This window comes from Helianthus annuus, chromosome 14 (assembly GCF_002127325.2).
Source record: "Helianthus annuus cultivar XRQ/B chromosome 14, HanXRQr2.0-SUNRISE, whole genome shotgun sequence".
NCBI classification, from domain to species: domain Eukaryota; kingdom Viridiplantae; phylum Streptophyta; class Magnoliopsida; order Asterales; family Asteraceae; genus Helianthus; species Helianthus annuus.
In genome coordinates, this window is record NC_035446.2 from 164,781,014 (window position 1) to 164,840,887 (window position 59,874).

General features: G+C 35.7%; 2 protein-coding genes across 2 annotated transcripts; one reads left to right on the forward strand and one right to left on the reverse strand.

The window, feature by feature from the left end:
* Positions 1-16,360: 16,360 nt before the first annotated feature.
* Positions 16,361-16,955, forward strand: LOC110883275 (bifunctional aspartokinase/homoserine dehydrogenase, chloroplastic-like). The gene is made up of 4 exons (XM_035983156.1): positions 16,361-16,410; positions 16,492-16,706; positions 16,782-16,869; positions 16,938-16,955. Exons 1-4 carry the CDS (start codon positions 16,408-16,410, stop codon positions 16,953-16,955), a joined length of 324 nt encoding a protein of 107 aa, XP_035839049.1. The 5' UTR covers positions 16,361-16,407.
* A 7,915-nt stretch (positions 16,956-24,870) lies between these two features.
* On the reverse strand, positions 24,871-26,771 carry LOC110886513 (aspartic proteinase PCS1-like). Its single transcript, XM_022134324.2, has one exon. It carries the CDS (start codon positions 26,385-26,387, stop codon positions 25,074-25,076), a length of 1,314 nt encoding a protein of 437 aa, XP_021990016.1. The 5' UTR covers positions 26,388-26,771; the 3' UTR covers positions 24,871-25,073.
* Between the last annotated feature and the right edge of the window lie 33,103 nt (positions 26,772-59,874).

A 59,874-nucleotide genomic window follows, 5' to 3' on the forward strand; every position in this document is an offset into this window, starting at 1 on the left:
AAATTACAACATACATCTCCATTACATATCAACTTTCAATCTATTCTTTGGTTTCTTCAACCAGGTACTTTGCAAAATTTTTAAGTAATACACAATCTCTTTTTCATGTATAAATACAAACTAATATCATTTATGTTTTATTATACGTTTCCATTTTACTAGGTGTTTCGTATAATGGATCAAATTCCGTTTGATGTTGTGATCATGGAAATTTTTGTATCAATACAAACTAATATCATTTATGTTTTATTATACAAAAACAAGTCATTTGGATACAACGTTTTATTTGATCAATACATGAATATTTTTTTACACAAACAATTTGAATTTCCAAATTAATTTATTTTTAAAAACAAACAAATTGAATTTAAAACCATCAATAACGTAACCGTGAGTACTTTCTTATATTTTTAAAATCAAAGTAGGCAAAAATTTAAGGTTTCGAATTTGTTAATAAACTAAACATTAATAATTTATATTTTATCTTTATTTTTTCCCGTTTGTTAATATCAATTTATAAAATATTTTGCAAATCAAACAAACTATTAAAATTTGTCTCTGTAATTTTGAGAATGTCGTGTATGTTTACCAATGCATACTCCATAGATAGATTTATTTTATAATTTTGAGTTAATAATTTTGTTTACAAATTGACAATCTATTATTATGAAGTAAGATTTTACCTCATATGTTTAACTTTTAAAGTTTCAAAAACCACTTTTAGTATGTTTTGTAAATAATAATTAATAGGTCAAATATAGTTACGTAAATAATATTATAACAATAATAAATACATTTGAAAACTATGCATTTGAAATTTGGATTGCACTACAGTCAACTTTCAACCTGTTTGGCCTATATGTGTGGTACTCAACCAATATGATTGTGCATATCAAAAGATATTGTGTTTGTGTGTTTCAAAGGTTGGTGACAATTGTGGTGTTAAAGGCTTGGAGAATTCATTATAGTTTTTTCTTTTTATTTTTTTGTACATGTTAAGTGTTATAATAAAGAAAGGACAAAATATTAATAAACTTCTAATAATCTGTTATAATAAATAAAAGTTTTTTTTTTTGTCGTGGGTCATTCAGTGAGGCAAATTTCTGCCTCCGGTTCTTGCCCAAAGTTTCTAACGTTACTCGCAACCCTAACGACTACAACTTTCAATTCAAAACAATTAAAAAACAAGTTTGTTCGCAACCCTAATGACTACAACTTTCAATTCAAAACAATTATAAAACAACTTTCTGACATAGTTTGATTAATATAAAGTAAATTTTCCTACCCGCGAAGTTCGCGGGTGATAACCTAGTATATATATATATATGGAACCCATTAAGTGGAAGTTATCTTTAAAATCAATATTCACCATTGGATCTTGCTGAGATTAAATCTGAGTCCTTTAAACTCACAAAAATAACTTCTTTTAGGGCAGTTTGCGTCGGTTTCACTACAGTTAACAAAAGGGTCTCCACGTTCATGTACCTGTGCGGTTTTCAAGAACACGTTCTCATTGCACACAGTTATTACCACTCCATAAACTTCTCATTCACAATTCCTCATGCTCCTTCCAGAATACATCTCGATGGACCGTTAACAACAATCATCCCAACAACAATGGCGGCTTATAGATTGGATCGTTTAGCAATCTCGGAGATGATGTCGGCGATTCTGAGTTTCATTTTGTCTATAGATCTGCCCTAATTTCTTCATTATTCACAGGTAGCTCGAAGTTCTTCATTTAATTCATGATTTTGTGTTTGATTTTAGCTTATTTGTTAACAATTTGTGTCGATTGCAGATATGAAACGATTACGAGATGACATGTTCAGTAATCCACAAATAAAGCAACCTTTTACCCCTTCTTTTACTCATATTTTGATTAATATTTTACCCCTCTTCATTTTAATGCTTGTGCACCCTGATAAAAACATGGGAAGTCCACTTGCAAGTGAATCCTTTAAAAAGATTCAATGTGCATACGAGGTAAGTATCTAAATTTGTTATTTTATTATCATTATTTTTTTGGTAAATATTTTTCTACCTAGATGCAACTGATGTGGCATTACGGTTAGGTTCTGTCTGATTCCATAAAAAAAGAGATTATGATGACCAGCTGAGAAAGGTAGAATCTAAGAGTCTGTCTCATAAGTCTCCAAGTACTTCTCATCAGGTATATGTTAAACCCGTACATAATTGCATCTAGGTTTTGTCGGACAATTAGGTGGTTATATAGTTTACGTATTTAGGTAAGAAAATGTTTTAGTAGACCCTATTGGCTTTCACAGAATTAGCACATAGTTGATAAGAGTTAATTTTTGAATGAAAAAAAGAAGACTAATCACAAAAGTAATTTGGGCGTTTGGCTAATTTGTCCATGTCAGCAAAAAACTGTCCACTCGACATATGGAACTGGATTCAAGGGTAAATGGCCTTTTTGTTAAATTAGTTCCGCTTGTGAAGTAACACTACGTTTCTGGCTGTTCAATAAAAGGAATTGCTCAAAAACTATTTCTGCTCTCAATCTTACGGTAAACTGTATGTTTCTTTCGACATCTTACCTTACTTTGTTTCACCTTGTGAGTGTATTCACTAATTCTACTTACCTGTTGGTTTAACTTTTAATTCCACCCCTCCTAAAAATATAGGCTAAATTAGCGGCGGAAAAGAGTAAAAACATCGCATATGAAACTGACAGTGACAAGCTTTGGTAAGTTCATGTTTGTGGGTGGCCATAACTTTGCGGAACGAGTAACCACCTTAAATATCTCAAAATTGTTGCAATTAATTAAGTTCAACTTATGTATACTTTCTTGTCGTCTTGGTTTTAAAATGCGCGCATAACGCGTGCTGTGCACGATGCGCTGATGAGATTGCATCAGGTGGTGCGATGCGCTGCGATTACATGATGCGAGGATGATGCGCCCTAAATCGCATAATGCTCTCCTGATGCGCTCATTTTTCTGAAATCGACCATTATAGAGTAAAGTTGTACAATGAGCTTGTAGAATGTGCTTAACAAGCTTGTACAATGAGCGAATGAAGTTGTTAAATGAGTTCTACATTAATTACTTGTACCTTTTGCATAGACTACCTGTTCAAGGCTTATTTTGGTTATATTGAACTTCTTGAATGGTACTAGAGCTATTTTGTTGCATTTATTTAATTTAATCTCTAAATTTTTAGTGTTTAAAGTTAACAAGTTAAAAATATTATCTATAAATATTTTTTAAATAACAAACGCCTCGCATACGTGATGCTCGCGCATCATGCGGCTTTTGGGATCAAGACGCATCTAAGCGCATTGCACATTTTAAATTGTCGTTACCATACTATTGTATTTCTAATTGCACTTGACTTTCTAGGCACCATTTGAAGAGAAACATAGCCATTGTTTTTATTTTCAAAGGAAATGTGGTGATTTGCCTGTGTATAAGGAGGGTCCTTTGAGACAGTTGACATAAATGTTAATATTTTCTTGTCATACTTTTAGTTACTATTTATGTATCCATTATAACCTTTTGCATTCTTTTGTCCAAACACTTTTACTCTTTTATAGATCATTAGCTGCAAAACTTGTGCTTGGTATGCCATTTAAGGTCAGTTCATTCTTCATTACATGATCTATAAGAGATAATTAATGTTCCATAACATTTGTAATTGTTAACTCATAATATATAGTTTTTAATTTAGGATCTTGTAAATGTGGATTCTGTCTTATTGAGAGAGCTACCACCAAAAGACAATAAAGATGTATGAAACCTTTCCATCATTTTTTTTTAAATGTGGTATACTTTTCTGTAGGTTATAAAATGGGCTGGGTTGGACAAGTCAAAATAGGTTTGGGCCAAATTGGCGAATTTTTCATACATGTTTGGTTGTTTGACCCGTAACCCTATTTTGTGTATTCAAATCTTGTATATTTTATATAATAAGTGATTGATATGTCAAGTATGACTACAAATATTATATTTTTTCAATAATAATCTACAATTAACTTATGTTCAGTGGAAAGCTCTTAAAAGGTTGATTGATGTAAGTATGGGAGCTATAACTCCTTTGTCTAAACAATTGACAAAGCCTTTGCAAAACGCCATGGCTTTGGTAAATCTGAATGAGCCATCAACTGGAGCTCATAAGCTTTAATTAGAAGTTCTTACCAAGTTCTTTTTTCAAATACTTTCTTATTTTATATTCTTGTAGATGAAAAGGAAATCTTATGAAGTAGTGACTGAAAATGGTAAACATTTTTACAAAAAACCGGGGAGTTGATCGATGCAACGGGTCAAACAAAAGGTGCCAACTGGATCTTTGTTCTTAGTGCAAGACACTATATGTCGGGATCAAAAAAAAATTTTCCTTTCACCATTGTTTTTTTCTTTTTTGTCCTTTCACTGAAAAAAGTTTCCTTTCAACAATTTTCTTTATCGAACCGACTGCAAAGAATTATTGTTAAGAAATGTGCTCTTATTTCTCAAGGTATATTACACTAAATTTGCTCTTATAATATTACACTAAGAAACGTGTTCTAAATTGAACATCCTCACGGTGGCAGTCCAGGGGCGTAACTTTAGTCTGGGAGCAGATGGGGATGGAATTAGAGGGATCTAGTGAGTTTTCGGTTAAAAGCATTCAGGAAAAAGCTTAGTGCCTCCTTTTCATAGACTTTGCCTTCGAGTTAGAGTGCCATAACTGGGCATTGTGGTTGATTTTCTGATTTGGAGGATCGTTCAAGACAAACTCCCAACAACTACGGCTCTAGCAAGGAGGAACATCTTTATGCTTAATACTCGGTAAAAGATATGCGAAGATGAGGACGAATCGGCCTTGCACCTGTTTGTTTCATGTCGCATAGCGGTAGAGGTGTGGGAGTTTATCTCACAATGGTGCAAGCTAAGCCCAATATATGTTTTAGAACTAACGAATTCGGCCAATATTAACAAGCGAAATAGAGGTTCGAGGAAGTGGAGGAAGTCACTATCTATGGTGACCCTGAAAGTGATATTGGTTATATGAAGGAGTCGCAACGAGTCGGTATTCAATGACAAATAAATCATTGTAACAAGGATAAAGTAAGACAATAAAGCCTTTGGATATTTGTGGTTGAATAATTGGGCGAAAGCTGGTAACCAAACTTGGGAGAATTAGTGTAACTTTACTTTACCATGTTTGGGGATATGAGACTATGAGTATATGAATCTTTGGTGTATAGTTGGTGTAATATTATGCTTAATATTTGGTTAACCAAAACTTCGTTGGTCTTTCAAAAGAATATTACGTTAATTATCGGGTCAACGGACGGGTATAAAACTATGTTTTTTTAGTTCAACGAAATCACCACTATTTGGTCTTTCCCAAAATAGTGGGCTTATGGTTTTAATATTTATGAATAATATTTATGGTTTTAATGTGTTATAAATACTATGGTTATTTCATAAACTTGTGTATTTATTATGATATATTTTTTATTTTAATATATCATGAATATGTCTGTCCAACGGACGGGTATAAAACTAATTTCAGGCGAAAACTAGGTTCAAGCGTAGGTGTTGGAGCCCTAATTTCAAACGGAAAACGTCACTTGGGTTTTGGGTGATGAGCAGATAAAGCTACGCGCTTTCGAATGGGCGGTGGTTGTGTTGCCGACATCGATTTGGGGCAAAGCAGTGGTGGTCGATGTTGGTAGGTGACGCAGGTTTGGGGATTTGTGGTAGTAAGCGGTGTGGATGCCCTAAAAATGGATATTGGTGGAGTGGATGACACGTGTGGGGCATTATTACGCTGTTAGCGTAACCCGTCCACCGGACGGGTATTAAACTAGCTAGAATGGTTGATATGTAAAACGAAATGGTTTTACACACTAATGAAATCTTAAGAATAAAAGATTTCTGTATATGGTGTGTGGTGTGAAATGTCAGATCTTTCTAAATTCAAAAGTTTATAATTTAAATTGGTTAGTGAAGAGATATGGTCACAGACCCCGGGAAAAACCCAAATCCGACCCAACAAGCAACCGACTGGCCTTGATAAGTCATTTGCGGGAACTACTCGCCACGTGACGATATGCCAGCATGAAGGAGACAAGTACAACATGAAAGCGACGTGTAGCCTATGACAGTCCGTGGATCGATGTACCAGGTGATCTCCACTAAAGGTTATCGCAGAGGAGACATGAGGTACATGTAAAACTGACCCCTAGCCAATCATACATTGCGGATTCATATCCTACCGAACCTCCAATAACGGTTGACACGAGAGAGACAACAAGGACATCCTGAAAGCAACGTATGGCCAATCAAAGGCCGTGAACGCCCTCCCACCTCTGAAGATCACTAACTGTCAACGCATATGAGACAACATGGATATTCTGTTTAAGTTACTAAAGTGATTAATTAAACACAATTTAAACACATATTACGTACAAAATTTTATTTTACTTACAGAGCCGGCTCTGAAGATTGAAGGAGGGCGGGGAGGACAACCGAACAGGGCCCGTGATTTCGTAAGGCACGTAATTTTTAAAAATAATCCGATATTATATATGTAAAAAAAATTAATAGGGTATAACCAAAAAAATATTAACATAGGCCCACTTAAAAAAATCATATTGTTTAAACTATTTAGCCCATTAGGTTAGTGAGCCCAATACCCAAATAGCTTCTAAAAACTAATAAAAGAAAAAGAATTCTGGGCGGCAATGCAGGCCTTCGACTGGGTAATGAAACGTCGCACAGAATACAGGAACATAAACGTCGCACTGCAGGCCTTTGATTCGATCATCATTCATCATCATTCTGCAATTTTTAGGTGTTGTTCGATCAGAGACACAGCCAGCAAGCCCTCGATTTCACAGTCACAACACAGCCTTCGATCACTGAGTGTCTGAGTCGGATCAGTTCACAGGTAAACAACTAAAACTCAACTGTTGAATTCAGTTTACTTATGATTTGGATTGATTTGCGAATTCAATTTTTATGTCGAATTCAGTTAACTTATTTCGAAATCACTTATTAGCTTATTAGTTTTTACGGTATGTCATTCATTCGAATACTATATTTTGTATTTTGTTAATTGCATTGTTTATCAAATGCTATATTTTTGTCAACGGTTCAAAGTTGTATGAAAAACTAGTTTAATTTTTTTTTATTTAGTTAAGACGTAAAGGCACGTTTTTTCAAGTTCAAACATAGTACATGGATTCTCAGGGCCGGCCCTGTTTACTTCTTATCAACTAATCTTTCTATAAAAGTTCTTCGGTGTATAAAAGATTTCAAATCCACAAACCAGACGCCACCAAAGTATTGTAGTTTGTTCTCAAGTAACCATGAACTTATAATTACATTTCATATACTTGACATTTACGGTAAAAAAAGTATTCGAATTATTACACTTAAAAGATAGACGAAGTTTGCTACATCAACTGTATTAATTTAACTCTATACTTAGTTTTACGTATTATTATGAATCCGTCCGAGCAAGAACTTTTTTGAATAACTTCTTAGGTATATAACCCAATAATTTTTTTTTAACAATTATGTACTTTTTCTTTTTGACAATGAATATTATTGAAGCTTTTAGGGGGTGGGGGTGGTCATTAACCATTACTCACAACACCCAATCAAGTTTCCCATGTTATTAACCATTTTTTCATCACTCACAGTCTTTTTTTAGTGGCAATGGTCATCACTCACAACACCCAACAATAAACCCTCACACCCCCTCACATGCATCCAACTTTTCACGCGTGAAAAAAATCACGAAAACCCATCACGTACCGCCCATCACTCGTTAAACTTCATGGTGGCGGTGGGAATTTGTTGACTTCCGCGCGTGGTGGATTACCCATCACGTACCACCCCCAGTCCCCTTATAATCAAGGTACCCTTGATTCTTTGATGTTTCTATTGTTTATGGAATATTATGATTGTTTTTTGTATAACTTATTATTTTTTGTGTCACTTATTTGTTATTTTACGTAGTCCAAAGCTAAAAGTAGGGGTGTGCAACAACTGAATCGAACTGAAAACGACAAAACCGAATAGAAATTAACCGAAACCGAATTAACCGAAAGTCGGTTAACGGATTTTTTTTACCATCGGTTAACCGAAATTAACCGAATCATTTATTTTTTATATATTTATAGCTTTTATACCTCTATTTCATGTATTTCATGTTTTAACTCCCACTTCATGTAATAATACTTCTATTTCATTTATTTACGCCTTCATTTCATTTATTTATATCTTCATTACATTTATTTATACCACCATTTTATGTATTTAAACATCTATTCATGCATTTATACCTCCATTTCATTTATTTATACCTCCATTTCATTTATTTATACATCCATTTCATGTATTTATACATTTATTTCATGTATTTATACCTCCATTACATGTAGTTATAAGCAAAAAAATTAGCCCTTATTTGAATTGGTTATTAACCGAAAATTAACCGATCCGAACCGAAAACCGACAAATTAACCGAACCGATTAACCGATGACTTCGGTTACAGGATAGTGTAATTTCCAATATCCCCGGTGGAACATTGTCGTTTTCGTTTTCATGCCCCCCGCCTTCGAACCGGAACCCGAAACTTTTTCTTGCCATCACCCTTGTTTTGTGACTTTGTCTGTCCATAGAGTATGAGAAAATTGAGATTTAAGTTTAAGTAAGTGAATTGAGTGAAAATGAGATGGATAAATGGATTTTGTAATAGAAAAACAAATTATTTTTTTAAGGTGTAAAGGACTAAAGGCTATAAAGCCGTTTGACATAAACACAAACGGTCAAATTATCGAGTGGATGTGACGCCGTGATTCATCACCGAAATTTGGTTGCCACGTAGTATATAGAATGGTGGCGGCGGTGTTCCCAAGCGGTAAAGGGGTTTACCGCACCCTTTACCGCTTCTACCCCTTACACCCTAATTATACAAGTTCCATCTCTTAAGAATTCTCTAATCTTAAGTTTTAACTTTCATTGCTAATCTGATTTGTTCTTCATATTAATTATAACAATACAATATACAATATAATTCCGAATTATAAAAGAAGATTATGTATCGATTTTAAATTTCTAAAAAAGTAATTAGTTTAATTTGTATTTAACTTCTAAAAATTAAATTTTTTTACACGTATAGGAGAACTAATTAAACACAAGTAAACATCTAAACCATTCACTTTTATTTAGTGCATTCTACTTGTAATCATCATATAAAATAATAAATATCTTGTCACCTAAACATATGACAAAATAATTTATGCTGATATGTTTGTAGATATATACTCGTTTAGTGAAGATATTAACATAAACTGTACACTACTAGTGAAGATATTAACATAAACTGTACACTACTATCTTTTAGTCATGAATTGCGACGACCGACAAGTTTATCCCTAATTTTAAATATTAATTATTAATTAATAACTTTAAATAATAAAAATGAATAGGGAAGGTGATGTGTTTTTTTGGGACAAATCGAATGGTAATGTGGTTGAACGAAGAGGAAATGGACAAAGACCGTGAAGCATAAGTCAAAAGCAGGTGGGATTTGACTGCGACTTGCCACGCGGTTATCCATAGCTAGTGATCTTACCAAGCCAGCCTGTCTTCCCCCCTTTGACTTATTTAAGTCAAATCATGCATTCTCACTACATGATTGTTATTTTAACATTAATCTATAATCCATCAACCAAACCAATGTTACTAACCATTCTCATGATCTTGATATTGATGGATGAAATGGACATATATGATTAATTTTAGTCTCATACTTGTTTTGAAAATTTTATCTTATACCTGGTCTGCTACTTATTTGTCGTCTATTTATCCGTCGATATCGACATACACGCTGGTATCAGATGTACCAGTTTGTGTTTTAAAAATTACCCTTTGGATTTTTTTTGTACCTAAATATTTTACTTTACTTTATAATATTATTATGTTTTCTTAAATTTGCATAATATATTAAATTATGATAAATAATATGTGTGTTATCGTTACCTTTAAAATATTTATCTTGTAAATATATTATAATATACAAATAACATTTCATCATGCTCATACCTCAGCCCCCTTGTAATACTTAATGCAATTTGATCCAATTAAAAAAAATAGAAAATGGAAGGCTATTTATTTATTTATTTATTTATTTTGTCCCTAAGCCCTTGCTTCACTTAGTTACATTAATGGGTCGGGGCCTTTCCCGCAACATAGCACGGAGAATCAAACCAGTTATCACTATAAAGTCACCTTTTTATATGTGAAATTACAAAGAGGAAAATCAAAACTTGTCACTGTAAGAACTAAGAAATTATAATTGATTAACTTCTTGTTAACGAGTTTAGATATTTTAAAATTACTCGGTTTAAACATATAACATATAGCTCCTTCCAGAGTAATATATTGAATATGTATATTTAGTAGATTCATTTGTCACCATCTTTAGTTCACATTAGTTTCTTTCACAGAGCATTTGTTCCTCTGCTTTAATTGTATTTATCTAGTTTAATTATGTTCACATATTTTTTTAGTGATATGCATATGTGCATAAAACAAAAATCACATAAATAAAAAAACAACTTAGTGGAATGTAGAATATTATGAAATGAGAAGTTATGGGGTTGGGTAAATACCCATGATACTCGATTATTTATTGCTCTAAGTATCAAAAATTAGCTACATGTATGCATCTTCAAAAATAAAATATATTAGAAGCCAATGTATATTATATCTATGTATATACGTATAATTTACAAACGTGTTAATTAAAGACATAACAATGACACATTCATTCAAATATAATTTACAAACGTTTTTCCAATTTCACAGCTTTTCAACTATTGAACCGTTTAACCTTTTAAGCACTTATATGTTTGGTCACTTTATTTAGTCTTGGGCTACCCCCGTCATCAGTGCATAAAACAAAAATCACATAAATAAAAAAACAACTTAGACCATGTGTAGTGGGGCGTTTTTTTTTTTTAGTTCAAAAAAAAAACGCCCGAAAACGCCCATGCACCATTACATGGGGCATTTTATTAAGCAAAAAAGCCCCTTTGGCGTTTTATAAACCACGCCCAACACCCTTTGTCTTTGTCCAATCAGATTTCATCTCCCCTTGTTCTATCCAATAAGATTTTTTCTTTTTTTTTTATTTAATGCCCCAATAATGCCCAATAATGTCCCACCCCCACTACACTCATTTTAGAAAACACTCAATAATGCCCCTTTATTGACTGGACCGCCACATGGCGTAAAATGCCCGCACTTAGGGGCATTCACTACTAGAAAATACACTCCTCTTGACACGCGAACAATGACACGCGCATATTTTATGACATTCAAAAGCGTATGTCAAGAAAAAAATGTCATGGTTTACAAAATTTAATAAATCTATGACATTCTTTTTTGTGTGTCATGTTTTTAGTGTCATAAAATAAACATGATTTATCTTGACATGCAAACAATGACACACACTCATTTTATGACATTCGAAAGTGCCTGTCAAGAAAAAAATGTCATGGTTTTACAAAATTCAATATATTTATGACACATTTTTTTGTGTGTCATCATTTTAGCGTAATAAAAAACAAGATCTATCTTGACACACGAGAAATGACACACACTTATCCATTCTCAAAACTTACGTTAATGATGGATTCCAAATTTATTATGGGAGAGCTAAAAAATTAAGTTATTTTAGGAGGGAAGTAGAAATTTAAATTAAGAAAGAGGAGGGGGATACTAGGTTTAAAGAAAATTGTTTATTTCGGTATATAAAAACATATGTCTAAATAAACAAAATAGTTGCATAAACGACTAGGGTCTAAAGATCAATTAGGGTTAATGTTGGTCAATTATAGTCTAGGATGGTCAATTAGGATCAATGATTATTTAGATTTAATTTGGGTCAATGATAGTCTGATAGGTTCAACACGACTTTTTAAGAGCAATACGATGTAAGCCTTTAAATACATAATTCTAAGGCCACACGGTATGGGAACGGCGCCGATCATACACCATCCCCCCACGTCTTCGTCGTCTCCGTCCACATGGAGACGATGGGGACACTCCACTAAAGGACAAAAATTTTTGCCTTCCCCATCCCATTTGACCATTTAAAAAAATATATTAATTTCCAATTTTAAAAACTTATATTTGTAAAATACCCCAAAATCCAACCAAAATTTATATATATTCAACACTTTTACACCACTTCTCACCCATTACAACCCCATCTCTCTCTCTATTTTTTTTAAACCTTCTTCATAAAACATTCTTCTACCATGGATCCCTTCAACCTGAACAACCCGAACGTCCCCAACAACCCGAATGTATTTTCGGTGCAGGGGTACTATCCCACGATGGAACCGAACCCTTTCGGTCAATTTTCCGCAACCGCTTTTGCCGCTTTCCAAAACTCGCCGAATGTTTTTGCGAGTACACAACAAAGTCAAGCCTTACAACACTTGATGATGTGTAACCCTTTTAATACGCAACCCGTGCAACCCGTTCAACCCCAACAACCATCGCAACCTATTCGAACTGAACCCAACGAAGATGTTGTTGAAGTCGTTCCCGAGACCCAACCGCAAACAAACAAACGAAAAAAAGGCAAGCAAGTTGTGGGTGACCAAAGCCAACCTTCCAAACCGAATCCGAAACAATGGACGCAACTCAAGGAGGAAGCCTTAGCGAAGGCTTATATAGGCTCGGCCACACATCCCATTAAAGGTACGTAAAAATAACTTGTAATTTTTTTAAGTATATACTTTGTAGTATTAATTTTTTAATTTTTTGTGACATATATTTTTGTCGAATATAGGTAACAATCAAACGGGTGAGGGGTTTTGGAAATCGGTTTTGGCGAAGTTTCTTGAGTTAATGGAACAAGGACCGTATCGAGATGTCGACTCGGTATCTTCTAAGTGGTGGAAGATGAGTGGGTTCGTCAACAAGTTTTCGGAGGAATATAATAAAATATATACAAGTGGGCGTCGTAGTGGGATGAGCGACGAGGATGTCTTCAAAAAGGCATCGGACAGGACAAGACGAACCACAAAACCACGTTCACACACGTTCGGGCTTGGGAAGTTATGCGAACGGCCCCAAAGTAGGCGCCGGTTCCCAACGAGGTGGAGATGGCAAAACGTAAAAAAAACTCGGAGACCGGTAGTTATAGTGTCGCCGGCTCGGACGCGAGATGTGCTGAGGTGGAAGGAGACGCTAGGCCACACAAACCATCAACATTATTTATAAATAATAATACAAATATTTAGTTTTATTAAACGATAAAAAAGAAATATGTATTAAATCTTTTTGTATTCATAGCTAATATATAAATCTTAATTTTAAATCTCCACATTTATTTATACCCATCGTAATAGATAGAAAAAAATATAGAGATAGATGTGTTTTTGATTATTTTTATAATTCATTTATATGACTATATTTGCTTTAGTTTTTTTTCTTTCCAAAATTCAGTTTCCAACCCTCCTCTCTGCACTAAAAATTTGAAGTTTCCCTCCTCAAAAATTTGAGATTCCCCCCATACCTCGTCCCAAATCCAATCTGTATGCTCATTTCTCTCTCAATCTCGATCAAACTCCAACAGGTATTCAGCCGCCCCCATCCTTGTTTAGCATTCTCGTCATCATTGTTTGGCAGCCTTTATGATGTCAAGTTAAAGAGGACTTCTTGTTCTGAATTGCCCATCAAATTTGTAGACGGAAAAATAGTTTCGTGAATTTACTCGTTTGTTTATGGTTTTTGTTTGGTGCCCTAATCTTATAGTTTTCATTTCAGATTATGAATTACTGCTAATGGACACCATCTATTTGATTAAATGCCTTGTGAGTTCTTGCCTCCCATTTAGATTTACTTTACACTCGTTTTTCTTTTGCATCCGAGTTTGATTTCCAGAAATGTTTGTTTAGGAATCATGTTGGAAGGAATATTTGTAACTAGAGCATTCTTTATGATAATGACGATGACATTTGTTGCCTGCTTCAAAATCTAGCCGTTCATATTCACAGTCAGACCCTTCATCTTCCTGTTCTGTAAGTATTATTTTCAAAACTTTTGTTGTTATGTATTTGATTATACCTAATCTATGATATGTTTATTATCAGAATTCACAAGCATTTCATCAAACCCTAACCGAGGTGCCAGATGCGAGAATCATAAGAAGTTTGATGTTTGAAGTATTTATATCTCATTTTTTAGCATAGAAGTGGCCTGTAATCATAAAAAATCACCAGGTAGGTATACTAGTCAGTTTATCCTTTTTCCTTTCAATTACAAGTAAGAACACACTATGTTTCACAAGTGCAGTTTATTGTTGTTATATCTAGCCCATTTACAGACTTTGATGATCATCCTTGGTTTTAAAAAGCGAGAGGCGCACAAAAGCGACGAGGTCTAAAATTGAGGCGCGAAGCGCAAAGCGCAAAAGCGGTGGGCTTTTCGTACCCGAGGCGCAAGATGTTTATATAATTTTTTTATATATCCCATACATAGGTTTTTAGCTTCCTTTAACCAAAATATAGCTATAAGTATGGCTTTTATACCATTTTAATTACATGTACAAGTCATAAAACCCAAGGTACAACATTTTATGCAATAAAACGCCTAAGTTACATGAGGCGCGCGCCTCAGGCCAAAAAGCCCACAAAAAAATCAAAAAATGCGCTTTTTGGTCGCTTCCTGTAATTACACAAGGCGGGAAGCAAAAAAGCCCCAAGCCCTGCGCCTTGTTGCGCCTTGCACCTAGGAGCGCTTTTTAAAACCAAGTGATCATTTGGATTTTCTTGGTCTAATTGTGTAGCTGCCTTGAATTAATAAATGGTTTTGTGCTGGAACTTTCTTGATTAGCAACCATATGTGCAGGGGAATCCTTAAAGAAATGGAGTGTGCCTTTTTTCATTCAACTATATGTAGACCTATCAACACCCGTAACCAGCAATAGGTGCGCATTTTTTATTTGCTTACTAGCACTATGCTTATTTGTTATTAACACCTATGTTGTCAAAGACGCAAGGCCTCGCCCGGAGCCTAGGCGCAAGGCGCAAAAAAGGGTGGGCTTTTTTAAGAAAAGCGCACATAGAGAAAAAAATATAAAAAATATGTTATGCTTTGAAAATAAATAAGATTCCACATATATAATTAAAAAAACTATTATACATGCCATTTAAGATCATGGAGCTAATAGTTAGTAGCAAAAGTTTAGGACTTATATGTTGTAAGTTTTGGATATGTGAATAAAAGTCTCAAAAGGTGGTAAATACTTTGTCCCACATCGGTGTGGGGACAAAGTGAGGGGTTGTTTATAAGGTAAAGTCTTTACTAGTCTATTGTAGCTTTATGACATGTTTTACCACAAGTCCTACCCGCGCGCATGGGGTGGTGCAAAAATGAGTTTTTGAGCTGGAATTTGGTTGAACTCATGCGTGCCCGCACCTGCGGACACGAATGCAACTCCGAAAAGCCTGGTTTATTCGTACTCAGTTTCGTTTTTTTTATTTTTTCCTGCTGCGCTGCGCCTCAGGCCGTTTTTGTGCGCCTTTTTTGCGCCTCAGGCCGTTTTTTTCAAAAAAAACCCAGGCTGCCACCAGGCGCGCGCTTTTGACAACATAGATTAACACACAATGGAATCATGGAGATTTGAATAAAATCCAAGATAAATCTATTAGCACTTTGAATGGAATTATGGAAATTCGTTATATGTACTTCATGTATTTAGATTGTGTGTTATTAGTTTGTTTAGTTAAACACATAAGATTTGCAATGTTTTTTGAAAATGTTGGTTAGTAAGGATCTAGGCAATGTATGGAGGGTGGTGCATGGCGGTGCTAGATCGATGAGTAGAAGACCGTAAATAAGGCGTAGCAGGAATCGAAGTCCATTTATTTATTGCTTCTCTAAATAATTTGATTTGAGAAATAGTAAAACTAATTATAGTACTCATTTTCATTCACGTAAGTTGTTTTGTTTTCCATTGTGTGTGGACGCCCTTTAGATGTACGCTTTTCCATAGATAAGTACATGGTTGAAACAAATGGCAAAGTTGGGAAATTAAGTGGCATTGGCGAGTCAAATATGTGATACATGTCGGGTCAAACAAGCTGAAGTGCCAAAAAAGAGTATCATGATAAAAAGACGCAGAAACAAAATTAGAACCCAGCTTTCATGTGTCCACATTTTTAATGTTGGAAAACAACTTTAAAACCTGAATGGAACCAACTTTGTCCTCACGCAACGAACGGCACTTGCTACTACAAGATGAGAGCAAGAGGAGCAAAAGTCTACCAGGTTATTGCACTAGCTTTCTAAAGATTAAAATGTTTTGAAGTTAGTGAGGCGGTTGTACGGAACACCTTATCTTATCAAGAGGCATGGGAAATGGTAAACAAATTAATCTCTTTCGGCTTATACCGTGAAGCTTTCTCGGTGTTGTTTGTAACTAATCTAATGTGCTTAATGCAGTCATATTTTGGGGCAAATGTTTTATACCCTCGAACTATCATTCCAGTGATGCAATATGACATTCCGATCGTTATAAGAAACATCTTCAACCTCTCTGCACCTGGAACAAAAAATTGCAGGGCACCCATCATTGAAGCTGAAGTAAAACAGGACTCGGTAGCTTATGTAAAAGGCTTTGGAACCATAGACAACTTGGCCCTTGTAAATGTCGAGGGGTGGGTTTTTTGCATTGTCTTCCACCTATCTATTTGTTTATTTTTGTGATTTGCGTTTACGTAACGATTTTATAGAACTGGAATGGTTGGTGTTCCGGGTACAGCAAGTGCCATTTTTGCTGCTGTTAAGGATGTTGGAGGTAATGTCATCATGATTTCTCAGGTATGTTTCTCTAGTGTCTTATGAATTATGTAATAGTTGACTTATGTTAAGTTTGATGTAATTACAAGCTAGCAGTGAACATTTAGATGCAAGAAACCGGCAAGACAGAAGAGGAGATTGGTAGGGCAACGTTGTGGAAAAAAAGCAAGAGTATTGAAAACAGGAGGTTTCCAGAAAGATGTCCGAGTGATTGTTGATAGAATTGTAAGTTTTTTTCTCTTTATGTCTTACTTAACTTAAGACGAATTTGTTTACTGATTAAATAAAAAAAACGTTGTCACTCACAACATATTCTTGAATCTTGATTAAGCTTAACTAACAAAGTCTAAAGAGTGGCAACATTAATGGTGTTCCTGCATGAAAATGTTTACTTATTTTTTAGAGAAATATGTACTTATATATCCAAACAAATGCTTAAATTCATATATTAGGATTAAATTCTGATTTTTAAGATTTATTTTATTTAATTGTTGTCTCAGGTTGGGAAAGGAGTAGAAGAATACTTGGCTGCGGATATGGATGGCATTTGTGAAGATTGGTCGACTTATGCGGTTAACTCTATTTTTAAGTTGTAAATCGTATTTTAGGTGTTGATAATGTATTGACAAACAATTGTTTTTTTGTTAACGTTAAAATATTTGTAGTATACTTGACAACTGATTATGTAATGGATTGTTTTGGTGTTTATATATGTGTATTTGTTTTATGAAAAAGATTCATTGTTTTCTGTTATTATACATGTATCCAGGGCAAATTAGTAATTTTATAAAAAAATTATACAATTAAAAACATGACACGCGTAAATGAATGTCATACGTATGTGTCATAAATGCTTGTCATGAACGTGTGTCATTAAAAAGTGTCATAAAATGAGTGTCGTGATTGTGTGTCATTAAAATGAGTCATAAAATGAGTGTCATAAAATGAGTGTCATGAATGCGTGTCATTAAATGTGTGTCATTAAATGTGTGTCATAAAAACATGACACACAAATACATGTCATGTTAATTTTATGACTCCTCAATCAACGACTTGCATTTGCGTGTCATAAAGACCCTTTTATTACACGCAATGCATGTCAAGAAATGTGCTTTTTCTAGTAGTGATTATTTTCCCCTTCCACTACACATGTTATTAGACCATGCGTAACGGGGCGTGTTTTTTAAAAATTTTTGGTTTATAACGCCCTATAACGCCCCGCCTACCATTACGGTAGGCGTTATAGGGCGTGATTTTCGAAAAAAAATTGGCCCGACGTTTAAATTAAAACGCTCTTCAAACTTTGACCAACCAATCAAACGGCTAGTCCTCCAACGGCTAGTTGATTTAATTTTTTTTTAAATATTAAGTATATATATATATATATATAAACAATCAAAACTCATCCATTTTCAACAAAAACAATCTCAAAACCTCTCTAAAAAATCCCACATTTTTTAAAAAAACTTGATGGATTCTCCTAGTTCTTCATCCATGATAAATTTTTACTACAACGAGTTTTTTGCGGATGGCGATGGTTCGACCGATGAGGAGCTTGAGCAAGAGGCGGTTACGAGTGCATGTCAACTAGCGGTGCGATATGTCAACCATTCTCGTCGGCCCGAAGCCCCAAAAAATAAAAGAGGCTATGCTGAACGAGACCGACGCGCGGCACACGAGCGTTTGATGAAAGACTATTTTGACGAGGCGCCGACATTTTCAAACGAAGTTTTTAGGCGTCGTTTCCGGATGAGTAAACGGTTGTTTCTACGCATAGTCAACGACTTGGAAGGCAACTACGATTATTTTAAACAAAAACCGGATGCGAGAGGGGCACTTGGATTCACCGGTATCCAAAAGTGTACGTCGGCATTACGAATCCTTGCTTATGGTAACACTACCGACATCAACGACGAGTATCTAAAAATGGCGGAGAAAACAACACGAGATAGCTTGGAACATTTTTGTCGCGGTACAATTCTTATACTTTAGTTTTATTTTTTTTAAACGACGCGTATGCTTAGAATTTTTTTTTTTTTGAATCTTATGTTTGTCTATATTTTTTTTATAAAGGTATAATTGATGTGTACGGTGCGCGTTATCTTAGAACGTCTACATGGGAGGACCTTCAAAAGATCTACGAGGTACATAATGCCGAGCATGGTTTGCCTGGTATGATCGGGAGCATAGATTGCATGCATTGGCGTTGGGATAACTGCCCGACTGCATGGCGAGGCCAACACACACGTGGTGACCAAAAAGGACCCACTATTATTCTTCAGGCGGTTGCTTCACAGGACCTTTGGGTTTGGTCGGCTTACTTTGGCGTGGTCGGGTCATGCAATGATATCAATGTTTTTGAACAATCGCCGTTGTTAGAGGAGTGGATTTCTGGCAAAGCTCCAAAAGCGTCGTTTTACGCAAATGGAAACTACTACCCCCATGGATATTATTTGAGCGACGGAATTTATCCTAGGTATTCGATTTTTGTGAAGACGTTTAGTGATCCTATTGATGAGAAAAGAGCATACTTTAAAAAGGTTCAAGAGTCTTCACGAAAAGACATTGAGAGATGCTTTGGGGTTCTTAAACAACGCTGGCAATACTTGAGAAATCCTTGTCGTGCATGGAGCAAGCAAAAAATGAGAGATGCTATGTACGCTTGTATAATCATGCACAACATGATTTTGGAAGACGAAGGAAAGGCGATATGCCAGAATTATGTGCCAGAAGCCGTTCACCAGGAGCATCCGCAGGCGTCAATGGAAGAAAGAGTGAGTAACGCGCGAGAGTTGCGTTACGAACCGTACCATTCCCAGTTAATGGTTGATTTGGTACACCACGCATGGTCGGTTCGTTACGTACCACCTGAGGGAGAGGAAGAAACGGAGGACGAGGAAGACGAAGTTGGCGAGGGTGACGAAAGCGAAGACGAAAACTAGTTTTTTTTTTCTAGTATTGTATTTTTTTTTCAGTTTTTTTTTTATTTTCGGTTTTTTTTTTCAGTTTTTTTTTTTTATTTTTTTTTCATGTAATGTAATTTTATTTTTAAATTAATGAAGTTTTTTTATGTTTTAAATTTAAAAAAATAATTGGGAAATGATTGTAAAATGATTGAATGGGGCATTATGGGGCATTATACTACTACACCACTTTTTCTATAATGCCCCCATGCTGACTAGGACGCCACATGGCGCAAAACGCCCCATGGTGAGGGCATTATAGTGTATAACCACTACACATGATCTTAGTGGAATGTAAAATATTATGAAATGAGAAGTTATGGGGTTCGGTATACAGTGGGTTGGGTAAATACCCATGATACTCGATTATTTATTGCTCTAAGTATAAAAAATAGCTACATGTATGCATCTCCAAAAATAAAATATATTAGAAGCCCATGTATATTATATCTATGTATATACGTATAATTTACAAACGTGTTAATTAAAGACATAACAATGACCCATTCATTCAATATAACATAAATTTTGAACTTAAATATATACACCAATTTTTATTTTTTAACCAGATATATTAGTTTTAAAGTGAAAGAGGCTTTCTTTTTTATTTTAAGTTTTGGTTCAACTAACCATGTATTTGTTAATAAAAGGTTCAACTAACCATGTATTTGTTAACAAAAAAATAAATAAATTGAATTGTATGGAAGTTTAATAAAGTTGACTTTAGCTATTACTTATGTAGCGAACAAGTTTTATACTTTAGGATAAATAAGTTTTTGCATGGTCACATAAACAAATGAACAATTGGATTTGTATGACGTGAAAACATGAATACTTAAGTAAATCAAATTTGGTCAGAGAAAAATAAGATATAATTTTTGTTGGGTCCCCTTCTCACCAAGCAATTGGCTTAAACCCTCTGTTGACGCACCCACCTCAACCAACAACCTCCTTTCCATCTTCTAGTTCCGATAATACATGATTTCTTTAAAAAAAAAAAAAACTAGTGGGTTACACCTGTGCTTTGCGACGGGGCGATCCAATTTTTAATGAAAACGTAGACGCAATAGTAAAAAAATGTTAATGACAGTAATTCGTTTGATATTGGTTCGGTATAACAAAAAAAGTCATAATACGACAAAAAAAAAAATACCGAAATGTGTTTACATCGATCAAATCAATAAAAACAAATATCAATTTCGGTACTGACGTTGGTAGGTCAGTATTAGACCGTTCGTTTTGTTACATGTACAACACCAGGTTCAAATGAAACTAAAAAAAAAAAACCAAAAAATAGAAAAAAAAAAAGAGAAAGATGAAAAAATTCACTAAAAACAAAAATCAAGTTAATAAATTATATTTATAACAATATGTTCATACATTGGACACTTGTGACTTGTGAATATATATGATAATACATTAATTCATATCTAATTAACATGTTATTATGTTATTCATATAAACACACACATATACAAAACTAAACTATTGCGAGAAGTGAAAAAAAAAACAAATTAAAATTGTTTAATTTTTATTTTCTTAAATGTTCACTTTCAAAAATTTTTGTGCATTTTATATTCAAATGTGCAGGTTATGTACATAAAAAAAAAACTTTTATTCAAATGTGTAGGTTATGTACATAAAAAAAAACTTAGCTAATTTTTTTATACTTACATTTTAATTTCGAACTTGGCAACGGACTTCGTATTAAGAATTTGAGTGCAAACTAAATTTCACGTCAGAAAAATACCAAATCAAATGCATAATACAAGCCTATAAGTTACTCTCATATTACTTAAGAGACTCGAACTTGGGACCTCAACTTTCTAGAGGAGACCCTAATGGACTACTATAAATACATAGCAAACACTCACAATTCTACATTTCTATTGCTAAACAGATTTAAAATATGGATCCAGTTCTGAATTCACTTGATGCGAAAAAACAAGCATGCGATATTGAAAAATCTAAGGTCGGTTCTATGATAAGTTTTGTTATATCGCAATAATGAATAATTGTTTTCTTTTATTTACTTTTATGTGAATACTAACTTATTTGATCTTTCAGATTCAGCACACCAATTTAAACACCCCAGTTGTCGAACAAGCTTTTGTTAGTTTTTAAGTAATATTTTCGCTTATAATCTTTCATATTAACAAGTTCGTTATATTATTATTTGGTGTTTTATTGTAGGATGATGGTGATAATAGTGTTGAAATTATTTCTTATGGTACAATGTTCACTCCATGCAAGTCTAAGCTTCAACGTCAATTTAGTGAAGAGGTAATTTTAAAATTTATTTAATCTTTTTTAAAATTTTATATTCTATATTTGTTCTTTTTTTTAATTATTTAATCATTTTTTAACTTTTTTATTAAATTTTTGTTTTTCAAGTATCGGAAGTATGAGAATCAAAAGAAAAGATCTAAGAGATTCTCTGAATGGAAATGGGTCGAGGTTATAAATTTAGATGATTCCGAGGACGCTGAGAAAGAAGATAAATTAGATGAAATATATTAAGTGTTTTTATGTTTTTTTCATTTTCAGTTGTTTTTGTTTGATATAGACTATCCCATGAATAATAAAGGTTATTTTATATTTGAAGTTTATGTTTTGTGTTATTTTATTGCACTTATAATTTACATCTCGATTGAACTAATATACTTTAGTACTTAATCATGTTCGTATTATATAATTTACATGTTCGTACTTGATCATTTCCAAAGAGATAAATTCGATTACCAAGAATGGCCAAAACATGAAAACTAACTCTTGGTTTGGAGTAAATTCAAGATTGTATTTACAAAGCACACTAAACTTATTCAATTTAACAGTCATGTTTCACGAGGATTTCGTATATATCCATTAGTGCCTTCTATAAAAAAAAACTATTGGACGACACGAGATATGAAAAAATAATTATATAATATTATAGATTTTTCGAATAATTTGTATTTCTTAAATAAAAAGATAAAGTTAATAAAGAGATAAACTTTTACATCCTATTTTTTTTTATAAAAACTGTTTTATAAAAATATGATTTTTTAAATATTTATAAAAATGAAATTTAACATTAGTTATAGGTGTTTAAAACGTACCTACAAGTCACCTACTATTTTTTACATCTTACTTTTTCAAAAACGAAAATTTTAAAATTAAAGTTTATTGGATGAGTATGATGTGGATATTTAAAAAAGTTATGGACTTTAAACAATAAAATTATAAACTTTATCATTTCACCAACAAAATAAACTTACTTTATAACGATAACAACTTATTTTTTATTTTTTGTCATTTGTTTAGTATTTTTTATTAACAAACGAATCTTTACATGTTTAAAACAGTTTTTCTATACTTTATTTATTATTAATTTTTATAACAAAACAAAACTTTGATATTTAGTAGATAGAAGATAAACTATGTTCCAAAATTTTATGAATTATTTAATACTAATTTATGGATTAGTAGATAGATAGTAAACTATATCCCAAAATTTTAGGAATTATTTAATACTAATTTACGATATTTAGTAGATAAATAGTAAACTATGTTCCAAAATTTTAGGAATTATAAGTCAACTAATAAAAAAATAATTATTGCAGTTATTCTTGGATATTAATCTAATAATTTGTCTTTTTAATTAAAAAGTAATAAAGTAATAAACTTTAAAGCTAAACTAAAAAACTGAACTTACTATAATATAAAGTTAATAAAAAAATAATTATTTTATAAACATTTTTATAACAAGTAATATAAATAAAATACTCCAGAAATTTACAATCTTTACTAGATAAATTATAAACTGGGTTCCAAATTTTTAGGAATTATAAGTTCAACTATATTGTTATAGATAATATTAGTCAGTTCTAAAATAATTATTTACTAACTTGACTAGATACATAGTAGTAGACTGTGTTGCATATTTTTAGGGATTATTAGTTAAAAATAGACTCATATAGATAAGATTAGTTAGGAACTAAAAATTTGAACTTAGTATGATATAATGTTAATAAAGCTATAAACTCTTATCATCCTATTTTTTATAAAAACAGTTTATGAAATCTTATAAAAATATAAATTTTTTATATTTGTAAAAACCCGAAATTTAACAATTTAAGTTAAAGCTCTAAAACGTACTTACGAGTCAAATACTATTGTTTATTTTTATAAAAACGAAAATTTTAAACTTAAAGTTTATTGGATGAGTACTATGTGGATATTTATGAAAAGTTATGAACTTTAAAGAATAAAATTATACTTTATAATCTAACCAATAAAATAAACAAACTTTACAATTATAACAACTTATCTTTTATTTTTTGTCTTTTGATTATTAATTTTTATACAAAAAAAACAATATTTTTTGTCTTTTGGTTATTATTTTTTATAAAAGAACAAAACTTTTACATATGTGTAAACTTATGACATATATCCACCACAATAATGTTATCATAAATATTATACGAATAAGAAAACTACCACAAACGAGTTTTGCAATGCAAAGTGTCGCCCCCGCCGCATCGCGCGGGCACCCTACTAGTGTACATAAAAAAAAACTTAGCTAATTTTTTTATACGTACATTTTAATTTTGAACTTGGCTACGGACTTCGTATTGAGAATTTGAGTGCAAACTAAATTTCACGTCAGAAAAATACCAAATCAAATGCATAATACAAGCCTATAAGTTACTCTCATATTACTTAAGAGACTCGAACTTGGGACCTCAACTTTCTAGAGGAGACGCTTTACCAACAGATCACCACACGGATTTAAGTTACTCTCATGTTACCAATTGGTTCTACAACAAATCCCATTGTGAGTTTAGATGTTGGACAAATGAGCTAAGTATCAAAATTATTAGATGGTTCCTAGTATCACTAGAAAATAGAGATAATATTAGAATGGTCCAAGGACATATATGATATATCATTTATGGCAATCAAGTTAAATGAGATTGTAATAATCAACAAGATCCTTTTGGCAGGACATGCTGGTGTATTTGGTTATATCTCTCTAATTAAAACAAGATAAACATAAAATTGTGACAAAACTAAGAAAAAACAAAAAAATAATAGTTTTATTTCCATGATACCCATCACTAAATACAACATATACTTGTAATCTAAAGTTTATAGGTTGGGTCAAGTCACGTTTATGATGTTTATAGAAAAAAACTCTAATGAATTAAACTAATCAAACATCAAGCAATAAGTTGTTATGACATAAGAAATAAGCCCCTTGTGAATCTTGGTCGGGTCCTTTTACAAGTCAATTCCAAGCTTTTGACTAGCAGAATCACACCTAACCTCAGCAAACCCGACCCGATTATTCTTAAGATCAAACTCCATCCACATATCTTGTTGATGGTGATGCCCGATCACATACGCTTCAATCCCTAACAAATCTGAATTCCCAAACGTAAAGCAATATATGTCATCAATACCCTTCATTAAACCCGCCTTAATTAATAACTTCTGACCCGAAACAACCATTTCACCGCCCCGAAACATCAAACTCACACTAGGCAAAACAGGCAACCCGACTCGACTTTTCTCAACCCGGTAACAAAGATCCATCACACCTTGAAACACAAAGTTCGGATCCTCATACACCCGTAACACATTCCGGGTCTGTTTCAAAAACTCGTTTCTCAAAGCGGTGTAAACCGGCCCAAGAAGGAACGTAAACTGGGTACCCGTATCTATCATGGTTTGACCCGCTCCGGTATGGTCGGGTTCAAATATGGATTTGGGTAACGGTAAAACTGTACCCGAAACCTTTATTCCTTCAAGCTGAACCGTATATGCAACCCGGTCGAAATACGGTAACGGCTTTGAGATTTTAACCATGGGCGTGTAAGTTAACGGCGTGTAATTATATTCTCCTAAAATTAACACGCCCGTATTGTCCTGACCCGTAATGCAATACGAGAATTTCGGGTAACCCATTTGATTAATAAAAGATAAAGACCCCCGGTTCATACCAATTAACCCGGTTGATAACAAATCCTCCGGTTGGTTAGAATTTGAATACGTATCCATGCAACCGAATATAACTCCGGGTAGGTCCGAACTCGAATCTGAAACCGGGAACCGGAATGTGTCGGAGGCGAGATTGCCGTCGACGGAGGTGGCGTCGGCGTAGGAGAGGGTGGCGTGACAGAGTTTTTTGGGGTCGCAAGAAGCGGGTACGGTGAAGTCTCGGGTTCGGGTCATGCAAATTGGTGAGGAACATGGGACAGGGGTGTACGAGGTAGAATGTAATGGGTCGTACGATAAAGGGGTGGTTGGTGTTTTTTTACAGTGTAGCCATGAGAGCTCGCTACCGGTGTCCAAGACCATGGTGACCGGCTGAGCCGGTGACCCGACGGTGAGGGTGATTGTTAGAGAAACATTGTGGTGAAAAGATAGTTTCTTTGCTGGTTTTGTGAAGGGCCCAGATGGAATTGATTGAACCTTGAGGGGCAAGATTGTGTTTTTTGATGAAATTGAGGGTGTTGGTTGAGAAATTAAACAAAAAATGATGATGAATATGTTAGAAAGATGAAGATGGTGGAGATGATGAACAGTTGCCATGCTACAGATAATAAAGATTTGGTTGTGTAATAAGGGGGGTTTATGCAGAAATATGTAATAAAAGATTGGGATTTTGTTACTTTCTCTCTCACATAGAAGCACCTTTGAGTGTGTGTGAAATGTTGGTTATGTTTTGGGCCCATTCTATACACACCCCCCCTCCTTCCTGATTACACCCCCCCTTGTGAAAGGAAAACTGTCGGTCCCACGCAGGCCCCACCTGTAAGTATGTGAGAGAAGGGGGGTGAAAAAAGTAAATAGGGGGGGTGTAGAAAGTAGCACCCTATGTTTTGTGTTATACAGTGGAATGGTGAGAAAGGACACAATACTTTTGTACTAGGTGTGTGTGTCGATTTAAGGATTTTTGTGTGTTGTGGAGGCCCTACTAAAAAAGGCACATACTAGACGTCTTTCTTGTTTTTGGGGTTGTGAGTGTGGTCACTCTTTGTTTGAATTTGAAATTGCATACATGTGGTGTATCAAGTATGTATATATAGCATACACGGGGAGGATTGCTTGCCAAATTGTGTGATATAAACGTCGATAATTTCAGACACGAATATGTTAATATGACATGAAATGATACGTTTTTAACAGGTTTTGTGATTATACTAAACAAGTTTTGAGTCTTAAACAAGTCGATACGTTTGGGACATGATAAAATTTGTGTCTAAAGATGTTAAAGACCTACTACCATGTTTATATATGTAATAGATGTTATGATTTGATTTTTATAGAATTTTTATTTTAAATTTGCTTAGGCCATGTGTAGTCATAAAGCCCTTTTAGGGGCGTTATGCGACATGTGGCGCGCCACGTGTGCGGGTGGGCGTTATGAGGCGTTATGCATTTAAGCCCGTAGTCATAAAGCCCCTACCCATCAATACCTAATTATTAATTTTCGTTTTTATTAAATAATTATAAAAACATGTGCCTTTTTTTGATTGGTCCAAGCTAATAACCTTCCTCCCTCACTCCTCCCTCACGCCGCGAACATATTCGCGCCTCCCCCAAAATTCTGAAACATGGCGCCTAGGGGGGTGGTGTTCCGGCGTTTTGAGGGCGCCATAATAGGGGAAAGCGCCCCACTACGGAAGCTCTTAGGATTAATATGTTAAGGATTATGTATTATGTATTAGTTAAGATTTTTATGAACTTCTGGTGTTTTTGTTTCACTAAGCAGGTTCCTAAATATGTGATATTTATCGTATCTCAAAACAAGTTTGTTAACAAGTCATTTTGTGTTGATTTGTTTCTAAACAGGTCGTGTTTGTATTTGGAAAAAAAGACATGATAAGTTATGGTGTCGTGTCTGACCTGGTATGCTAGCCCCTAGCGATATAATCGATCATAACTTATTGAGTGTTTTTATGTAGACATACAATATAGTTAAAATGATTCGCGTAAGTGTTATATATAGTGTTGTATAAGAAAGTTTTAAAATATTGTCCTTTTGTTGTTACAACACCTGAGCAAATAAATGCAACTTATTGCTTGTTAGGAAAAAGGTATCTTAGACATTACGAAATATTGAAGTTGAAGTGAAGGCTCATGATACGGTGATATAGTTTTAGCTACTATGATAGAAACTTAATTTTGAAAATTATAATACAAAAAAAAAAAAAAAAAAAAAAAAAAAAAAACACTTAACTGTATGTGAACGATACTGAGAGGGACGGATGAAGTGAAATGTTTTCTAGAAGACCTTTTATTCTGGAAATCAAATATTTTAAAATTCTAAACTGAAAAAAAAAAAACAACAAAATGGACTATGATTATTTTACAGGTTGTCCATATTTTTATTTTATAATTGCCTTATTATTCTTACCAACTAAAGTCTAGAAAAGGAATTATGCAATAACAAAATTCTAGTTGCATTTGTTACAAACTAGGTTTAAATAACTTCGCCGCGTTGCGGCGAATTTTTTTGTTATTTAGTCTGTGTTTACATGTATTTTGAAATCACTACAAGCGTGTTGCGAACAGAACTGCTGACAAGAATAAAAAGAAAATGTAGAAAAAACACTAAAAGATAACCGAAAGAAAATCAACCAAAAAAGTTGTATGTTAACGATGTTGTTTGTATGAAACCCGTGCTCAGAGATGAGCAAATTGTTCTGGGTACCGGTACCAAATTTGCGTGCCAATTCGGTACCGACTTTTGGCGTTCCTAGTACCGGTTCACTACCGTTTTTTATCTTCATATACCGGTACCGTAACCGGTATTTTCGGTATCAGTACCGATTCTGTATCGGTTGGCACCGAGCTCATCTCTATCCCTGAAACTAAAAAAAATTTAAAAGTTGAAGAAAATCAACAAAAAGAAGTTGTACAGTACCGTTGTTTGTACGATAACGGTGATCAGGGGTGAGCAAATGGTACCGGGTAGCCGCACTGAATTTCCCGAACCAAAAGATTTCCAATATCAATTCGGCACCAACTTTTGGCGTTTTCTGTATTAGTGCCGGTTTTTATCTTCGTGTACTGCTACCGAACAGGACCGTACCAGTATTTTCGATACCAGTACTGGTTCGATGCCGGTTGACACCAAGCTTATCCCAACCTCTGATATTAAAAAAATGATTAAAGTTAAAAAATAAAGAAAATAACTATTATTATAATTATAATATTAAAATAATAAAAGTATTAAAAAATACTATATATATATATATATATATTATAATATTAAAATCACTATGTATATAGAGATTTATTGATTATTGATTGTTTTTGTGGGTCTTGTTTTAGCATAAATAAACCTTTTGAAATTAAATTTTATAAATCCAACTTACACATCACTAATTTTCGCAAGACCATTCAAACTAATATTTTAAAAATCCAACTTACATCACCAATTTTCGCAAGACCATTAAAACTAATATTTAGAAGAAAAAAAAGTTAGACTAGAAAGACCTAATTAAATAATTTACATAAAAAATGATAAAGTAATAGTAGTTAAGAGAATAAGTTTTTTATTGTTTGATATATATTTATTCAAACTTTATTTTCTAAAGAAATTAAATAAATGGGTGGAGTCGTCTTACAAATACGAGGGTTTTATATAAGAGGTGTGAGATGCATTTGGCCATTGGATGGATTATATTTGACGGTGACAAAATTGTAAATGGTATTATTTAAATTAGCTATTAGTTGAGGTGCGTAGGGGTAGAATGGTAATTGATCCTGTTTAAAGGGTGAAGTTATTGTAAAAAAGACCAAAAGTGTGAGAAAGGTAAGAAAGAATCTCAACCATTAGATTAAAATTAATTGAAAAGGGTAGGATTGTAAATGCATTAACAAATTCAAATATGGTAATCCTTGATTTAAGGATTTGAAGAGAGAAAAACCTGGATTTTAGGACTTATAACCGTCCATAAATATAACACCATTCAGAGCATGTTCATACATGGTGTTTTAAATATAACACAATTCAGAAAATTTCAGCACAAAAATAACACCATTCAACAGTAAATAAAAAAAACACCATTCAGTACAAGAATATAACACAATTCAGTACAAAAATAACACCATTCAGCACAAAAATAACACTATTCAGCACAAAAATAACACCATTCAACAGTAAATAAAAAAAAACACCATTCAGTATAAAAATAACACCATTCAGCACAAAAATAACACCATTCAGCACAAAAATAACACCATTCAGCAGTAGATAAAAAAAACCATTCAGTACAAAAACAACACCATTCAGTACAAAAATAACACAATTCAGCACAAAAATAACACCATTCAGCAGTAAATAAAAAAACACCATTCAGTACAAAAATAATACCATTCAGTACAAGATATAACACCATTCAGTAAAGAAAAAAATAACACCTCTGTATCATCTTCTCCACTTCCGGCACCACCACTGGCACTTCCGGCACCACCACTGCTGCACCACTGCTGCCGATCCGCACAACCACTGCCGCTGCCCGCTCGCCGTCGCCGCTGTCGCTGCCGCTGCCGCTCGTCGCTCGCCGTCGCCGCTGCCGCTCGTCGTCGCTGCTGTTCGATCGATATGGAGGTTTAGCGGCATTAGGGTTTTGAAATTGTAGAAAGTGAGAGAAACTGTACGATCAATTGGAGAGAGAGATCGGAATTATAGGAATGTTGATTTACAGTTTCCTATTTTGAATGGATATAAAGACTTTATTACCCCTATAATTTTCAATTCAGTCCCAATTAAGAAAAATATTTTACATTTTGGTCCCTATTGATCTCAACCATTAGATCAAAAGATCTAATAGTTGAGATTCTTTCTTACCTTTCTCACACTTAAGGCCTTTTTTACAGGATCCTCTACCCCTATTTAAATATCATAAACTGCTATATATCATTTCAATCAACCACAATTATCAAGCTCTCTTTCTTCCTTTGAAATCGTGAGTTCTCAAAATCAAATGGATGATCACCAAAATAAATGGGGTTTTACATGCAAAAGTATTCCTCAGTCTCCCCAATTGTTGGTTACTTCAAAAAGTCACTCGTTTTCACGTTATTTTCTGAGTATTTTATTGTGATTTGCTCCTATAAGGATGAAACTCAGTCAAATGAAATAAACACCATTACAATATACAGTTATACACCATGATAATACATATGCAAAACACCAGGTATTTATGCTTGTATAAAACATCATGATAAGAGTACCTTCTGAAAAAAACATGTATAAAACACCATATTAAAAACAAATTATGAAAATACAAGTTGAAAATACCATGTGTTAACGCATGTATAAAACACTATACTAAGAAACATCTTCTTATTATGTATAAAACATCATACTAAGAACATCTTCTGGAAACGCATGTTGTAAAACACCATGAATTGAACTAAGCATTTTTTAAAACACCATGTATTGATGTTGTGTTATTACGGTTGAATAAAACACCATACTAAGATCATCTTCAAGAAAACAAAGGTTGTAAAACACTATGAAATGAACTAAAACTTTATTAAAACATCATGTTATGTAAACATGTAGCATCACCATACGTGATTAAAATACCATGTATTGATATTGTGTTATTACGTGTGAATAAATCAAAACTGAAGAAGAGAAATGACCTTACATACAAAAACAGAAATATAACTAAACGCACGATAAATAGCGAAAATAGTTCATGGTTATATTAACTAATCTACCCCTTATTGCAAATAATTTGTCATGTTTTAAGTTTATATGTCTTCTTAGGGGGTGTTTGGCCTAGCTTTTATTTTTTTGGCTTATGCTTATATTTTAAAGTAGCTTATGCTTATTTTCTTTCATTTGATAAGCTATTTTTAAGTGTTTGGATTAGCTTATATTCTATAAGTTGATAATTAATAATTAATCTTTAGTTGTTTGTTAAGTTATTTTGTATTATGGGAAGGGGTATAATATCATTGTGTGTAATGAGTAAAAAACCATCTTCTTCAAATAAGCTAAAAAACCATGTTCCCATAAGCTTCTTGGAATTAGCTTATATAAACTAATAAGCATAAGCTTAAAAAGCTAAACCAAACACCAATTAGTGCTTATTTTGTAAAATAAGCTAAAAAAGCTATAAACTTAGATAAAAAAAAGCTAGGCAAAACACCCCCTTAGCCTTCTTAGAAAAAACCTAAGCCTTCAATAATATTACATTTATTGAGGTTGAAGGTAAATTGTGGATGATTATTTATGTAAATAATTACACTTGAGGTTTATCAAATTAGTAAGAGAAAAATGCAATTTGCGTCCCTGTGGTATGTCCCATACATCAACTTGCGTCCCTAAATTAAATTTTTGGATGTTTGAGCCCCTGACCTTATAAATTCATAACACTTTGAGTCCCTGCCGTCAGTTTGACTGTTAGAGGCAGGGGTAAGACCGTCTTTTGACATATATTAATAACACTTTGCGTCCCTATGGTATGAGTGAAATATCAAGTTGAGCCCCTATATTTATTTTTTGCTTTTTTCTTAAGAAATCTAATATCTATTTAATTAACTCTTTTATATAATAATTAAATGTATCATATATATATATATATATATATATATCAAAGATCCACAAGCAATTAGGTTATATTCATTCGATAACAAAAGACCGTAACGTACAGACTCGATAACAAAAGACCGTAACGTACAGACTCGATAACAAAAGACCGTAACGTACAGACTCGATAACAAAAGATCGAAACATACAAATAGAGACAAAACGTCAAAGATCCACAAGCAATTGTGGATCTTTGCTGACGGGTGCACTTCGGAATGTAGCCGATATGAATGAATATAACCCGAGTGGCCGATATGAAATTCCAGAGCTCGCTGATTACATATCTGCCGCTGGGGTTATGAATATAACCCCAGCGGCAGATACGTAATCAGCGAGCTCTGGAATTTCATATCTGCCACTGGGGTTATATTCATTCATATGAATGAATGTTACCCAACGGTAGATATAAAATTCCAGAGCTCACTAATTACGTATCTGCCACTGGGGTTGTGTTCATTCATTCATTGATATGAATGAATATAACCCGAGTGGCCGATATGAAATTCCAGAGCTCGCTGATTACATATCTGCCACTGGAGTTATATTCATTCATATCAATGACTTCCTTGTGTGCACCGCGCCATCCAGAGCTCGATGATTACATATCTCGCCTTCGTAGTTGGTGTTTTGAGTATCTTTACATCCGCAGCCATTCTGTACAATTAGAAACACATTCAAACCAAAACACATTCTGTACATTCAAACCAACTAATCACATTCAAACCAACTCTCTGTTCATTCAAACCAACTAAACACATTCAAACACTAATCACATTCAAACCAACTAAACACACTCTGTTCATTCAAACCAACTAAACACATTCTGTACATTCAAACCAACTAAACACATTCAAACACTAATCACATTCAAACCAACTCTCTGTTTTGATGCATTTTGAACAAGAAACAAACCAGAACACATTCTGTACATCCGATCAGTTCAAACCAAAACACATTCAAACCAAAACACATTCTGTACATTCAAACCAAAACACATTCAAACCAAAACACATTCTGTACATTCAAACCAAAACACATTCTTACAAATTGTGGTTTACTTACAACGTTAGATATTAACAGTCGATAGATTATTAGGAGTTACTTGCAATCAGAGTAGCAGGTTTTAGTTTCAAGTTTGAGATCTGAGTTGTGTTGTTCTTCAGAGATTAAACAACTAACTATGCATTTTGAACAAGAATCAAACCAAAAATCCATTCAACCCTAAACCCACAAGATATCAAACCAAAAATCCATTCAACCCTAAACCCACAAGATATCAAACCAAAAATCCATTCAACCCTAAACCCTAACCCCAAATAACACATTCAAATCAGTTGATACCAAAACACATTATGTACATTCAAACCCTAAACACATTCAAACACATTCAAAATGAGGAACCCAAATAACACATTCAAAATGAGGAACCCAAAATCAACCCTCTGTTTTTCAAAATCAACCCAAAATCATCAAATGTTACCCAAAATCAAACCCAAAAACATCGAATGGAACCCAAAATCAAACCCAACATCAACGCTCTGTTTTTTCACAATATAAACACATAAACACATCGAATATAACCCCCCTCTGTTTTTTCAAAATCAACCAAAATCATCAAATGTTACCCAAAATCAAACCCAGAATCATCAAATGGAACCCAAAATCAAACCCAGAATCAACGCTATGTTTTTTTCACAATATAAACACATTAACACATAGAATGACAGCATGAAGATGAACCTGATCGATGAAGAACCTGATCGAAGATGATGAAGATGAACCTGATCGGCTGTTGTTGATGATGAATTTATTGGGAAAATGCGAGCTGCTGTTGATGATGATGATGATGCGAGCTGCTGTTGATGATGATGATGATCTTTGGGAGTTGAGATGGAGATAATGAATCATCAGTGTTTATATTAAAGAGCGGGGGTATTATGGACTTTTCACAATAGGTAAACGGTCAAACTGACGGAATATAAACGGCAGGGACTCATCCTGTTATGAATTTATAAGGTCAGGGGCTCAAACATCCAAAAATTTAATTTAGGGACGCAAGTTGATGTATGGGACATACCACAGGGACGCAAATTGCATTTTTCTCAATTAGTAATAAATATAAATAAACGGTTTCTTATTAAACCGTTGCTTAGTTTTATTTCCAAAGATGAACACTTATACTGAACGAGACTTGATTCTACTAATAATTTGGTAAAATAACACATTCAATATATATTGATCACTTTGTTGATATTAATACATGTTTTGTTAGATCATGTGTAGTGGGGCGTTTTTTTTAAAAAAATTTCAAAAATAACGCCCGAAAACGCCCACCCCTCCACTACATGGGGCGTTATAATAAAAAAAAAATTGAAAAATGCACCCTTGGCGTTATAATGAAAACGCCGGATGCTTAATGTTGGCAGGGAAATGGACCAATGGTGGCAGGGAACAAGTTTGACTAGCCAATAGGATTAATGTTGCTTTTTCTTTCTTTTTTTTTTTTAATAATTGGAAGGGGCATTATTTGGGCATTATCCCCACTACACCACTTTATGCTATAACGCCCCATGCTGACTGGGTTGCCACGTGTCGGATAATGCCCCATGGTGGGGGCATTATAACAAGTTACCACTACACATGGTCTTATAAGTTTAGTGTTTCAATCTCCACTATATTTATATACATACAAGAACTTTTAAAGCAAGATACAAGATTGTGAAAGCAATGTAAATCTTGACAAGTATAGTCGTTGAAGAAGTATACGAAAAAATGTTGAAAACTTTAGGTATTATTTTGATGAGAATCACTATGAGGGTATAAAGCATAACAATTTTATATGTATATAACTTCCTTTTTTGTAACTCATACCCTTATGTCAAACATAAAAAAAAACACCACTAATCGGATACCCTCATACCTAAGGTGGTGTTTGGTTTAAAAAATACAGGAGTCTAGGACATGGGCATAAGTTTGAGAGAACAAAATGGGAGAGACAATATTTAACTATTTGGTTTATAAGATTAGCATTGAAGTTGAAATTGACTTTTAGTTATAATTTAAACAAAAGAGGAGAGACAACGAGAGAGAATTAAAGTAACCACATGATATTTTTTTTAATGTGTTGATTATTTAGCATTTTATTATTAATTAATTTTCATTTTAAGACGCATTTTCCTGAAAAAAATAAAAGCATATTTAACTTTGTTACTTTTATTATTATTTTACACAAAATAACAAGATACTTTAAAGGTCTTCTGTTCATGATTTTATGTATTTTAACTCTTATATCAATTTACTAGTCAAGCCAGTTGTATGTTTCCTCTTTATTTTTACCTTTTTCAGATTCTTTGTCATTATATAATTTTTGCTTCATGCTATTAGGGCGTACGGGGCACCCTTCGGGACCCCTTCGGTGACATGAAACACCGATCGGCAAAGCACCGCCGATGATGCGGGAGAGGAAATCGGGGAGGAGAGATGGAGGGGGACCGGTGGCGGCTCACCGAGAGAGAGGGAGGAGAGAGAAGGCAGCGGTCCAATCACACCTTTTCTTTTTTTTTTTTTTTTTTTTTTTTAAAAAAAAAACAATTCACCTAAGAGGGGAGTGGCGCCATCAAATTGGGGTGTTAGGGGAGTTTAAGAGGGGAGTTGACGTGGCACACGGGGATTGGTTTGGCGTAAGAGAGGGGACTCACCTATTAGGTGAGCACCCCCTTCACCCTTATTTTTAGACATCTCTGACAAGGAGTTCGCTGGAGTGGTTTGCTCATCAAACCATAACAAAAGCGGACTGCCTTGTTGGGGAGGTGGTTCGGTGGGTGTTGGTCCGCTTGAGCGGAGGACCATGGTTTGGAATTGTGAGGACCACCAACTCACAAATCTTTATTTTTTGTGTTTTAGTGTAAAAAATGGTGTGTAATGTGTAATGTAGAGGTTTGAAATGGTTCATTGTTGTGGGAAAAAATAGGGTTTGGAATGGTGATGGTTTGAAATGATGTGATGTGATATGCTAATTAGATAGTCTGGTTATTGGACCAGTTTTATTGTTATGGATGTTCTTAGAGCATTCCCATCCAGTCCATCATATGTAGTGTGTGGGGTTTTTAAAATGTAAAGAGTATAAAAAGTGGTTGTGAGTGGAGGAGAGAGAAATATTACTGTTCATCTGTATATTTGGGGGGACACTGTTCACCCACTATAATTTTTTAATATATATTAAAAGTGGTTGTGAGTGAAAGAGAGAGAAAAATGTAATATATATTGAAAGGAGAGAGAAAAAGTATATTTGTTTTTAGGGAAAATATATTGATATAGGAGTTGTTTTTTAGTGAAATGTATGTATATTTTTAGTGGATTGGATGTGAATGCTCTTAGGGGTGCTAAAAAAGTAATGTTCGGGGTTAACAGGTCTTACCTGATCTGAACCTATAAATTTTACACGAACTCGGACATGACTCAGACCTAAAAATCGTGCCAAACATATGAACCCGAACACGACACGAATATCCGTAGGTTGACCCAAACAAGACCTGTATACAAGCAGTTAACTTCATAGGTTTACCCAAATGGCCAAATGTATATAAACAGTTAAATTTTAATCATTATTTTTTTGTCAATTTCTCTTTTAAGTTATATCTATGGCATAAAACACACAACCAATATAATATACAACATAAGACACATTTGAAAAATATATATGACATATGACTTAGTTATGGCATAAAATACAGAACCAGACCCATTTAACTAAATGACTCTCTAGTGCAACTTGAAACTGTCCCTATGATTTTTAGATTAAATCTAAATTTGCGAATTTCGTGTTAGATTTGTGTTGTGTTTTTGGCCGTGTAAAAAAACCACACCCTTAATTATTAGTTTACATTTGTGTAGTTTTTCTGCATTTTATATATTCTTCTTTTACTTAAAGTGCTGGTTGTTATGAATGTTCTTAATCAAATATACAAATCTATTTACAAACATACATTATGTTTGCTTTCTTCTATTATTCTAATAATCTTTTTGAAAATATAATAGAAGCCATTTGATGCAAAGTTTGGAACATACAACTACTCTTTGAACTTTGAATTAAGCCAGATTAGAAAAGAATATGGAATTTTGAAAAGTGGCAACGACTACCAAATATAGTATATTAAAATAAAACGAGCATTAGTATTTCCAAGGGAAACCAAAGTTAGGGATGATTGCATGAAAGAACCCCATAAAATATTAGTAAAAGATATATTCGTCGTAAAATATAAGGCAAAGCAAAGAATAATAAAAATGTAAACAAAGGCAAAATGCAAATGAAAATTTAACTTTTTCTAATGTTTTTTTAGCGCGAAAATTTTATTTTTGACTGGCTAGTAAGTAACTAGCAAATTGGAGGAAAAGAATTGGATTTCGTAACATTATTATAATTTACTAGCCTAAGAACCCGCAACTTTCGTGGGTGGCTAAACACCAACTAAACACATAAAATAATTTAAACGTAGAACCGTTAAACTTTGATGAGTAAATTGTCATTTTAGTCTCTGAGTTTTGTCCAAATTTGTCATTTTAGTCCAAATAGTTTTTTTTTGCCTCTGGGTCCCTGACTTTTCCCTTTTGTTGCCATTTTAATCACATACACTAACTCTATCCAAAAACTCCATCTTTAACCAGGGGTATTTTGAGGATTTTCATTTTAAATGTTTTCAATTGTCATTTTGATCCAATTCCAAAAAATCAAAAAAATTCCAAAAAATTCTAAAATATCATAAAAATTCTAAAAAATTCTAAAATATCATAAAAATTCTTTAAACAGACTTCTAATAATTAAAACGATATTTGAAAACACATTTCATGGCTACCCGTTTAAAAGCCATAAAATCAAGAATTGCAGATAATAGTATCAAAGGTTATATAGATTTTATGTTTGGGTTGTGATTCATGTTATGTTTTCTTTATAAGTGGGTCAAACAGATAATATAAATACTGAAAACATGCCAAAACATCATAGATCATTTTATTCAAGCAAATGAAAATACTACTAAATTAAAAATGATTTGGGTCAACCGAATCGAAAGCCTGAATCCATATTGACTTTTTACCCAACTACTTTGATCCATAAACTCCTAAAAACGAATTAACATATTTCAAAAACCAAGATTTCCCCTAATTAAAAACACACAAATAAGAATTTAATCACTAACATGTCTAGGTACATTAAACCAAACTAAAAAGGAAATTCAAATAATGTTATTAACTCAAAATCCTTTACTTCTTTATTATCCTCCAAATTAAATTTTTAAATTTAAAATCAAGTTATTATCTATCCTCTAAATAAGGAATTATGAGCCAAAAATACTAAAAACACATTTTTGACGTTTTTTAAGAGTATTAATATATTCTTAAAACAGACTTCTAATAATTAAAATGATATTAGAAAACATACAAATGCTAGCATCTTGAGGGACATAATCATCTAAAATACACTGAAAGTTCAAAAGTCAATTCCGCATCCATTATTTTAATGATTTAAAGCAGATATGGTAAAAACCAATAAATGTTTATAATATGCTTGTTGAATAATTTGAATCTATTTAGTTATATAGAAACCAATAATTGTTGATTAGAGGTTATTAAAAATTAGGATAATTAACAATAATAAAAAATGAATGTAGTCAACTTCTATTTTTGGTAACTTTATTTAAAAATAAGTCAAATATAATTAAATTTAAAATTACTATAATATGTTGGAAGAATTTAATCAAAATTATATATAAAATTTTAAATTTTAAACCACTAACATTTCTAGATACATTGAACCCACCTAAAAAGGAAATCCAATTATTGTTATTAACTCCAAATCGTTACTTCCATAATATCCTCCAAATGAAAATTTTTAATTTTAAATCAAGTTATTATCTATCATCTAAATAAGGAAATTATCAGCCAAAAATACTAAAAACACATTTTTTGACGTTTTTTAAGAATATTAATATATTCTTTAAACAGACTTCTAATAATTAAAACGATATTTGAAAACAGCCATAGGATTAGGGGTGTTCAAAAAACTCGTGGCTCGCAGCTCGCTCGAAACTCGCTCGAAAAAAGTTCGAAAAGAGCTCGGCTCGAAATTGGCTCGGTTGTAAACGAGCCAGCTCGGCTCGGCTCGGTTTGTAAACCAGCCGAGCTCGAGCTTGGCTTGGCTCGGCTCGCGAGCTCGTGAGCCAGCTCGATAAGGTTTACATCTTTGATTTTTTTTGTCCCACATTGCTCAGAAGACAAAAACTAAGAGAGTATCTCCCCTATAAAAGAATGTAAAGAAAATGTACAAAATGAGTTAACTATTTATATTTGCATATTTAGCCATTTGGTTAAATATAATTGCAATTATGGCCCTTAGTCTATGAAAATATTCATTTTAGGGCTTTTTAAGTAGTAAATTTTGCGGTTCTTTTTTAGTTCGAGCTAGATCGAGCCGAGCCGAGCTAGCTTGAATTTTAATCGAGTCGAGCTCGAGCCTCAAATCACAGCTCGATTTAAAATTCGAGCTCGAGCCGAGCCAGCTCGAATTGAGTTCGAGCCGAGCTCGAGCCGGGTCGAGCTCGGCTCGACTCGGCTCGTTTACAGCCCTACATAGGATCCTGCTGCTGCTGCTGCTGTTGCTGGTGAGGTGACGAATGGTGAGAGGGTGTAAAGTACCACTCGCACCGGTTAAACCTCGCCTGGTAACTGTCTGGACCCTGATAGGGTGTTCCATGAAAGGATGACCCATCAGAGATCTCGATAGGATGGTTGGGGGTACCTCTTGCAGGTTCGATGGGATCCGTGTCCTCGTCCATATCCATCGCATTGTCTTCGGAGAAATGGTCCTTTGGTCCTAGTGGGTTAAAACCTACTGGTTCTTAGACATAGTCTGCCGGGTTGAACTGGCCTTGGAAGAAATGAGTGAGATCGCCATAAGAACGGTGCGAAACAGAACGCTGGAGAGGTATGAATGAAGGTTGAGGGTTACTGGGCTCGTTTTCAGAATTCGGTCCAAAAGAGTGACGGTATGAAGGTGTCGAACTGTGTGAGGTAGACCGTCTGGCAGGCTCAAAGAGGTTCCTTCTATGCCTCTGAGGTTCTTCACTTCTTGTGCTGGAAGGAGCTCGCATGTGTGAAGGTCCGGCCTCGTGATCATTGTGAGTAGTGATCGGCCCTTTGCCTCTTCCTCCTCTTCTAATTGCTGGTGGCATATTTCCTGCTTAAGCAATTTTAAATTAACAACAACAATAAAAGACAAACTAGAACCACAATTCGAATTTGTCCTATGTTCTTGTCTAGACTCGAGTATGTGCAATTGTGTCATTGAGATTAAACACATAAGGACAGTGTTTAATTCACTCAAAGTTGGCTCTGATACCAACCTCTCACACCCCAGTTTCCACATGTTTCACCGGCGGGCCCGATGGGGGATTACCGTGACGTAGTTGGCAACAATATAGTCAAACCACACAATATTTAAATGCACAGCGGAAGCATAAAGATAGATATATTTCAACCATTAAATGTAATATCCAAGTATCACAAGTAGTCGAAATAATTCACAGGGGATCAAAATAAAATAGGAAATAATGTTCGACAGATAGTGGCATCCCAAGCTTGCGAGACTCTAACGATGCTACGGAGTGGCCAGCCTATTTCGTGTAGAACCTGCATTTAATCTTTTTGGGGAAAATACGTCAGTTTACACTGGTAAATACATTCAACCGACACTTTTGTAAAAGGTTTAATAAAATTGATTTGAATGCGCAAGGCACAAACTCTTTATAACTTGGGATAATTAATCAATCGAATCTTGTAAAACAATTACATGTTCACTATGCGTTCAGTCGCCCGGGTCGTGCCGGGTTTAAGGTTAATAGACACGCCACATAGCATAAAGCCGTGGCGGGAAAACCAACGGTTATACCTTTATAAATATAGACACATTGTCGGGTGTACGCCTACACCCGCGTGTCAAGGTCGTGGCTATTTCGTAAAATGCTGCCAAGGATATCCGGGACATGGTCATTAAGCTCCCAAAGGCGTAAAGCCAACAAAACCAATTTTTAAACGGGTCACATTGATAATACCCAACTACTAATGAGTTGGGGTCAATTGCCCGACCAAGCGGTATTTTATATATCGTAACCCAAGCCCGTATAACAGAAAATAAGTTAAAAGTATTTACCTGAGCAAGTAATAACCTCAATAAACAAATGCAAGTATCTTTTACTGGTATCCTATTCTGGAACGAAGGTTTATAACAACCTATTAGAATCCTAACAGGTCTTTAATTTAGCCTTAGCTTAGACCGGTCAGTTTCAAATGATAAATACGGTTTAATCGCGTGAAAGGCGAAAACCGGGAATGGAATGTGGTTTGGACCCAACAAGTTTGAAGACTTGTTTTATGTGGGTAATATAAACACATTCTGGATTTTGAAGTAAAAACGATAAGGTTTGACCCGTTTAGGCCAGTTTATGTAAACTAGTTACATAAACCGAACCGTACGCGTAAAAGGCGTAACGGGTAACCGTAAGAGTCCTACACAGGTTTCCTAAGTTAATATGCTCTAAGGAGGTTGTGGTATCAGTAGGATACCTTCCATTATGCCCATAACGAGTTTAATCCCAATATACGCCCCGTAGGGGTATTTTGGTCATTTTAAAGATTATAAAAGAGGTTTCCGAGTTCTACAGGAAATCTGAGTTTCCCGAATAGGTTATAAAGTTCAAAATACTTTATTTATTATTTAAAATCAGTAGCAACTGGATTCGGGTCAAAATACCATGTAGAACTCATTTTACGTCCGAAAAGGGTATATTCGTGTCACACCCCGATTTCCACGTGTCTCACCGGTGGGCCCGGTGGGGGATTACCGTGACGATGTTGGCAACAATATAGTCAAACCACACAATTATATAATGCACAGCGGAAGCTTAAGATAAATATATAAACTTCAACCTCTGGTTGTAATATCAAATGTATTACAGAAGTTGAATATATCCACAGCGGATCAAAATAAATAAATATTGTTCATCCAGATACGGCATCGAGTTTGCGAGACTATTCGTGATGCTTAGGCAGCTAATACCAGCCAATTTCGTCTAGTACCTGCACTTAATCTTTTTGGGGAAAATACGTCAGTTTACACTGGCAAATACATTCAACTGACACATTTGAAAATGTTTATTTAAAATTGATTTGAATGCACAAGGCACAAACTCTTTTATAACTTGGGAAAATTATAATAAAATCTTGTGAACGTTTTACATGTTCTTTTATGCGTTCAGTAGCCCGGGTCGTGCCGGGTTAAAGATTTATAGACACACCACGTTTGCGTAAAACCGTAGTATAAAAACCAACGGCTACGTCTTTTAATTTAATGTCGACACTATATACCGGGTGTACGCCTACACCGGGATGTCGATGGTCGTGGCCATTTCGTAAAATGATGCCAAGGATATCCGGGACAACGGTCATTAAACCCCCCAAAGGCTTTTAAGCAACAAAACTGTTTAAATGAGCCAATCATATTATTTAATTAACCACCTAAGCGATGGAAGAATATAATGCTCAATCAAGCGGTATTAATATACCGTAACCCAAGCCCATATAGGGGAAATAAGTTAAAGTATTTACCTTTGCAAGTATATTTCCTTAATTTGGATTAAATCACCGATAGCTTTTACTGGGGCTCCTAATCTGGAACGAAGGTTTTAATTAACCTCTTAGAATCCTAACGAGTCGTTATAATGGCCGTAGCCTAGACCGGTTGGTTCCGTTATATATAGATGTGGTTTAATCGCGCGAAAAGGCGAAAACCGAGAATGGAATGTGATTCTGCCCCAAACAAGTTCAGAGACTTGTTTTACATGGGTTCAAGGTTCACACTCTGGATTTTGGGGTTCAAATAATATAATTTGACCCGTATCGGCTAATTTACGAAAACTAGTTTCATAAGCCGAACCGTGTGCGCAATAGGCGAAACGGTTAACCATGAGAGTCGTACGCTTATTTCCTAAGTCAATATGCCTTAAATGTGTTGTGGTATCAGTAGGATACCTTCCGTGACGCCCGTAACGAGTTTAAGTTAATATTATGCCCCGTAGGGGCTTTTCGGTCATTTTAAAGGCTTTAAAAGGGCTTTTCGAGTTCTACAGGAAATCTGAGTTTCCCGAACAGCTTATAAAGCTTAAAATACTTTATTTATTAACCACAAATGCAATGCGGGTCGCGTGGGGCCTGTTTTTCAGATTTTTAAAATCTTTTGAAATGATTACGAAATCCTGGTAATTAATAACGAAATCTTTCGTAATGATTTACCTGACCTTTCGGGTTTGAAGGGGTAACTTTGCGGTTTGGCCCTCGGTTAATTACAACTAAGGACCTCGTGTTATTTATCCGCGTTGTTAAGTCCCCGGTTAGTTTATTAATTTATTCAGAAAGTCTTAACTTTCATGATTGACGCTTTTAACCCTTCTTATACGAATTTGATCGTAACTTTCCTGTTTCATAACGAAACTTCGCGAAATTTATATATTATATTTTAGTGAGTGTATAACACTGTTACAAAGCTTTGGGAACGTTAAAGGGTCACTCAGAGGTATAATTAAACATGTTGACACAGTTAACCCCTGTAGCTTGTAATATCTCACTTCCTTTCGTGTCTCGCTTCCGTACGATCCATCATTTATTCGTTTGAAGGTACAAGCACCATTTAGGGTTACTATACAGTATATTTACCCTTGTTTGACATTTATAACCCTCGAATTTATATACTTTCAAGGTTTGTCAAAATTTGTCCTTTATTTAATATAAATGTCACGTGTAATCAAATGACACGTGTTAACACATTATTGGACGCAAAATTCGAGGTGTTACATCCACACCCCCTTAAAATAAATCTCGACCCGAGATTTACTCACTAGGGGTATTTTTCTTTCATTGTGTCTTCGACTTCCCACGTATATTCGGAACCTCTACGAGCATCCCATTTGACTTTTACAATCGGTACGTGCTTTCTTCGAAGTTTCTTTACCTGTCGATCTTCAATCGACAAAGGTTTTTCTATGAACTTTAAGCTCTCATCTATATGCACATCTGTGTGTGGAATCACCAATGATTCATCGGCGAAGCACTTTTTGAGATTGCAGATGTGGAACACATTGTGAATTCCATTGAGCTCTTCAGGCAAGTTTAATTTATAGGCAACTGATCCGACACGTTCAATGACCTCAAAAGGTCCTATGTATCTCAGACTCAGTTTGCCTTTCTTGCCGAAACGCATCACCCCCTTCCAGGGTGACACCTTAAGTAATACCTTTTCACCCACTTCGAAGTGAAAATCCTTACGCTTTGGATCAGCGTAGCTCTTCTGCCTATCGCGGGCAGCCTTGAGACGTTCCCGGATCTGGACAATCTTGTCCGTTGTCTGGAAAACAATCTCTGGTCCTGATAGTTGGACCTCCCCTACTTCCGCCCAACAAACAGGCGATCTACATTTTCTACCGTATAATGCCTCGAAAGGCGCAGCCTTTATGCTGGTGTGGTAGCTATTATTGTAGGAGAATTCGATTAGGGGTAGATTCTTATCCCAGTTACCACCTAAATCGATCGCACATGCACGAAGCATGTCTTCTAGCGTTTGGATAGTACGCTCACTTTGACCGTCCGTCTGTGGATGGTAAGCCGTACTAAAGTTTAAACTCGTGCCCAAAGATTGCTGGAAACTTTTCCAGAAGTGAGATGTGTATCTAGTATCCCTGTCGGAGATAATAGACACAGGTATGCCGTGTAAGGCTACAATCTTATCAACATAAAGTTGGGCTAGCATATCGGAGCTATACGTCTCCTTGATGGGTAGAAAATGAGCTGATTTAGTCAGCCTATTGACTATGACCCATATTGTATCATTTCCTTTCCTGGTTTTGGGTAACTTGGTTATGAAGTCCATAGTTACGCATTCCCACTTCCACTCGGGAAGTTCAGGCTGTTGTAGCAAGCCAGACGGCTTTTGGTGCTCGGCTTTGACTTGAGCACAAGTCAAGCACTTTGCTACGTGGGCGGCTACAGACTTTTTCAAGCCTATCCACCAATAATTCGCCTTCAAATCTTGGTACATTTGTCCGCACCAGGATGGACTGAGTATTTGGAACTATGGGCTTCCTGGAGAACAACATCTCGTAGTCCTCCATAAATCGGAACCCATATACGTCCGTTCAGCCTCAAGATTCTATCCTTGCTAAGAGTCAACTGCTCCTCAGTTACTCCTAGCTTTTCATTAGGGTAATTAGCTTCCAACACAGCCTCTCGCTGTGCAGCTAATATCCTTTCAATTAGATTGTTCTTGACTTCAATGCTCTTGGCATTGATTCGAATGGGTTTTACCCTTTCCTTTCTGCTCAAGGCATCGGCGACTACATTCGCCTTGCCGGGATGGTACCTGATTTCGCAGTCATAATCATTCAGGGTTTCCATCCAACGGCGCTGCCTCATGTTCAACTCTTTCTGGTTGAACAGGTGCTGGAGGCTTTTGTGATCAGAATAAATCACAAATTTAATACCATAAAGGTAGTGCCTCCATAATTTCAGTGCAAATACAACGGCACCCAACTCCAAATCATGGGTGGTGTAATTCTTTTCATGCACCTTTAATTGCCTTGAAGCATAGGCAATCACCTTGCCCTTCTGCATAAGCACACACCCCATGCCCGTGTGTGATGCATCGCAGTAAACTACGAATTCATCAGTACCTTCAGGTAATGTCAACACAGGTGCGTTGCTCAGCTTTTGCTTCAGGATTTCGAAGGACTCTTGCTGCTTTGGGCCCCAAATAAACTTTTCTTTCTTCTTGGTTAGGGAAGTCAAGGGCGCAGCAATCCTCGAAAAATTTTCAATAAATCTTCGGTAGTATCCTGCTAACCCCAGGAAGCTACGGATTTCGGTAGGCGTCTTTGGCTCTTGCCAGTTCATAACCGCCTCCACCTTAGCGGGATCTACTTGAATACCACGCTCACTCACAACGTGCCCTAAAAACTGAACCTCTCGTAGCCAGAATTCACATTTCGAGAATTTGGCGTAGAGTTTCTCACGCTGTAGTAATTCGAGAATGCAACGGAGGTGCTTCTCGTGGTCAGCTTGGTTCTTGGAATATATAAGGATATCATCGATGAAGACTATGACGAATTTGTCCAAATACGGCTTGCAGACGCGATTCATGAGATCCATGAACGCAGCCGGTGCATTTGTGAGCCCAAAAGGCATCACTAGGAACTCGTAATGACCATAGCGAGTCCTAAATGCTGTCTTATGTACATCTTCATCTCTGACCCTTAGTTGATGATAGCCCGACCTCAAGTCGATCTTTGAGAAATAGCTTGCTCCTTGCAGCTGGTCGAACAGATCATCGATCCTTGGTAAAGGATATCTATTCTTTATGGTAACTTTATTCAGCTCTCGGTAGTCGATGCACAACCGCATCGATCCGTCCTTCTTCTTTACAAATAGGACTGGTGCTCCCCAGGGAGATGAACTAGGTCTGATAAAACCTTTCGCCAGTAGTTCATCCAACTGGGTCCTCAGTTCTTTCATTTCCGTTGGAGCTAGCCTGTAAGGTGCTCTTGCTATCGGAGCCGCTCCAGGAATGATGTCTATTCTGAACTCCACTTGTCTATCTGGTGGCAAACCAGGTAGTTCTTCGGGAAAAACCTCGGGGTATTCAGATATGACAGGAAGATCCTCGATCTTCGGCTTCGGTTTTTCAATTATCACCTGAGCCATGTAAATTACACAGCCTCTGTTCAAACACCTTGAAGCTTTCAGCATAGATACGTCTTCGGGCAACCCGTACTGCGTATCTCCTCGAATGGTAAGCGATTCACCACTCGGAGTCTTTAGCACTATATGCCTCTTACCGCAAATGATTTGGGCCTGATTACGGGATAACCAGTCCATGCCTAGCACAATGTCAAAACCCGCTAATTTGAAGGGAAGTAGAGATAAAGGAAAAGAATGGTTCCTAATGGACATTTCACATCCTTCTAGAACAGTTGAGACGGTTTCTATCGTGCCGTCTGCTAACTCTACTTCGTATTTCGCATCAAGGGTTTTGATAGGCATATTTAGTAGTTGGCAAAATTTCTGGTCTACAAAGGATTTATCAGCGCCAGAATCGAATAGTACTCTTGCAAATATATTATTTACGAGAAAAGTACCTGTAAGCACATTGTCGTTCTGGACCGCTTCCTTTGCATCCATGCGAAAAACTCTCGCATTTGACTTCTTTGTCTCTTCCGCCTTCTTGGCATACTTTGGGCAGTTACTCTTGATATGCCCCTTTTCATTACAACCATAGCAGGTTGCATCCTTGATCTTTTTGCACTCCACAGTCTTATGATCCTTGGACTTGTATAGTCCACAGGAAGGAGTCTTTGATTGTGACTGTGAGTTTGATGCAAATCTGCACTTCCCAGAGTGGGGTTTCTTGCAGATCTTGCAGTTGGGCCTTTCACCAGCTTGCCCATCTTTCTTCGCTTCCGACCCTCTTTTGCCTTCACCGTTTCCACGGTGCTTCTTCCCTGATCTTCGTGAGGTATCATCCTCACGTTTTCTCTTCTCAGCCTCCTTGTTCCTTAGTGTCCTCAGACGGACAGCGTCTAAGGTGAGAGACAAGGAGAGGTCAGTAACTGACCTGAAGGTCGTCGGCCGAGAGGCCTTTACACTCGCCTTTATTGCGGGCTCCAAGCCCCCAATAAAACGGGCGATTCTTCGAGGTTCTGGTGTCACAAGGTATGGGACCAGACGAGACATTGTATTGAAACTCGTCAAATATGCCTGGCAGTCCAGGTTCGTCATCACCAGTGACACAAAGTCAGCCTCGATCTTCTCAACCTCATGCTGAGGGCAGTAGTTTTCCTTAATGAGAGCAATAAATTCCTCCCATGTCATCTTGTACAAAGCAGACTTACCAGATGCCTGCACCAACGCCCTCCACCATGCCAGGGCCTCGCCCTTAAAAGACTGGGACACATACTTCACCACATCCCTCGCTGCACACCCGCTGATGTCCACAATAGTGTCCATCTCGTCTAGCCAGGTAATACAATCAACAGCACCTTTCTCCCCTGTAAATTCCCGGGGCTTACATGATACAAAGTATTTGTAGGTGCAACCCTTAGCACTGGATGCATCAGTATATTCTCTATCACGATGAACGCTGTGCTCAGTGGACGAGTGTTTGTCGTCATCTTTCTTGGGTTGAGAGGGTGGTTTGGAGTGTGTCTTTGGTTTAGAGGGTGGTTTTGACACGGTTCTGCCTTGGGACTCAGTATATTGACGATCAAGAGCTGCCTGAACAGCATTGTCAATCAGAGCCTTCAGTTGTGCGCCTGTCAGATGCACTGGCGTATTGTCATAGTCATCTTCATTTGTGTGGCTGTTCTCTCCATTGGGATCCGCCATTGTAACTTGAATCTGTTACAGAAGATAACAAAATTTTATTTAGGAGATTATTATATAATTGTCTTTTTATGACAATTTGTCAACCATGGTACAGAGACCATATTTGGTTAACTTATTATATCATTTAATATTAGGATTTGAATATATCCTATTTCAGCTATATAAATAGTATTGGCGGCATAAAGCCTAATCACGAGGATGTTTTATAATTTTAGCCGAGATTTCAGAGAATCAAAGGCATAGAGATTTGAACCGTAGTTCTTTTATCTCTTTCAGACAGAGAGTCATAGACTACCTTTTGTCTTTATAAGACAATTATTACGGCCCATAGGCACTACACATCTAATGGATGTCTTAATATAGTTGGCCCGTAGGCACTACATCTCTAATGGATGTTTTAATATAGTTGGCCCGCAGGCACTACATCTCTAATGGATGTTTTAACATGGTTGGCCCGTAGGCACTACATCACTAATGGATGTTTTTAATAATACTGGCCCGTAGGCACTACATCACTAATGGATGTTTTAATAATAGTGGCCCGTAGGCACTACATCAATAATGGATGTTTTAATAATACTGATCACCTTCATTGGTGATTTAACCCACGATTTATAAATCATTTAGTTGGGTTTTGAAATCCTTAAAGGATTATTGTATAAGAATGACGTGTGTGATTTTAACGAATCACATCTGCCATGATTGTTAACATGCGTACAGAGGTTAACAGGGAATCAGAATCTTTTCAATTAGGTCGTACCATCTTGACTGGATCTTAAAAGACACCAAGCTAGGTTTCACCTTTCAAGATTCTTTATTTAGGCAGATCAATATAAAAGGAATGGTTTTGATTTATTTTATATATATTAAAACAAAACTCATAACATACATTCCATAATCTCAAATACCATTACTTATCGCCCTAAACGGGTCTTTCAGATAGTACATACCTCCATAGAGGTTTTAAAATAAGTGACAAGTCCACGCAGGGACTAATACAAGATAGGTGTCCATGTAAGGACTAAAAGATAAGTCCACGTAGGGACTGACATAAGATAAATGTCCATACAAGGACTAAAGATAAGTCCACGTAGGGACTGAAATACGATAAGTTGTCCGCACAGGGACTCATTTCAAAGTAGAAATTACATTAGTACAACTATCAAGGGCTAATGGTCACGTTTCTTCTTTTTGCCCTTTAGTAGGTTCGCCAAGCCTTTGAGAAATCCTCGGTGGCTTTTCTTCTCTTCCTCGAACTCTCTCTCCACACGATCTAGTCGATGGAGTATTTCTTCCTGTTCAGGAGGAGAGAAACGTGGTTGTGGTGCTTGATGCGGAACTGGAGGTCTGGGAGGTATTGGATACCCATGAGCTGAGTAGTCCGGTGGTCCCATGTTTCCGTGTGCTCCGTCAGGGTAGCGCGCATTATATCTTACCGACACCACATATGGGTCGCGCTCATAGCCGTAGTTGTATTGTGCTTGTGACGGTTCGAACGGATTGTAAGCCGTTGGACCCGTGTAAGCAGGTATGGGTTGGTCATACCCAAATGGTGGCGAATTTTGTGCAGCTGGTGCGGAGTTCGCCTCCTGTATAGGACTTGAAGGTCCTTCCTCTTGTAGTGGCGGATAGTGGCTACTACTAGAATGTCGAGGAGTGCTGAAGTGGATACCCCCTCCTCCTCGTGTAGACATACGAGCATTTGTCCTCCAACGCCTTGGCGGATCAGGTATTACTGGTTGCGCCGGTGGCGGAGGTGGTGGCGTAACTGCCTCAAAGCGTGAATCCTCAGAGGGATCCTGTGGATGTCGCGGTTGTTGTGATGTCTGTTGAGGTGGCGTGTAGTACCACTCATGTCGGTCAAACAACGCTTGGAAACTGTCTGGTCCCTGATAGGGTGTGCCATGGAAGGATGACCCATCAGAGACTTCTATCGGATGCGTGGGCGTACCACGAGCTGGTTCAGTAGGATCCTCATCTTCCTCCATGGGATCTTCAGAAAAGTGGTCTTGTGGCCCTAGTGGAACAAAACCTGAAGGTTCCTGTATGTAGTCAGCCGGATTAAACTGACCTATGTAGTAAGGAGTAGGGTCGTCATAATTCCGGGTCGATACCGAACGTTGTAGAGGTATGAAGGAAGGTTGTGGGTTGTTGGGATCATTTTCTGAGTTTGGCCCAAAGGAGTGCCGGTAGGATGGCGTCGAGCTGTGCGAAGTGGAATGCCTCGCGGGTTCGTAAAGATCCCTTCGTCGTTGTGGCTCTTCGCTCCGTGTCATCGAAGGATGTCTTGTACCAGATGGTCCAGCTTCGTTATCGTGATGTGTCATGATTTCTCCTCTGCCTCTTCTTCCCCTTCCTCTTCCTCGGAATATAACAGGTGGCATTTTCCTGCTTTATAAAACTTTAAATACAAAGAATAAAAGAAAAGACAAATTGGAATAACAATTCGAATTTGTCCTAAGTTCTTGTCTAGACTCAAGTATGTGCAATTGTGTCATTGAGATTAAACACATTAGGATAGTGTTTAATTCACTCAATGTTGGCTCTGATACCAACCTGTCACACCCCGATTTCCATGTGTCTCACCGGTGGGCCCGGTGGGGGATTACCGTGACGATGTTGGCAACAATATAGTCAAACCACACAATTATATAATGCACAGCGGAAGCTTAAGATAAATATATAAACTTCAACCTCTGGTTGTAATATCAAATGTATTACAGAAGTTGAATATATCCACAGCGGATCAAAATAAATAAATATTGTTCATCCAGATACGGCATCGAGTTTGCGAGACTATTCGTGATGCTTAGGCAGCTAATACCAGCCAATTTCGTCTAGTACCTGCACTTAATCTTTTTGGGGAAAATACGTCAGTTTACACTGGCAAATACATTCAACTGACACATTTGAAAATGTTTATTTAAAATTGATTTGAATGCACAAGGCACAAACTCTTTTATAACTTGGGAAAATTATAATAAAATCTTGTGAACGTTTTACATGTTCTTTTATGCGTTCAGTAGCCCGGGTCGTGCCGGGTTAAAGATTTATAGACACACCACGTTTGCGTAAAACCGTAGTATAAAAACCAACGGCTACGTCTTTTAATTTAATGTCGACACTATATACCGGGTGTACGCCTACACCGGGATGTCGATGGTCGTGGCCATTTCGTAAAATGATGCCAAGGATATCCGGGACAACGGTCATTAAACCCCCCAAAGGCTTTTAAGCAACAAAACTGTTTAAATGAGCCAATCATATTATTTAATTAACCACCTAAGCGATGGAAGAATATAATGCTCAATCAAGCGGTATTAATATACCGTAACCCAAGCCCATATAGGGGAAATAAGTTAAAGTATTTACCTTTGCAAGTATATTTCCTTAATTTGGATTAAATCACCGATAGCTTTTACTGGGGCTCCTAATCTGGAACGAAGGTTTTAATTAACCTCTTAGAATCCTAACGAGTCGTTATAATGGCCGTAGCCTAGACCGGTTGGTTCCGTTATATATAGATGTGGTTTAATCGCGCGAAAAGGCGAAAACCGAGAATGGAATGTGATTCTGCCCCAAACAAGTTCAGAGACTTGTTTTACATGGGTTCAAGGTTCACACTCTGGATTTTGGGGTTCAAATAATATAATTTGACCCGTATCGGCTAATTTACGAAAACTAGTTTCATAAGCCGAACCGTGCGCGCAATAGGCGAAACGGTTAACCATGAGAGTCGTACGCTTATTTCCTAAGTCAATATGCCTTAAATGTGTTGTGGTATCAGTAGGATACCTTCCGTGACGCCCGTAACGAGTTTAAGTTAATATTATGCCCCGTAGGGGCTTTTCGGTCATTTTAAAGGCTTTAAAAGGGCTTTTCGAGTTCTACAGGAAATCTGAGTTTCCCGAACAGCTTATAAAGCTTAAAATACTTTATTTATTATTTAAAATCAGTAGCAACTGGAATCGGGTCAAAAGACCTTGTAGAACTCATGTTTTGGCCGAAAAGGGCATATTCGGTAATTACCGAACCGTAGCCATAACCGCAGGTTATGAGCGAGGTAAAAATTATTAAAAATCTTTAAAATTCCCAAAATATTATCTTAATACAGTGGGTAAAAGTTTTGGTGACGAAATCTTGGTTTAGATAGGTGTTATGCTAATTGCGCCGTTAATTACTAAAGTTTATTTTAAATGCGCCATTTAGCATAACTCTCATTCTAGACCTCGGATTGACGTGAAACTTTAAGGACATGCTTATAATTTAATAAGCAAGGTTTTGGTCCGTTCACGTGTCCGAAATACTCGTTTTAATTTCAAAAGGCCGTTACGGTCAACTTTTAGGCGAACGACGGAAATGCGCAAAAGACTCGGATAACTCATGAACCGATCACAGAGGTTGGTACCATCATGTAACCTGGTCCTAAGAGAGTCCTAAGGTATATCTATACCTCACTAAAACGGGTCAGAACTGAAGTCAAAGCAAAAGTCAAACTTTTGCGACATTCGGCTCCGAACCGGGTCAATATAGCAAATGGTCGATTCAAACGAGCGCAAACAAGTTTATATACTTATTATCATGTTTTATGATTGTCAAAACAGGTTCCATAGCATATACATTACATATTATGCATAAATCGCTAAAATAGCTTTCTGTTGACTTTTTAACCGCACGTTTGACTCGATATTTGACATAGTTAGAGTGGTGATCAGGGGGAACCCTTTTAGGGGTTTATTACCCTCATTGATACCAACTTATAACCACTTTTGATTCGTCATAAGACTGAACCATCACTGAGTTATTGTAATGACAACCGTTAGTTACGACGGTTGTGTTTATAGGCTAAAACTATGGAAGTGTATGACCAAAATGGTTATGAACGACTTACAGAAGTTGTATCTTGATTATGGAACAGAAGAGAATGCTAGGGAGCTCTTGGAATGATCAGATGGAAGTGTTTGAGTTGTGTGAATGTTGTAACCTCAACATTGCTATTTATAGTGCTCAAAGGACCTCAAGATCATCACAACTCAGCCTACATTTGATCATGGATCATGGGCAGGTGTCCCTAAGGTGTATGGGTCGAGTAGGGGGCACCCATGCCTCACTGATTGCTGTTTGGTCGTTCAAATGCTCCAAAAGGCAAGTAGTTACAACTTTCTGCATCTGGGCGTCTAATGCGGCCCGCATGGGAGTTCCATGCGTTTCTAATGCGGGCCGCCTGGGATTTAAATACCAGGCGAGTAAAGAGGAGGCTCGCGGCCCGCCTCAACTTAACCACAAATGCAATGCGGGTCGCGTGGGGCCTGTTTTTCAGATTTTTAAAATCTTTTGAAATGATTACGAAATCCTGGTAATTAATAACGAAATCTTTCGTAATGATTTACCTGACCTTTCGGGTTTGAAGGGGTAACTTTGCGGTTTGGCCCTCGGTTAATTACAACTAAGGACCTCGTGTTATTTATCCGCGTTGTTAAGTCCCCGGTTAGTTTATTAATTTATTCAGAAAGTCTTAACTTTCATGATTGACGCTTTTAACCCTTCTTATACGAATTTGATCGTAACTTTCCTGTTTCATAACGAAACTTCGCGAAATTTATATATTATATTTTAGTGAGTGTATAACACTGTTACAAAGCTTTGGGAACGTTAAAGGGTCACTCAGAGGTATAATTAAACATGTTGACACAGTTAACCCCTGTAGCTTGTAATATCTCACTTCCTTTCGTGTCTCGCTTCCGTACGATCCATCATTTATTCGTTTGAAGGTACAAGCACCATTTAGGGTTACTATACAGTATATTTACCCTTGTTTGACATTTATAACCCTCGAATTTATATACTTTCAAGGTTTGTCAAAATTTGTCCTTTATTTAATATAAATGCCACGTGTAATCAAATGACACGTGTTAACACATTATTGGACGCAAAATTCGAGGTGTTACAATTCGGTATTTACCGAATTAACGCCATAACCGCAGGTTATGAGCAGGTTAAAAATAATTAAAAATCTTTAAAAATTCCAAAATATTATTTTACATCAGTGTGTAAAAGGTTTGGTGTCGAAATTTGGGTTTAGATAGGTTTATGCTAATTGCGCCGTTTAATTACTAAAGTTTCCATAATTGCGCTATTTAGCATAACTCCTATTCTAGACCTCGGATTGACAGGAAATTTTAGGGACATGCTTAGAAATCAGTAACTAAGGTTATTGTCTTTTCACATGTCCAATATTCTCGTTTTAAAGTTAAAAGGGTGTTATGGTCAACATTTACGCATATAACGGAAATGTCCAAACGACTCGGACAAACAACGAACCGGTCACAGAGGGTTATACCATTATGTAACCTGGTCCTAAGAGAGTCCTAAGGCATATCTAAATCATACCCTAACGGGTCAGAACTGAAGTCAAAGCAAAAGTCTAAATTTTGCGACTTTCGGTTACGAACCGGGTCAAAATAGTAAATGGTCGAATCAAACAAGCTTAGACTAGTTATAATACTTATTATCATGTTATATGAGTGATAAAACAGGTTACATGCCATCTACATTACTGATTATGAATAAAATCGAAAGTTAGCATTCTGTTGACTTTTTCTAAGCAACTTTGACCCGACGTTTGGACTAGTTAGAGTGGGAATCAGAGGGTGCCCTTTTAAGGGTTTAATGCCCACATGATTACCAACATATAACTACCTTTGTTTCGGTTAATCACTGGACCATTTGTGATTAACCATTAAGTCAATCGTTAATTACGACGGATTGACTTTTAAGCTATATCTAAGCAAAAACTAAACCATAAAGGGTTAAGCACACTTACAGAAGTTAAGTACACGACCAGAGATGCTAAGAGAGTATTCTTGAGCTCCAGAAGTGATCAAGAAAGCAGATTGAGGTGTGAAGAACAATGTTGCAACATCATGGCCTTTTATAGTGTTCACAAGCCTTTAGATCATTGACAACAATGCCTACAAGTGTTCCTAGATGATCAACATCTGTCCCTGAGTGCTAGGGGACGTTTAGGGGGTGCCCATGCCCTTGCAATAATGATATAAGTCGGTTAAAATACTCAACAGTGCTTCTGTCCGAATTTTCTGCATCTGGGAGGCTGACGCGGCCCGCGTTAATGATCACTCAACGTTTACGCGGCCCGCCTAAATCTCAATGTCAGAGCCCATATCTTTACTGTCAGCGCGGCCCGCGTAAGACCCTTTGCTACTTTTACGCGGCCCGCCTGAGACCTGTTAATAAGATTTTCAAATATTTTCAATTATTACTGTTGGCCTTTGGCGTTTCGAAGGGGTAACTTTGCGATTTGGGCCTCTTTTATTTACGTATAAGGGTCTCGTGACTTTTACCCGCGCCGTTTAGTCCTCGGTTAGTTTATTACTATCCGAAAAGTCCTAACTTTCAATGTTGACGCTTTTAACTCCTCGTATACGAATTCGATCATAACTTTCTCGTTTTAAAACGGAACTTTGCGAAATTTATATCGTACATTCTAGTGAGCGTAATTTACCATTACAAAGCCTCGGGTTTGTTAAAGGGTCACTCAGAGGTACAACTTAAACATGTTGACACATTTAACCCCTGTAGTTTGAAATCTCTCACTTTCTTCCACATTTCGTTCCGTACGATCCATGATTTATTCGTTTGCAGGTACGAGCATCATTTAGGGTTACTGTAAAGTATATTTATCCCTTGTTGACATTCTGAATCCTTAAATTCACATACTTTCAATGTTTGTCAACTTTAGTCCTTATTTAGTATTTATTACCACGTGTAAACTTATGACACGTGTCGATACATTATAGGACGCAAATTTTCGAGGTGTTACAAATCCAATTAATGTTATTAACTCCAAATCGTTTACTTCCATATTGTCATCCAAATCAAATTTTTGAATTTAAAATCAAGTTATTATCTATCCTCTAAATAAGGAAATAATAATTAACAATAATAATTTGGTAACAAACTGATGGATAGTACCGAACCGTTATCATGATCTGAAATTAAATTGTCAAACATCAAGGATCAAACCATTAAACTCCAAGAACACATATGATATTCAGTCAATCTTCAAACAAAACAATAGGAAGGTGGAGCAAAGATTCGACAATATAATGAAATAAAAAACAACCAAACACTTCTAAATTTCCACAAATTTATCTAGCCTAACAACAAATTACAAACACAACACTCATAATCCGATGATCAATCACAATATCAAATCGTTAAGCAAAAAAACAACATTAACACGAAAAATCATTCATCAGTTTTAACACAGTATATAAACGGAGGTTCATAGATTACATAAACATGTGAAATGAAAACAAAATCATCAGATTTTCCATGAAAATCAGAATCAGGGTTTGTATAACATAACCATAACCAATAAATCAGACTGAAAACACATAAACAGAATCATATCAAATAAAAAACTATAATTCATAACAATGATATAAACGAATGAGGTTCATAGAATACAAAATCAAATCAAATAAAACTTATTTTGCATCACAATCAGAATTAGGCTTTTGCATCACAATCCCTCACAAAAACAAACAGATTTAGGCTTTTGCATCACAATCACAAACTTATTTTGCATCACAATCAAATAAAACTTACTTTACATCAATTCAAATAAAACTTAAGACAGATATTCCATAACAATCGGATTTAGGGTTTCGTATAAACTTGATAGAATAAATAAACATAAGAAATAAAAAATGTTCTGCATCAAAATTGGTTTTAGGGATTTGCATAATCAACTTATTCTTTAACAAAACCATAAAATTAAAGCCCCAAAATCAACATATTTTTCAATCCCAATCGGATTTAGGGTTTTGAATCACAATCAAAACCTTATTAAGCATCACAATCAAATAAAACTTATTAGACATCAATTCAAATAAAACCTAACAAAGATATTCCATAACAATCGGATCTATGGTTTCGTATATACTTGATAGAATAAATAAAATGAGAAATAAACAATATTATACATGAAACTCGGTTTTAGGGTTTTGCATAAACATCATATTCTATAACAAAAACATAATATTAAAACCCCAAAATAAACAGATTTTCAATGAAAATTGGATTTAGGGTTAAATCAACAGAAACATAGTTTTAACACAGTAATTAAACGAACGAACACATGAATAATGATTAAAGAAGGAATTTAACAAAAACAACTTACAAATTTGTAGATCGATATTCGAAATTCTGAAATCGAATCAAGAAAAAGAAGAAGTAGATGAAGACGATGAAGAACGTAGAACCATCTATATATGTAGATCCAGTGAAATAATTCATTGTTATATGGAAACCGATGGTATTCTTGGAAGAAGATTGGAGTGAAGATGAAGAGTTGATTGTGTGAAACGGTGAACATTAATTAGGTTAAAGAAAGAAGAAGGAAAAGAAAAAAGGCGTGAGGGATGCTGTGTTTTGGCGGTCATTTGAGAAAATGAGGTATTAATCAAATGCCACATGGCAAGTATTGGCTTAAGCTAATGACAAGTGGCTAAACATTATTTTGCTTTATTAGAAGTAGTAGATATAAATTTTCGCTATTTATGATTTTAAAATTTATTCAGATTATCCTTTCGACACACTACCGTTTGTTCTTTGTAATATTTTTTCTCTAATAGAAAGCATAACTATTTGATTTTTAAAGTCTCGTTAATTTAAGAGCATTCACAGTATGGCTACTCGGTGTGGAGGAGACAAGTCTTTGGAGGATGTCTCTTCACGTCAACGTCACGTCAACATCCAAGGATGATACTCCTCCAAGGATGGACTAAGGGAAATGGAGGATGTGCCTATACATGTATATATGTGTGTGTGTGAGAAGGGGGTGGGGCGGCTTGAGCAAGACGAAGAGGACGCGGATGAAGCAGGGGAAATGGGAGGATGGGACGGCGCCTGACCTGAACGTGGCCAGGACGTCCCCCACACCGAGTGCCCTAAGAAAGCATAAAAAAACCTAAAAACATATTTAGTCACATGTCACATAGAAAAACACACATTCTTTAATAACACTCAAAACCCACCCAACTAAAAAACAAAACATTGATATATAATGTCACATCATTACCACTCTTTTATTTTTTAATGACTCGTCTCACATCATTACCACTCTTTTATTTTTTAGTGACTCGTCTCTCTCTTTATTAATATTTTATAATTATAAAGTACCATATCCCTACCTTCAATCCATTTTTTTAAGTTTTTGGTCAAGAACATACTCTAAAAATTAGGGGTGTGAATTTCTGACATGATCCGAAAACCCGACACGAACCTAACACGAAATTTGCGGGTTTAGGTTTAGTATAAACGGGTTCGGGTCAGTTTCAGGTTAAACCCGCAAACCCGTTTAGGTCAACGGGTCGGGTTCGGGTCAGCCTGGTCGGGTTGGCGGGTTGACCCATTTAACGAATTTATACTATATTATATTTTCTACAATATATTTTATGTTATAAATTAAATAGGGTGTGTATACTATGCCATGATTATAACTTAAAAAGAGAAATTAACTTAGATTTTATAATTTAAATATGATATTATTATATTCATTTGTGTTTTTAAGTAAATTGTAATTTTAATATATAAATTTCAGAAAAAAAATTAAAAAATTCGGGTTAAACGGGTCGTGTTCGGGTCAACCCATGAAACTTTGGGTCGTGTTCGGGTTCATATGTATATACGATTTTCGGGTTTGGGTCGGGTTCAGATACGTATAAAATTTCGGGTTCGGGTCGGGTTGAACCTGCCAACCCGTGAACACGACCCGTTTAGCACCCCTACTAAAAATGGGTGTCATGCTCCACAATAAGGAAAAATGTGTGATGTGAAAAAACTAGAAAAACATATGCTTCATTGGAAATAGTCTAAGACGAATAATAATATGATGAGTAAATTACAAAAATCGTCCTTTATGTATGTCACTTATTGCAAATTGTGTCCTTTATCTTTAAT

What these genes read in the sequence shown, in the direction of transcription:
- LOC110883275 (XM_035983156.1), top strand. An exon ending in GCCCTTGTAAATGTCGAGGG is followed by an intron (nt 16,707 to 16,781) that starts GTGGGTTTTTTG and finishes ACGATTTTATAG; the next exon opens with AACTGGAATGGTTGGTGTTC.
- LOC110886513 (XM_022134324.2), bottom strand. Translation starts at nt 26,387, where the DNA reads ATGGCAACTGTTCATCATCTCCACCATCTTCATCTTTCTAACATATTC.